The sequence below is a fragment of the Centroberyx affinis genome, unplaced genomic scaffold (genome assembly GCF_046629955.1).
Source record: "Centroberyx affinis isolate AG114_WGS23_722 - 3 ecotype Tasmania unplaced genomic scaffold, CSIRO-AGI_Caff_v1 ptg003428l_1, whole genome shotgun sequence".
In the NCBI taxonomy this organism is placed as follows: Eukaryota; Metazoa; Chordata; class Actinopteri; order Beryciformes; family Berycidae; genus Centroberyx; species Centroberyx affinis.
In genome coordinates, this window is record NW_027281401.1 from 321361 (window position 1) to 387888 (window position 66528).

At 41.0% G+C, this 66528-nt stretch overlaps 2 protein-coding genes across 3 annotated transcripts; one reads left to right on the plus strand and one right to left on the minus strand.

The window, feature by feature from the left end:
- The first annotated feature begins 1083 nt into the window (after window positions 1-1083).
- Window positions 1084-48901, plus strand: uxs1 (UDP-glucuronate decarboxylase 1). Of its 2 annotated transcripts, XM_071539261.1 has the most exons (16): window positions 1084-1247; window positions 1748-1838; window positions 7825-7852; window positions 8885-8933; window positions 13350-13393; window positions 14516-14576; window positions 15575-15755; window positions 19327-19431; window positions 28330-28389; window positions 29369-29490; window positions 39945-40064; window positions 40594-40637; window positions 46099-46159; window positions 46314-46371; window positions 46769-46872; window positions 48050-48901. In XM_071539261.1, the coding sequence occupies exons 2-16, from the start codon at window positions 1748-1750 to the stop codon at window positions 48179-48181; spliced, it is 1260 nt and encodes a 419-aa protein (XP_071395362.1). In that variant the 5' UTR covers window positions 1084-1247; the 3' UTR covers window positions 48182-48901. The 2 variants fall into 2 exon arrangements, with proteins under 2 accessions (XP_071395362.1, XP_071395363.1); XM_071539262.1 differs by lacking the exons at window positions 46314-46371; window positions 46769-46872 and having other exon boundaries at window positions 1084-1838.
- A 154-nt stretch (window positions 48902-49055) lies between these two features.
- Window positions 49056-55816, minus strand: ecrg4a (ECRG4 augurin precursor a). Its single transcript, XM_071539300.1, has 4 exons — window positions 55686-55816; window positions 51143-51190; window positions 50879-51048; window positions 49056-49604 (listed from the first exon to the last, which is right to left on the minus strand). Exons 1-4 carry the CDS (start codon window positions 55756-55758, stop codon window positions 49455-49457), a joined length of 441 nt encoding a protein of 146 aa, XP_071395401.1. The 5' UTR covers window positions 55759-55816; the 3' UTR covers window positions 49056-49454.
- Between the last annotated feature and the right edge of the window lie 10712 nt (window positions 55817-66528).

Below are 66528 nucleotides of genomic sequence, written 5' to 3' on the forward strand. Positions count from 1 at the left end.
TCTATCTATCTAACAAATCTATCAATTACAGTGGTGTGGAACTTGCAAACAATTCACCAAATAATGTTATCAGATTGCATTTTTTTATTAAAATAAATAAATAAATAAAAACCAGAAAAAAATTCTGACAGCTACACACAAGGGTTCACACAAGGGTGTTAATTACTACTTCATGAGAATAGGTCACACTAATAATCTTGCTTCCTAATGTAATGTAATACCTTACTGAGTCGAAAAGATTAAGACCTCACTATGCAGCGTCATTCTAGGTAGAGGAAATACTGTAATGTGTGTGTGATGTTCAATGAAATGAGCCAACTGAGCTTCGAGCCCTTTTGTTCTGTCTGAAAGATTTGGCCTACTGATGAAGGTCTATTGACAGAAACACTAGTTTTCTTTCTTAAATGCACAACAGTGTATTTAAATGTATATCAGTAATAATAGGTAGGCTATATGAATATAGTGAAAAAATACCTGCACTACCTTCATTTACAAATAGCCTAAATAAACATCATTATTTCAACTAGAAAGGGAAAGACAATCTCATTATTTTGCATTCCTTCCAAGTCTTGAGGTCCCTCAGTTTGTTCTGTAATAAATTAGGTCTATGTGAAAATAGACCATATCTGCAACATAAGGAAACATGATCTCCAACTACCAAATGCAAGCAAAAAGCACAGACAATGTTTATGGCACCAAAAAAAAAAAAAAAACTAGTTGAAGTGCATAGCAGAAATTTCGAGAAAGACAGCTAGGTATGTAACAAGGTTTGGTCCACTGAGCTGTGGAAAGTTACCCAAATTTGTGAGACTCTATGAATGAGCCATTGTGTCCAAGGTGAATGCACCCGGCACTGGTCAGCTACGCCTTAATAAACGCTTATACACGCTCGTTTGAATAAAATATACGAATTGAAACAGATAACGACATGTTAAAATCACACAAATAAAGTAAAGCTTTTATCAAAAGCTCATCACGGTCCCTGTCAATCAAACGTCACAAATCTTGTTCTCGTTTACTCTGTTAATCGTCGAAGCAGCAGCAGACTGCTTAATCGAGCTCGGAGTAATCGCTCATCTTGTAGTGCCTCGGCCCAACAGACAGGAACAAACTCCAACGTGTGCATTTATCCGTTAAAATGAGCAACCGTTTGTTTGCCTGATATTTACCTTAATGTAATTGCGAGGGGAACGCGTGTGTTTTATTAGTGGCAATTATGAAAGGCAGAAAAATACACTGTCAGTTCGGTAGGTACCTAGCTAGCCAGATAATTGCTAATGTGGCGCCGATTGCTAACTAGTTTGGCTTTATAGTACTTTTAGTTTTCAGTACCGCGGTTTCTAAATGGACATTTAAGTTATCGGACTACGTAAGAAACAACCTTGGGTTGCAACTCTAGTAACTAGCATCGTCGGTGAACAAATGGCACTGATAAGTAATGAGTTTTTAGCCAGTTGCTAACGTTAGCACTCCATAGCTTGCCACCTGATCCTGTTGCTACCTGTGTGTATCGCTAGCCACGTATGACTGCTCCTGCTTAGTGTTGACGTAGCAGCAGCTTGCCTGTCTTGTCTAGCTACATTTTTATGTTAATGAACGGTGTCAAGCTATTGACAACCAACTTAATAGACTACCTTAATAGACCTCGGAGGCGAATGAGGACAGGGGCAGTTCTGATTCAAAAATGTTGTAGTTGGACCTGAACCTGTGGCTCGCTGCTTTCCTGGTTCTATGTTGCATTGAGCAGATGATGAAGCGGGTCATCTGGGTGATATCAGGATTAAACAGAAGAATGATGAAGCTCCTATTTGCCCTCGCTTTGATCGCCTACATTGCCTGTAAGTACACTTCTTTAGTTACTGATGACACAATGCAACTCACTCATGTAGCTGTCACGATTCCTGTCACTATTTTGGTTTATTTAATCATGACACCCTAGTTTTGGCTTACGTCAGTGGTCTTCAGTGGGCTCGCCTGCCTACCTTGTAGTGGCCAAGCCTCCACAAAGTGCCTTGCAAGATTTGGAAGGCTGCTTAGCTAGATTAGCCACAACATTGCTGTCTCCATGTTAACTATTAATTTTTCTACACACATTACACACTGAAAGTGGTTTTATAATCTCTTAAAAAAAATCAACGTCTCCCTACTGGTGTGCCACCATGCTGCCCCAGTTTCTGTGCCCTGGGATGGTTCAGTTGATAGGCCCTATATAAAAATTCAACTTAACTGCATAGCTATAAATTAGGCCTAGCTATTAGATTATTGTCCCCTGATTTGTCATCAGGAAAAACTGTCTGTTTAATGGATTGAGGTAAAAAAAAAAACATGACTGTTAGATTCCAGGATGGTTTGTGGACAAAGCCTGATGACCCATACTCACTTGTCGTGTGTTATATCTATGAAAAAGTATGGTGTATTATCACAGTTGGCAGTTCTCATGAATAGCAAAAGGCTAGATTTTACTAGAGGTAAAAAAAATAATGACTTAGATTCCAGGATGGTTTGTGGGGTTATGATTACATATTCTGCTTCAGAAATGTGTATGTTAATATTTTTGAAAATCTTTGCAGAGAGAGATGAAGGCAAATGTTCAGTTCACACATGAACTCAGTCTCACATTGTTTTTCAGTCAGAGTTAAATGTATCTCATCATGCAACTATCCATCTCAGGCAACTGGGAATCTTTGAAACCTCTGGCTAATGATGATCAGAGTTATATACTTTCAAACATGAAAGATTGAATCCCGACTCTAGTATTGGAATAGTAATGTCAGCTGCTGGACAGTTTTGTGTCGAGTTCGACCTCACTTACTCTTGCCCCCTGGCCTGAACCTTGAATGTGTATGTAAATTCACTCAATGTGAACCTGGTCATACTTGAGCATTTTTACTTAGTTGGATATGTTGAACAGGACAAGCAGTTCTCTGCATGCTACAGAAACAGCCAAAGACATAATAACTTATTGAAACCTCCAAACAACAAAGTGACACTGCAAGTCTCTACAAACCATGGAGTCTTATCAAAATCTGTACATTTCAATGCGAAACGTGGATGGATTTTCAACTTTTAAATTTGAGGTGGTTTCACAATGGCAGAATTAGGGCTGGGCGATATATCGATATTATATCGATATCGTGATATGAGACCAGATATCGTCTTAGATTTTGGATATCGTAATATCGTGATATGGCATAAGTGTTGTCTTTTCCTGGTTTTAAAGGCTGCATTACAGTAAAGTGATGTAATTTTCTGAACTTACCAGACTGTTCTAAAACAGAGAAGGAAACCCTGTTTTTGCATTTTATTTTGATCACAGTCTTGTTTTAATAAAAGTGCTTGTGACATCTCACATGTGGCTTTGACTTGACAACTGAACATTTAGCCCACTTCGTAGAAAATACCGAGATATATATCTTGTATCGCTATTCAGCCTAAAAATACCGAGATATGATTTTTGGTCCATATCGCCCAGCCCTAGGCAGAATATATGAAAGCCAGAACTTCAAAATCCAACCATGATTGCAATTCATCTATTGTTGCTTTACATTTCTTACATGTTGAAAGCTTGGAATGCAAAATGCTTTTATTAGATACTCAAGAGGGAAGCATTATCAACAATCTAAACACCATGGGTGCTTTACTAATATGCACATGTTTTTGCCTATCTTGTCAAACATATTTATTGTCTAAACTTCCTGCTGTATGCCTTGAGAAAGTCATCATGCATTTACACATGCTTTTGATGGACCGCCAAGTGTCATTTGTGAAAACTTTGATCACTGCTATCTTGCTTGATATGATCCTTGATGTCCTCTCCTCTGACTCACCCTCATTTAGCTTTGTGTGACTCAACAGGATTGGCTGCTGGCTGTTGTGCTGGTATTCCAGTGTTTGTCACTCTTGATGACATGCAAATCTTTTGGCCTTGAAGGCTCTTCTTGCCATTCAAATCAGTTTCTAAAGACGAAGTACATCAATATGTAAATGTCTGTCTTTCTTTCTTTCTTTCTTTTGGTTTGCTCATTTAATTTTCCTTGTTGTTATTGGAATATTAATTGTATTTTTCGTATTTATAGATTTTTTTTTTTAGCCAAAGGGCCCATAGTGATTATCCATAGCAATTTTACCCATAATAATTAGATTTGACCTCATGAGGCGTGGCATACATCTAACAATAATGCATAGCCGATTAACAATTACAACAATTACAATTTCACATTTGGCAGACGCTTTTATCCAAAGCGACTTACACATGAGATTTTCATACAACACAAGCAAGGTTCTAGTTAGGAGAGAGCAACAAGAGTAAGTGCTATAAAGCTAAGTTCTGGTCCAACAGGACATAGGTGCTACGAGGCAGTGCTACAAGGCAGTGCTATGAGGAAATGCATAGAGTGCATACAAGCAAATTTTATTTATTTATTTATTTATTTTTGTGTTTTGTTTTGTTTGGTTACCCGGGCCATTAGGTGAGAAGGTATTCGCTAAAGAGCTGGGTCTTTAGCCTTTTCTTAAGGATTGAGAGGGACTCTGCGGATCGAATGGAGTTTGGTAACTCGTTCGTTAACAATTAAGAGGTCATAAGAAAGGGTCACTTAAGTAAGGTTTTCCACTGCAGATAGTACCCCCTCAATGTGCCCCACCCCCCACAACTGGTCGTCATAGCGACGCCACAACGCTGCATGAAACGCAACACACACAGCAACAATGGAGGATATCGAAGGGATGGTGTTCTTGATTCTCGGTATGTGAAACAGATTTTATTTCAGAAGAGGCTGAAGGCAGCAAGACAAAAGACGGCTCTCTCTGGTTGCTCAAGGCGACGCAAGAGGGTAAGCTAACCTGGTAGCTAACGTTAGCATTATCTCCCGTGTCGCGATGACGATTCTCTCTGACCAATCAGTGGTCTGCAGTGTTTTCACGTCACCTTTTGGTACCGCCTCAGCTCGCCTCAGCTCGCTTGGAACCTCGACGGGGGTGCTACCAAAAAAAGTACCAGGTACTAGGTAATATGGTACCTGGTACTGGCCTAGTGGAAAACCAAAAAAGGCGAGTCGAGTCGAGCCAGTACCATGCGGTGGAAAAGCGGCATTACTCAAAAGGTCACTTGATACTGAGCTCAGGTTTGTGCTCTTGGGTGTCCAAAGACTTGAGATCTAAATACAATGTGGAATTTAACTCCCCACCACTCACGTCCTCTCCCAGTTTTTCTCATCTTTTCCCCACACTCACTGGTTGTAGCCCAGTACAGTTGACAGCCTCAGGTCCCCATAGCCTCCTGCTGAGGTAGAAATGGTCGGCTGTAATGATCATGGCTGGGAAGATCTAGTTCTGGCCTATTCTCATGGCCAATCCAAGTAGGCCAAACACATAGCCAATGGCCCACTTAAGAAACAGGATCCACAGGGTGACTGGTGGAGCGGTTGGCAGTAATGAGGATAGTCTGCTTCTGCGAGTCTTATGCTGAATACACAATAGGCAGGGAGTTGGATTTTTCCTGAGTAGTTTCCTTGAGTAGCTTCCTTATTGCGGTAAAGCCTGTTTTTCAATAGCTTCCTCATTGTGCTGTCGGGAAGCATTGATCATTATGATGAAATATAATATTAAGCCCAAGTGAAAATCTGTTGGAGATAACATTAGACTTTGAATATTGCTGATCAGCAGTATTTTAGTGCTGGTATTTTTGTTCCTGATTGCCTACGGTGAAACCTACATTGCTCTCCACTTTCCAGTCACCATCCCTGATGAAGGCTGTATTGCCTATTGGTTGTTCGGCGAGCATGAGTGTGACAAGCGAGTCATCCTTTCCAAAAGAACCAGAGTAACTGGGTAGTTGCTCCGAGGTTTGATTCATATACTTCGAACAAAGCGTCTGTTAATGTGTGGCAAGTGGATGGAGGCTGGCAGGTGACTGAGGGAGGCGGGAAGTTAACAGCCATCCTGAAGGACTGAGAAGGTTGTAGCTTGAAGGATGGTGGAGTAAGAGGGGGGCAGTGGGGAGAAACTGAGGGTTTAGGTTTATCGTTTTAGCAATGGGTCCTAGGGGTTGTCGGCACAGAAAGACGAGGTAACTGCAGTCAAGGTCAGTTGCTGTATGAGTACATGTGTGTAAAAGCCATGGGCGCACAGTAGCGCTCTCAACTAGGACACACATTTACCATTCTGCCTCTCTTCTTGGCCCACATATGCTGCTTTACTCTCTTTTGTTCACCCAAATACTCGACTTAATTCCTCATAGACAACTGTGTGTGTGTGTGTGTGTGTGTGTGTGTGTGTGTGGTGTGAGGTTGGAAGGTGGTGGTGGATGTGTTGATGTGGGAGTGTGCAGGGGCGTTGCTGGGTATTCTGAGCCCGCTGACAAGATGTGATACGGCACCCCTTGCCCTGATGCATCCATCTCATGACAGCATCGCCTCTCCTCTCTGTGGAGAGGAGAGGCGATCTTTATACTTCCTTAAATATTGGAACCAAGCAGGAAAAATAACAAATAACATGAAGTGCTTTTAGAATGATAAACGGTGCAAAGTGGCAAGGACAAGAATAACAGAAAAGCAATCAGAGCCCTTATCTGTAAGAAATAGGCCAAATTCTCCTTCCTGTCCCTTTAGTTTGTATCCCTTTATCTCCTGCGCCTGGCTCTTCCTCCTCTGACCTCTGACCGCTCTGTCTTCAGTGACATCACTGTTTTGCAGCAAAGGTGACACGGGGTCCGCAGCATTTCTCTTCTTGAAAAATATCATCCGTCATCTGTGATTTAGTTTTGTGTCTCACAACATGTATGATGATTGCAATTGCATTACCTTCTTACGGTTTTGGTCATTTGCCCACCGGTTTAGCAAAACCCTCAATAATATTACACTCTCGAATAGTACTTTTTTTCTTCAGAAATGATTAATGTGTATTAATTATACCCTGCACTCAATGTCAATTAATTTCTTATCAATAAATATCAAATACTCGTTTTAATTGGAATTCTTTAATTCTTTAACGACTTTTCAAATCATTCAATAGTGTTGTAGATCAGTGGTTCTCAACGTGTGGTCCGGGGACCCCCAGGGGTCCTTGAGGGGGTTCCAGGGGGTCCCCAGCAAATTGATCAATTGTTAAACTTCACCATTATTTAATTAACACAATTAAAGAATGTGGAAGGATGACTGTTTTGATCATAGTTTCACAGTTATCTCGCTACCTACAATACAGATAGTCATGGGATTCTGGACAAAATCATTTCTAACAATAAAAATATTCTCAGATTTGGGTACAAGAGACACAATCTCATTAAATGGGGTCCATGGCCCAAATATGTACTAAATTAGGGGTCATTGATTTGAAAAAGGTTGAGAATCACTGTTGTAGATCAATATACAATGTATTATGAACTATGAAAATGAAAAAATTAAATTCTATTAACTCTGTTGGTGAGATTGATAGTTATTCATTTTTAATACTATCAGTATTAACCATTGCTTCATGAATTACTATGCTAAAAATTCAGTGAGACTAAAGGAATGCAAGGAAATCACAAGTAAATGACAACTCAGCCTATGAAAACCAGCAGAGACGTGATTTCAATATATTTTGTATCACCCTTTGAATCTGTTTCCATCCCACTGTCTATTTTTACAATGTCAAGTTCCTGAAATGTGTCTGACGTCATGTAATCACTTTCTGGTCGGCAGGGTTTGAAGTTTGGAAATTTTAAGCCTGAATTTCTAAAGAGACGAGCAGGTGAATCGAGTGCAGTATTGACAAGTGTTATGTGCAATTGCGCATGAATGATATTCTGCCAATTTTTTTGACCACTTTTCCCTTTCTCTCTTCCAGCTGTCTGGGGAACATATACAAACATGAGGTACAGTAATTATTTTCTCTGTTATCTTATTCTCAGTTCTTGCATGGTTGGCTGAGATCTACTTAAAATGCTTGTTAGCAGAAAATTATGCCACTGGTGGAATGTAAGGATCTCAGTGAGTGGAATTTGTTTTCACACAAAGCCTTTCGATTCAATTCAGCCTCTTGCCTCTTCTGCTTCACTGTTTCCACAATCAACTGCATCATTTTGTTCTCAGTACAAACTTTGGCCTTGGCAGCACTTCTCTCCAAAGTGCTGTTCCTGCCTCGGTCCCTCTCATGCCTGCAGCTCATACAAAACACAGCTTTACCAGTTTTAACAGGTGCCAAATGTAGTGACCATATTACTCCGATCCTTGCTCTCCTCTCCTCCATTTAGAATTGATTTTAAGATCTTACTGATCACTTTAAAAGCACAGCTAGGTCTGGCTTTAACCCTTTATGAACCAGAAAGCAGAATTTGGGGCAGATCCCTCCTGCCATTAGAGCCCCTACACTGTGGAATGACCTGCCTGAGGAAATAAGGCTAGCAAAGTCAGAGTCCTTCCTTTAAGTCACTTATCAAGACTTACTTTTAGAGACTTGCATTAGTAGTATTTGATTTATGTGTTCTTAATCTTGTGTCCTCGCTGTCCTTTGTTTTGTCTTGCTGTTTGTACTTTGTTCCTGATTTCGCTTGCTCTCTGATAAGCACTTTGTAAACCCTGTTTTTAGATAAGTGCTATATAAAAAATAGTTTCTTATCATTTTATGATCATTCTTCACCTTTTCAGCAATCTTGTTCCTTCCTCTTTTCATCAGCATCACACAGACTTTGGGGTGGGGGGGGTGCACCTGTGCTTCATGTGGGGAGCTGTTGACTCTGGGCTTAATTGATTATGGTTGCCTTCCTGCATGGATCCATGGTGAGGCAAGAGTAAATATGAGGGGAGTAAGTTATTAATGCAACCATCTGGACTTAATTTATTAATGCAACCATCTGGACTTACTTTCTGTCTCTCCCCATCTCTTTTTCTCTCATCCTCTGTCGCAGATCGATACAGGAACATGGAGAGATGAAGATTGAGCAGAGAATTGATGAAGTGAGTTGTGCTCAAGTCTGGTTTCTTCTTTTTACATTGCCTTGTAAATCTCTTATGAATCGTAGTCAGTTGTGTGTTATCAACCACTATTACTCCTTGTAATGATATACATGTGAGGACATTCAGTTTATTTACATTGATTCTTTAACCACTTCAGTACATGCCTGAACCTAACCTAACCTTAACGGCTATCTGTGACATTTCTCTTGTGAGGATCGGCAGAAATTCCTTTAAAAAATGGGCAGTCCACTTTTTAGTCCTCACACTCAACCATTCACATACACACACATCCACACACGCACACAAATACTGAAAAAACAATTGAACGTTCAAGAGCAACTCCACACTGAAACACTTTTTTTGTGTTGTAAACATACGTTTGAGCCCAGATTTGCCATATTTATTTCACTACACCTTCAGTTTGCTCTCCAGTGTTTAAAATTAGCAGCCGCTGTTCAGTTGGAGATGCAGCCATGTTCAAGTACAGTCAAGATATGTCATTTGGTAAAAAAAAAATATATATATACAGTTAGGCCCAGAAATATTTGGACAGTGACACAAGTTTTGTTATTTTAGCTGTTTACGAAAACATATTCAGGATACAGTTATATAATCAATATGGGCTTAAAGTGCAGACTCTCAGCTGTAATTTGAGAGTATTCACATCCAAATTGGAGGAAGGGTTTAGGAATTACAGCTCTTTAATATGTAGCCGCCTCTTTTTCAAGGGACCAAAAGTAATTGGACAAATTAACATTACCATAAGTAAAATGTTCATTTTTAATACTTTGTTGAGAATCCTTTGCAGGCAATGACTGCCTGAAGTCTGGAACCCATGGACATCACCAAACGCTGGGTTTCCTCCTTTGTGATGCTTTGCCAGGCCTTTACTGCAGCTGTCTTCAGTTGTTGCTTGTTTGTGGGTCTTTCTGCCTTAAGTTTTGTCTTGAGCAAGTGAAATGCATGCTCGATCGGGTTGAGATCTGGTGATCTGAAAAAGAGGCGGCTACATATTAAAGAGCTGTAATTCCTAAACCCTTCCTCCAATTTGGATGTGAATACTCTCAAATTACAGCTGAGAGTCTGCACTTTAAGCCCATATTGATTATATAACTGTATCCTGAATATGTTTTCGTAAACAGCTAAAATAACAAAACCTGTGTCACTGTCCAAATATTTCTGGGCCTAACTGTATATACCGGCCCAGCCTATCAGCACGCCCACGAACACTCCACCCTGCTCCTCTTCTCACCAACCTGGACAAACCCCAGACAAGGTGCAGAATTACTCTTTAAAACCTGATGTAGTTAAAGGAAGAATCCACCCTCAAACACTTAAACACTGTTAGAAAACAGCCATGGAGCGATGTACCTCGCATTCCTGGGTCCATTTTGTTGGTTGATGGTGTGTTTTTTCGTACTCCTTGGATAATTGGCCAAACATAGATGATGTTACATCATGTCGAGGTATTTCTAGAATTTTTAACGATCTAAAACATCAACAGTAAATGTCAGGTTTCACTATCAGTCCCTCATAGTTGAAGAGAAAGGGAAAGAGATACCAGTTTCTCCACTGACGGTAGCCTTCATAGACCAGAATGCATCGCAGCCACAAGACAGGTTGTGGTTTGAATAAGAGCCCAACTTTCACTTTTTCGACTGGAAAAAACTTGCTGTCTTGCTGTTACAATCGCTATCGGTGTTGCTCTCTCCTCTTACACGTAAAATAAACAGCTGAATGCGACAAGTCAAGATGTCAAAAGGCATTCTGGGAAATGTAGGAAATTTGACAAGGCAGGTTAAGGGAAAGTGGATCCAACAAAGAAGTAAATTACAACACTTAATCACAAAATAACTCCTGGAATGCATTGATCATCACAGATTGATTGATGATATATAACAGTGTAAGAATATCCAAGGGTGAAATTTTTTTTTTAAGGTTTCAGCTAGAATCGGTCCTCTTTTAATTAAAAATCCCAGTCAGGAGCCAATCACCCAAGGTGCTCAAGTGCTGCTGGCTTCTGCTCTTGTTTTTCTCTGTTGTTTTTAGCCCCGCGACAGCAGGCGCTCTATGGATCGCAATGTCGGTCGGTCGGTCGCTCTGTGGTCGCTCTGTGAAAGTGTGCCACAGGGAGGTAGATTGCAGACTCTCGATCGGGAGACTCGTGTTCGATTCCCAGCAGGGACACCTGCACAAAATTAAATGTCACGGGGCTGTTAGACTCTTAGTCTTGTTTATGTCTGGCTTTCTGTTTAATCCTCCCCGTTATTGTCACAGTTAGAATTTTGTTGCCAACACAGGCAAATCCTAGATGAAACTAGAAGAAATAAACTGCAAAGTATAAAACTTCTATATTATATGTAACCAGTTTGCATTAAATATTGTGGATAATATACATAAAACATTTGCCATACGTGCGCAGAGTCAAGTTTAATATTAAGTAATGCATGCTAGCCTTGTTTTAAAGGCCCAAGTTGATCCTACCCTAGGAAATTAGTCATTAGATTTACAGTGCTTGCACTGTGCTTGGAAGCTGCAGCTTGCTAATCATAACATCTTTTTTTATGAATTATTATCGCTTATCCCACACATACATTTTCACACATAGGGCCCTATCTTACACCCGGCGCAAAGCGCAGCGCAAGTGTCATTGCTAGTTTCCGACCGACGCAGTTGTCATTTTCACACCCAACGCCCACGTTGTTTAAATAGCAAATGTACTTGCGCCCATCTCTGCACCCATCGGCGTGTTGGTGAGGTGTGGTCAGGTGCATTGTTGGCGCATTGCTATCTTGAGGCTGCGGAAAGCGATTGCGCCATTGACCAACAAAAACCTGGTCTAAAGTCTGGCACAGTATTTTCCTGCTATTTAAAGGGCGCATTATTCAGATAGTAAGATCCGTCTCTCTCTCTCTCTCTCTCTCTCTCTCTCTCTCTCTCTCTCTCTCTCTCTCTCTCTCTCTCTCTCTCTCTCTCTCATTCTTTCTCTCTCTCTCTCAATGTTATGCAAAATAGAAAAATAGGATCATCTAGCCTACTATGAAAATTTGCACTTTACTTCGTTCCTGACATGTATTTTGTTGCCAAATTGCCATATGCTTTCACCATTACGCAAGGCCAAATGCCAAAAACTGTGTGTCCCTCTCACCATTACGCAGTGCCAAATGCGTCCCGTTAACCATCATGACACATTGCCAATTGCTAAATACGCAACCTACAACCAAGGAAAACAACACAGTAAATATGTAAAAAGCACAACCCAGCAAAAAGTCATGAAAATAAACTGCAAAGGCATCTTACCTTCACCCGACTACACACACACACACACACACACACACACACACACACACACACACACACACACAAACAATTGAAAAGTCAGCTACATAACAGATCATTATCACCCTGTTATTGAATCTAAATATTTGCTTATCAAATGGTGCAGTTACGCATTAAAATGAAATCATTTTGCTATCTGGTTAACCTTACAGTTCAAAGCGGCAGCTTGCCTGTGAAACCTCTTTTTGCCTTCACTGCTGATGACATTTCCTCCCTCACATTTTCTGAGTGGACTCGTAATGAATGTGTGAATGTCTTCGAATTGTTTTGAAGTGCAAACTACAATGCTAAGTCTAAGTCATGGTAATGAGAGGAAATGTGCTCTACAAATGCACCTGTGAATTTATTTAGGCCCAGAAATTAGGGGAAGCTACAGAGAATAGTAGATTTTCTACATTTGTGTAGCTTTACCTGCATGATGTCTTGATCCTTGATAGAAATCCAAAGAAGCAAAAGACATGTCATCACTGGCTACAGTGATAACATGAGGTCTCTGAAGCTTTTCTTTCCATTCTTCATCTGGAAGCACAAGTATAACCACTCCCCTGACTCCAAACTGTAATCCATAATTGTGATATGGATTAAATGGTATTATGGTATTCCTTGTTGGCATCCTATGTAAATTTCTAGGGGTGAATGTGTTGGCAGCAGCAGCTACAGCCTGGCGTTCTTGATGTCCATAATTGAAAAAATGAAAAATATGAATTGAAAAAATATGAAAATATATGTGAAAAATATAATTGTCTGTAACGTTGCGCTATTTGTCTGGAGCACCAAAAAGATGCCACAGTTTATTATTGGGATCATCATTTCTTAGAAGTAACCTACTGTTGCTCAGTCACAGAGGGAGCGGGTGGCTAGTAGGTGACAGGAATATTCTAGTAATTCATGGCAACAGGGAGACTCAGTTGCAGGGTGTCAAAGCTGCATGTAAACAGCTTAAGAGCCAGACCATGGGCAATTACTGTGTTACTCCAACATGTCAAGTTAAGAGAGCCACAAGAGACACGGCAGGCTCAGTTCACTGAAGCACTGGCTTTAACTCCTTGTCAATCTCTACTCTCATCTCTCTTTTAGGCCGTGGCTCCCCTTAGAGAGAAGATTCGTGATCTGGAGCTGAGGTATGTATGCAGCATTTGCACAGAAATGTACACACACACACACACACACACACACACACACACACAATTATTAAAAAGTAATACCACTTAATTGTAACTTGGAAATATGCCATTCCCATGCACTGACATCTTGGTCTGTATTATTTAACATTGATTGCTGCCTCTTATAGTCAGAGATAGGAGAGAAAAGTTAGTACCGCCCTCTAACCAGAAGCTCCACTATAATAGACGGTTCATTTGAATATAAATATTAATCGCTAGTATCACTATTATGTAACAGATTTGATACTTGATTCTTTGGTTCCTCGTTTTGGTTGAGAATGGTTAATTCAAATAATGATTGACATGTCCGAAGGCAAAACAAAATTGTCATTAGGTGATCTGGAATTTTCGGGCCAAAAACGTGAAAAGGAGTTCTGTGAATCTGCACTCGATTGCTCTTCCTCAACAACCAGGATGTGTATCTCAGTAAACTGAAATTGAATTGCAAGAACTGAATTTGAATTATGAGAACTGAATTTGAATTGTGAGAACTGAATACAGTTTCAGAGCAAATTAATTCAATTTCATAATATTACATTCAGTTTCAAGTTTATTGGATTTCAGTTTCAAACTAATAAATTCATTTCAAATTATGCTATTCAGATTCAGTTTTTCAATGCAATTATTCATGTTAAACAATACAAATTCAAATTATGTCATTCAAATTCAGTTTTTTAATGCAATTATTCAAGTTGAGCAATTCAGATATAGATAATTCAATTTCAGTTTCTAGTGACACATATTTCTGCCCAGAGTGTACGCGCACGTGCATGTGCCTGCTTGTATGTGCGCATGCTTGTGAGTTATAATGTTAAAAAATCAGAAGACAAAGGTGTTTTCTGTCATCTTGTGTATTTTGTAAGGCTGAGTTCCCGTAAAATGTCCAGTAATGGCTGGGGCCTTTATTTACCTCAGCAAAAGAGGACTTTATTAGAGACAGCAGGCTATTATTTGTTTTGGCAGGTGATTGAATTTACTGGTATTGTATAAAGAATTGTGCTGCTCAAATGTACTACCCACTACCATTACCTCTTACTACTGTTACTTACTACTACCGCCAATTTATCTTCTCTGCTCCAGTTTTTCCCAGAAATATCCTCCTGTGAAATTCCTGTCAGAAAAGGATCGGAAGAGAATTTTGGTATGTGACAAACACACACAAACGCACACAAACACACTCACAGCAATTAGTCATGACTCACTAGCATCACATTATTCAACCTCTAGTCCCAGTTTCACAATTCTTTTGCAGCCCGCCCGCCCGCTCCAACACTTTCCCCTTGTCATGCCCCTGTCTTCTCTCACTCAGTCAATGTACAGTGTCCTTAGTCATCCAATGATGTTTCTATTACTTTTTTTTTTCTTGCTGGCCTTTCCTCACCTTAATATTCTTTTCCTCCCCAGGGGAAATTGCAGTTCCTCTTCATTATTGGTTCATATCTTAGTTTGTACACACAGAGAATGTCAGAAGCTCTCACTATGTTATAACCACATCCCTAAGATTTTGTGTGAGCGAGCGAGAGAGAGAGAGAGAGAGAGAGAGGATAAATGCTGTATCACTGTATTGCAGCGGCTTCAAGAAAACTGCCACAACTAGTGCGCAATGATTGAATTTAAATTTAAAATTAACAAAGTCTTATAATTTAGCTCAATTTAACTCCAAAAAGCTCTAAAAAGTAGACGCCAAGTTAAGTGGTATAGTTTAGAAATGCTGGATCAAAATAAATTATCCAAATCAGAATAGTTTTATCGCTGCAACCAGCAGTAGAACCAGAATAGGGATGGAGGTGGAACCAAAATCAAAAATGATCCCCAATCATCACGGCTGCAAGACCATCACAGAGGAAACACTGATTTCGGCAGTATATGTGTTAACCTTCTGATGTAAATTCTAGAATACATTTATTATTTCATTCACTGTAAGCTCCAGTTTGATCCCATTGAAGGTGGATCTGTTCAAATCAAATCTGTGACTCAGCTTCTAAGACTGTTTTAGGATGTTCTCCATCTTGGCCAACATCAGCCTTGGTCTGTTAAAGCAATCAGTGCTGAGGAAGTCAGGCCAGACCATCTATTATTTATCACCAATAAATGTTTATCTTTCACTGATGGTATCATACTTGTGTACCCCTCCACTAGATCACTGGTGGGGCAGGTTTTGTGGGATCCCACCTGACGGACAAACTGATGATGGACGGCCATGAGGTGACTGTGGTGGACAACTTCTTCACAGGAAGGAAGAGAAACGTTGAGCACTGGATTGGCCATGAAAACTTCGAGCTCATCAATCACGATGTGGTGGAGCCTCTTTATATTGAGGGTGAGGGAGAGTGCAGGCATGGGATGTGATGAGGCACTTTTTACATACTGTAGTGGGGCCAAGTGGGGTTTGCTTGGGTCAGAGCCAACTCAGTGTTTTTGACTCTACATCAAAGGCTTTGTTTGCTGGTTTGAAACCAAGCTTGATTAATTATCTTAATTAATGAGAGTAATCTCACGTAGCCAGACCTCCATGTGTAAAACAAAAAGAGGTCTGGAGAAATTCAAGAAGAACAGTTGATTAGAAAAGGGTGGAGACGCTGTAGGCTGTCGCCATGCTTCAAACCGCCTCGAACCAATACAACTGTGCTAGGGCGGAGCTTGCTGCTGGTGTTCACCTGTGTGTTGTCCTACTAGCAACTAGGCCAACAACAGAACATTCCCCTCTCGTTATTTCCGCGTCTTCCTTTGAACTTCGACCAGCAAAAGATTTTAAATAATCTTTAAAAAAAGATTGATGTCGAGAGCATACTTCTAACAAAAGTGAAAGTTTCCATCCATTTTCATCGTAAAAAATGAAAATCGTTTCTACCCGGACAGAAAAACAAAGCAGATGTGCTGTTTCTGGGTGTTTCCCTTGTGTGAAAGCTAAACATTCCTTGAACTTCTCCTATGCTGCAAGCAGTCATTTCTGTCTCCCACTGTGTGGACAGCTTTTTAAACTCTGCCTCAGAGTGTGTGGCATTGTACAGTAGGCGATGGCTGCTGAGATGTATTAATGCCACTCCGATAAGATTAATTTGTGTTGTCTGTCACTGAAGCAACAGCGAAGGATAGTCTGATTGAAATGTATATTTACCTAGACGGAGACATCCACAATGACTTTCTCTGGATTATTCTCCTTTATTCTCCTGATTACTCCCTAATATATGTCCGTCTATTTCATCTATTTCAGTTAAGGAAATAACCATCTTTTACTCAGGACTTTTCAGAATCTGTGCTGAATGGCACTCCTTTGAAAAGCAAATCCCATATCTCTGCTTTGGAAAAAATGTTTGTCAAAGCAGTAATTAAAAGACTCCATTGTCAGGTATACCTAATACATTTGAAATTGCTATCAGGATGATGCCATGAAATGGAGAGCCATGATTAGGGGTAATTGGTCCATGTAATGAAGCCCTCTTATGCATGAAAGTGAGGCTTGGCTTTCCTGTTCAGTACATATACCGTGCACAGTTTATAAAACCAACCACTTGGTTCTGAGGCAGGCTTATTACTAAGATCCATTCTTATGAGATGAATAATGGAAAGAGCAAGGGAAAAATAATGGAGAGCACAAAAGCCACGGGTACATCAAGAAATAATCAGCTCAATAAGCTCGCTGTGCATCTATGTAAAATTACATCGAAATCGACACTTTTTTTTGTTGACACCCATGTGATGCACTGTTTGGGTGTTTCATGCCCAGTGCATGGCAACACTGCAGTAGATAGCCAAGGGTCACTCTCACCATGATGATGAATTTCTGCATCACTTGTCTTTGTCCAAATTCATACATTTCAGTCCACAAAGGATTTACGTAGATGTTTGTGTTGGCTGGTTGTGAGCTTTTATTTAGATGTTTAGCAGGTGACCTGTATGACGCAGCTGTTCTTTTCCCTGTGTGCTTGTTAGAGCAAAATTATGTTCCTCCCTGGTTTATCTTAATGTGTGACAGCTTGGACTGCTGCCTGGTTCCTTTTGATGTCTCCATTTGATGTTTCTAGGCAGGGGAGGAATACCATTCAGCGCCAGTTAGTGCCAGTCTAGTGATTTGCTCGTCTTCTCTGGTTACCTGGGGTGTTGTTAATGCTCAACCTCTAGGTAATGATTGATTGGTTTTTGTTGCGTGTGGCTGTGTGAGTGACACTGTTTGAGAGATACTGAACATCACGCAGGGGTTGAAATCAGAGGAGTTGGATGAATATTTGAAGCCTCTAGGATCCCTCCGATAATTCACGGTGCACAGTTCAGTGATCATGAGGAGACATTCATTGATTTCATGGGTTGCAAGCTAAAAAGACTGATAATCACTGAAATAGATCACCGTGATGTTTGCCTCTTTGGATTTTTTCTGACTTCTTTCTGAAATTTAAATGGGCCTCAGGAGACTGGAAAATCCTGGGGCTGTAAAATATCTGAAGTTTGCGGACTGGTGCTTTCATCCATCTCAGCTTGCTGTAGGAGAAGTGTGTAGGTGTTTAAGTGTGCGAGCGTTCAATCATGTTTCTGTACAGACACGAAGACACACAGCAGGGAACACTTTTAAGGTTATCAAAGCCTGCACATCATCACAAAGATCACTTATCTGACAACTCTGCTTTAAGTAGCACTAGTCCATACCCGGGGATGCGTGCGCCACAACTCCGCGCAGACTTGCCAAAAATACAGTGTAAATTTGGGAAAATGGAAAAATCAGCTTCATCAGTCCCTGCCTATGCCAATGCTCAATGCCCATGTTCAGTTTCAGATTGATTGGCCAACCCATTGAGGAGCAAAATGGATGCAGACAGACAGACAGAGTTTTCCTAATTTTATAGTAGGATTTCACCTCTAAAGGCCAAGGGTGAGGTACTGTATGAAATGCTGTAGAAGGCTTTGGCATGTGTTTACTCTCTGATTGAGACCGTATTAGTGCATTTTCCTACCAGCTCTGTAGAGGACAGCGGATCGATACATTTACTCTTTCACAACAGACTTTTAGAAAGGGTTGCGTTCAAAAAGAAACTGGCCAAGAGATAAAAGGGAGCCAACAATGAGCGATGAAAACGTTTCGAGTGGCGGGTCAGAAAGTCAAGTATCAAAATGATGATGAAATCAAGTGTTCTTGAAAAGGGAAGCAGTTAATGAGGAATGCGTCAATTCGGAAAATTGGAAGAGGATGGAGACAGCTAGAGAATGGATGAGAGATAGTTGAGAGAATTCAAGTGTGAAGACTTGGGGCCGTTAGACCTTTTGTGGACGAGAGGCACACATGCACATCCCATATAATCAAGCCTTGGCCTGTATGCGCACAGTGTGAGAGTTTGACTCTCAATTCATATGTACGCCATGTTCTCCTGTAGCCTTTTCCTGTCTGTTCTCACAACTTTTGATTCATTTTATTATGAAGGGACGGGTGTGACTCAAGACTGTGAGTTTTTCTCTTCTTTTTTTTCAGTGATGGGATGTGCCAGGAGAAACTGTCTTTGTGTGTGTGTGTGTGTGTGTGTATCACGCCTGCTTGGTCAGACCATAGTCAAATAGGCTTTCCTCAGTGGACACCATTAGGGTTGGCTTTGTGCTGATTGTATTCCCCTTTAACTGGAATCAGCAATTCTGTCTATTCTGTATTTCTTTTTGATCTCCACTCCTCCTGTTATCCTGCGCCGGGTGACAGCACAGTCATTAAAGTCGAGGTTCCCTAAAAGCTGCAGCGAGGAATGAAATAAATAAATCATAAATCAATCAGTCATCAACTGTCAGGGTGAAAGAAATGCATGCTCTATCCCATAGCTTGAATTATTATTACATTTGATTGCATTTGGCTGCAAACTGATAATATACATGTATCAACAAGGCAAGCTGATTTATTATTCTCCTGCTCTTCACAGTGGACCAGATCTATCACCTGGCGTCTCCAGCCTCTCCTCCAAACTACATGTACAACCCCATCAAAACCCTCAAGACCAACACCATAGGCACTCTGAACATGCTTGGTGAGTAATTGCACTTTGCTAGCCTCCGTGTAACAATGTTTGTACCAGTTTGTAAAGAGCTGGTACAGTCTCTCTCTGCTCCTCTGGTCTAGGACAAATCCAAATACTGTTTATCTGCACTATGTTAGCTACATTCTCTGCAGGCAGTGCTATTTAGTGGGAATTTAGCAGTACAGGCATGTCATTGGCTAGATAAAAAGACCAATGTTCCTAATCTAGGGGAACATTAGAAATGGATCACAGACAGAGCTATTTTCTGGTGTCAAGATTTGATTGGCTGAGAAGATATTGGCTGTAATCAGGCTCTAATTGGCTGTTGCCTCCTGGGGTCCTCGCTAAATACCAAGGGAAAGGAAGGTATGTGGAAAAAAGGTTGTACAACAACCTTTAACAAAAATGTGAAAATTATGATCCAAATATTACAGAGTATGATCCATAGATAACAGATCCTTTTGAGATTAGCCAGAATAAAAGCAAAACACACACACACACACACACACACACACACACACACACACACACACACACACACACACACACAGTGTAACAATCAATCTCAATCTCTCTCACTTCCTAGTCTTACTTTCTCATTTATCCTATTCACCAGTTCTTCTTTCTACTTCTCTCTTCTCTCAGCCCAAATACTGTAGTTTTATTTTTTTCCACGTATCCTCTATACATTTTCTCACTGGGAGGTAAGAGTGTGTGTGTGTCCTGTATTCCCCACGTGCAACAGCCATTAATCAAAACTGTGGGCAAATAATTTGTCTGGTAGATTGTCATGGAACCCTGGGTATGTTTTTGTCTCTTACGGTGTAAGTATGACATCTTAATACTCCCTATTCTAATGTAGACAGGAAAGGTGATGGGGGATTGTCCTCGTTTAGAGTAGATAACTTGTCAATATGTGTGGAGCCTTCCCTGTGGGTTTAAGGCATGTTAGCGTCCTCTGAGATACAATGGCCTCATCTGCAAATGGGTGCTTTCCCAGTAGAATTGTTTAAAGTCCCTTGATTTTGTCTTTGACATAAATGCTCAATATATACCCTCCTGTGCCAATAACTGAGCACTTTTGGTTGAGTTAGGGCTGCACGATTAATCGTATTAAAATCGCGATCTCGATTCATACCTCTATGCAATCTCATTCCTTCATGACAATGATTCTGCCGCATGTTCATTAGGGACATCCGTTGTATTAAAACAAGCACTCCTAACAAGTGACAACACAGCGTTTACACCACATGACAAAAAAGAAACTGGCAGAAAAGAAAACAAATTGAGAGAGACATAACAGAGAACACAGGAAAACACTTGTTCTAAATAAGAGAAGAAGAGAGATGTAAGTTGATTGTTTTTATGATAAGTGTTGGACTCATCAAGCATTTTAATTAAAGGAATAGTTCACCCAAATTCAGAAAATTCAGTCATTATCTACTCACCCCCATGCCGATGAAAAGTTGGGTGTAAGTTTCTTAGTCCACAAAACAGTCCTGGAGCTTCACAGCAAAACAACGTTGCAGCATTCTCCTAAACAACCGAAGCTGCTGGGGACCTGTCTTAAAACGTAAAAAAACAACCAAAAAAAACAAAACATAAAATGGCTCCATACAGCTTGTCCGGCGTAATCCAAGTCTCCGGAAGCCCGGAGATCCCAAGTTGACTTGAAAAGACGTCATTTACACCCTTTTTTTTTTAGCCGAAATCTTCACTGTATGTACTGCTGCACTGTGCAGTGTGCACAGAATGTAATGTATGGATGGCGGGATAAACCAGCTGGAGATTGGAGAAGTTTATACTGTTAATTAGTCTAAATTTAAATTTCATTGGAATTTAGTCTATAATTACATTGTGTATGTACTGTGTGTGTAGCCCATTTGACCCAGCAAAGTTGATGTGACAGTCCCATTACAGTCATTATCATATTTGTTGTTGTTTCTGTCTGTATCAGGCAAAAGAGTGCAGTAAAAATTAAGGCTATATTAAAAATTGTTTTGCTTAAGAATCGTGAGAGAGCATCGTGATCTCAATTCTAAGCAAGAAAATCGAGATTCTCATTTTATCCAGAATCGTGCAGCCCTAGGTTGAGTACATATTGTGTACTTGTGTGTGTGTGTGTGTGTGTGTGTGTGTGTGTGTGTTGGAGTGCAGGGGGTGTTTCAACTGCATCAGTGACTATAGTAGAGTAATCACACCTTCAGCATCACTTTGAACACCTTCAACACTTTTGATTTCAGTGTCCACCTGAGACCTACCTTTTATTATTGACAGTTGTAGGGGTTGCACACTTGAGCACATGGGAACCAAGAATCTGTTGCCTGGTTTCATTTTAGCTTGATGTGATTCGGTAGACTGTGGTCTACATCTGACTGTGGTGTTTAGATGTCATATGATTCCATGTAACATGTAATCATCCATGTTAATTGGCATATGGTTAGGTTACCAAGCAATATCTCTGCAATTACTCTGCTTTATGCTTGTACTGAGCTGCAAGGGCTGACATCTTGTTTTCTAACTTAGAAAAAATTGCTGCACTAGAATATGTCTGTTTCATCAGCATTTATTTTTTATTATGTACAGTGATCAAATTAATGTAAAGATGTGACTGATTGTAGGATGCAGCGTCAGCCCTTTGGTTTCTGTGAAAGATTTTTCATTTTCAACCAGTGAAACGTGATAGGCAGCCCATTTCCTCCTTAACCACCTATACCAGTTAAGGGGAACTGGTATACTGGTGGCCTGCAGGCTGCATCCAGCCCCCAGCATCAATTTTATGCTTCTATATCTGCAGCAATAGGCGCCAATGCTTAATGTTTTTAATTGTGGCTTTGGAATCAAACTTTGAACCAGTGACAGCTCAGTGAAATGAACACAATGATCATGCAGTGGAGATCTGAGAGGTAACTTTGCCCCTGTTACATCACCTGCTCTTGCCTATGCAGTGTGCGTGGAAAGTGACTGGCTTTAGACATCATTGGGGTTTCAAGATTCAAGATTCAAGAGATTTATTTGTCACATGCATGATTGTACATGTACAACAGCAGTAAAATGGGGTTGCAACAACTCTATGCAAATAGTGAACGTAGTAACAGGATATCAAAAATAATATATAATAATATAAAGCTATATACAGGGAAAAATGACAAGTATCATAAAAGCTATATGTACATAATAACATAGGATAGAAATAAAATAAATAAATAAATAAATAAAAATAGCATGGAATAGATAAAAAAAAGTAGAAAGGTAGCCAGTTACAAACAATTTACAATTATCAGTATAAACAGTGTAAACAGTGTGTAAGGTGCTGAGCTGCAAAAGGATGCAGAGTACAGGAGTATGTACAGGATGTATGTTGTGTGGGGTTTTAAGTACATATGGACCGTATGGCCTGAGGGAAGAAGCTCCTTCTCAGCCTCTCAGTCCTGGCCATGATGGAGCGGAGATGCTTGCCAGAGGGCAGCCACTGAAACAGTTTGTGGTTGGGATGGTGAATGTCCTTAATGATCCGGTTTGCCCTGGGCCTGCACCGCCTGGTGTAAATGTCCTGGAGGCAGGGCAGTGCTGTCCTGGTGATACGTTCGGTGCATCGGATCACACTGTGAAGGGTTTTCTTGTCCTGAGAGCTGCAATTGCTGTACCAGGCAGTAATGCTCCCAGAGAGCACAGACCCTACTGTGGCGGAGTAGAAGGATTTCTGCAGCGCTGTGGAGATCTTGAACTTCCTCAGCCGCCTGAGGTGATACAAGCGCTGCCTTGCCTTCTTCACCAGGGTGGAAATGTGTGTGGACCATGTCAGGTCCTCAGAGATGTGAACTCCAAGGTACCTGTAGCTGCTCACTTTCTCTACCGGGGTCCCATTGATCATAAGTGATGTGTAGTGGATCCTCTGTTTCTCCCTCCTGAAGTCCACCACCATCTCCTTGGTCTTGGAGACATTCAGGTCCAAGTTGTTGTCCTTACACCATGATGACAGCACCTCCACCTCATCCAGTTAGGCTGTCTCGTTGTTATTGGACATCAGGCCTACCACCACTGTGTCATCTGCGAATTTCACAATGATGTTGGAGTTGTGTGTGGCTATGCAATCATAGGTGTAAAGGGAGTAGAGCAGTGGACTCAGGACGCAGCCTTGGGGGGCACCAGTGTTGAGGGTTCGGGAACTGGAGGTGCAGTTTCCAATCTTCGCCACCTGCGGTCTGTCAGTCAGGAAGCTCTCGACCCAGGAGCATTGTGAGGAGCTTAGCCCCAGGTCCCTGAGCTTGGTGATCAGCCTGAGGGGAACTATAGTGTTGAACGCCGAACTGTAATCAGTGAACAGCAGGCGCGCATAGTTCCCCTTTCCGATGTCCAGGTGGGAGAGGGTGGAGTGGAGGACGTGGGAGATGGCGTTATCAGTATTCCTATTGGGGCGATAGGCGAACTGAAGGGGGTCTAATGAGCCGGGAAGACATGAGCAGATGAAGTCTTTAATGAGTCTCTCAAAGCACTTCATCACCACAGAGGTCAGTGCTACAGGGTGATAGTCATTTAAGCAGGCCGGGTTGGTCTTCTTGGGAACAGGGATAATGGTGGACATTTTGAAGCATGTGGGGACGACAGAATGGGCCAGGGACAGGTTGAAAATAGAGGTAAACACCAGGGCTAGCACCTGCTCAGGGATGCCATCTGGGCCGGCTGCCTTCCTGCTGTTCACTCGTCTCAGAGCTCTCCTCATGTCGTGCTCTGAGACAGAGAGTGGGCGGTCCTCGCCGGTCAGGTCACCCGCTACAGTTGCGCTAGCGCTAGACACGGTGCCAGCATTGCTATCATTGTTAGCGCTTGCGCTACTGTCCTCGAAGCATGTATAGAAGGTATTTAAATCTTCCATCAGAGAGGAATCCACGTCAGCCGAGGTGTGCGTTCGTCCTCTATAATCTGTGATCGTCCGAAGTCCTTGCCACTGTCACGGTCGCACAATTGAGCCTCCACTTTGTCCCTGTACCGCCTCTTAGCCGCTTTCACGCTTTTCTGAGCTTGTAGGACGCCGCTTTGTACGGTGACATATCTCCAGTACTGAGCCCTTCGTTGTAGGCAGCGGTGCGTGCTTTCAGAGCCTCACGGATTGTTTTGTCAACCCACGGTTTTTGGTTAGGAAAGACCTCAACAGTCACCGTGGGAATGATATCATCTGTCAGCTTGGATATGAAGCACGTCACCACTTCTGTAATTTCATTGACATCAGCGGAGCTCACCCGGAACGAGCAGGAGCGCGACAGAACAGAAACATTCCTTGAATCACACCATTTGTTGTTAGTCATGAAACGCACTCCACCGCCGTTAGATTTACCGGATTCCTCCGTCCTGTCCATGCAAAATACGGAGAATATTTCGACTGGTTGAATGGCATAATCTTGCACCGCAGGGGAGAGCCATGTCTCCGTGAAACAAAGGATGTTGCAGTCCCGTATGTCCCTTTGGAAGCGGACCTGGGCCCTTATGTCGTCCAGCTTGTTATCCATGGTTTGAACATTTGCAAGCAAGATACTGGGTAGGGGTGGACGGTGTCTGTTTCGGACCCCGGCACATTTCCCCTGGTGTTTCTGCTTCCTGCTTCTCCTCGGAGGCTCGTTTCCATTGTTAGGATCCGTGTCCCGGAGGATCTCTTTCGGCCAAGTGGAGCTCTCATGTATAACTTCAGAACAAAGGTATGTAGTTCTAGTTGCGATGTTCAGAAGTGTGCTGAGGTTGTAGGTTATTAGTGCAGACGACGGGGAGGTGAAAGAGCACAAAAAAACTACATAAATAACAAACAGAAAGCACAGTCTAAGAGGAGCAGTTGTGACGGTGTCTGGTCTCAGCCGCGCCATCTTGGAACACTTTTGAGTTTGAGTATGTAGGAAGAGAACAAGTGTGAGCGTTGGAGTGGTGCTGGCTGTGCAGTCGCTTGTGTTGGACTGCCTGCCCTGCTGCTTTTGTAGGCCAGCAGGACAGCAGCTGTGTCACAGGGCCCACAGGTGTGTGCAGTTGTTTGGCCCCGCCCTCTTGTGTGGCAGTCGCTGGCTGATGTGCTGAACTGGCACCTGCAAGGCTGCTGGCTTCTGTCGCTGTCCAGGGTGCTGAACCTCTGCTGGTGCCAAGCTCTGCAGAGCCATGATTTACGTTGTATTTGTTCTGTAAGTTGATAGTGGTGAGTACTTGCAATTAAGCGCTTGCACTTTGTCAGCAAAAACGGTATTGTGCACCACTAGTCATTGTTCAGAACAATAGATAATAGGTTACATATAGATAATGTTAAATGGCCAGGATAAGTGACCTGAATCAGCAAAATCATTGCAATGCCCAATTTACAATGGAAAGAGGCGATCAGTTGATTTGTGTGACGAACTAAAGCTCAGGTTGGACAAATGAAAAAAAAAGTCTATCCTGTGTTTAAATCACCTTCATATGGGGTGGTGAGGATCTTTGCATCCATTGTAGCTTTTAGCCACACAGATAAAAAATGTATGGCTACAACCATAAAGGATTGTATGAAGTCAGTGTCTGTTCAATCTGCATACATTTCTCAATACAGCTCTTCGCCAAGCCTACACTGGACTGTACAACTAGACCATAGCATAAAAATATAAGCTTATATCTTCAAATATTGTCTTGTGAATGGGTTTTTGAAAAGGGTTTGCATAGTAACAATTTAAGCTACCTACAGTATATACCACATGTATCTCCTCCCCTGGCCTAGTCCTGGAAATGAAAAGATCATTGTCATTAGAAAAAAAACAACAATATATTTGTTTTACTACATAAAAAAAATGTGTATAACACAGGATCAAGATTTTTAATTGAAACCAGCAGCCAAATGTCAGCATCAAGGTGCAAAAGTGTAAAAAAAAAAAATGGTTTGTGAGTGACACAGGTAATAACAATAATATGTACAGAAGGCATGAAGTGTTTTTGGCAAATTAACTTCTACTCAATCACTTCTATCAAATAGTCTTCATAATTACCCTTCTAGGCAGAAACGTATTTTTGAAATACGTAAGTTTTGAAATACTTGATGTGTACTTGATTTATCAACACTTCTGGGTGGGGCGGAGCCTTGCCGGACTCTTGAATATAAGTCAACTTCATAACATACTGAATTCTTCGAGGCAAGGATCTTGGTCCATACTAAGCAGATTTTTCGGCAGCACATTCATACTGCAAACATCTCATCCCGCCTCACCCCAAAGGTGCTTTATTGGTTTGAGATCTGCAGACTGCGCAGGCCATTGAAGAAAGCTACTGTAAAGTCACTGTCATGGTTGTGGAACGATCTTGAGACAGTGGCACATTATCCTGTCGGACAATCAGGGTCATATTTCTTGAGTGACATGCCACCCCCAATATCATTTTACCAATATAATATGTACCATTTCATGGAAAATTGTGGAAAGGTGAATAATAAAGATACAAATAACCACGCCCACATGCACCATCAGTGGCAAAGTTGTAGAGCACATCCAGCTGCATGTGTGTACTGAGTTTGGTGTCATCAGTGTTATGTGTACTGTGTGATTTTTTTTTTTTTGATTATACTGTAGATTATAAGACCCCGGACTATCAGGGTTTCTTGAGTTTCAAGCCATCACCAATATCTGTCATGTTCCAAATGGCTGTATCATTTACCATCTCACAGGAAATTGTGAAAAGCTGGACTTGAACTTGAGCCAGGTTGAGGTCTAAAAGACAGCGGCAGCCAAAGGTAGAACTGGATGAAGTTCAGTGACTTGTTATGAATGATATTGACAATGATAATTTTGACTCAGCTGATGTACTTGAGAGCAATTCCCCATTCAAAGACAACTCTGAACAAATAAGGGCAAAAGTCAATATTCTCATTACAAACAGGTGAACAATTACTACTGAGGAACCATTTTAAGCAAACTGTTTTCTAATTTCCTCCCAACTATTTCAATATGGTCAGACCTCCTGTTATGTGACTTCCATATACTTTCTCTTGCTTTTAAATGGTGAAAAACACACTTTTGATGAATGCATAATGCTCTTAAATCACAACGAAATGAAAAATGATTTCTCACCCTGTTAGCTATTTTTTTTCAAAAAAGATACCAATTTCAAAATTCCAACCAATAACACCATCAAAGATTGTGAACAATCCTGCCCTTCTGCTCTTCCCATCAAATAGAACTGCCTTTCTCTCCCTAACAGATGTCCCATTTCTTTACACTTTTGATGATTCCTCAGCATTTTGTCCCGTCCTTTTTCAACAAGAAATACCTCAAATTACAGAAGCAAGATGGATAATTGTACTTTTAACATTATTATGACATAAAACGTTAATCTGAGTTCTGCCTTCACCCACCTTTCTACAGCAGGAGAGGGAGTAGACACCTGCTCTGAACTTCTTCGCAGCTCTTTTGTCCCAGCTCCAATTAGATTGTACAGTGAGCATGTATGTAACTGACTGCAATCAGACTCTGTTGTTTTTTTGCCCTTTAATTTACTTGCATGTCTTTTATTCTCTAGTGAAACCCTGTAAGGAGGGTAGGGGTAGGTGGGAGTTGTGTCTGAGATGTGTTTTACTTGTATGTCATGTCCTGTCATATATGTTCGCTGTCATTTGTTTTTTCTTTTAAAGTTGCTGTTTCTTGGAGCCATTGCTACATGAGTTTCCCTCTGGGATAAATAAAGTTTAACCTTAAACTAACTTAGTCTGCCTGCAGGCTCCATTGATTTTTGTCTGTATCTCTGCTGGTGTTGTGCTTCATTTGATCGCTGTGGGCTGTCCCTCTCTGGGTTTCTCCACCTGCTGACTTAAATTGAACCTGTCTGTCTCTTTCTCCAGGTTTCAGCCCTGGGTTTGATCTGCTCTGCTCTCTCCCAGAGGGAAACTCTGTTCTCACTATCTTGTTTGTGTCCTAGGCCTGGCCAAGCGTGTGGGTGCCAGACTTCTCCTGGCCTCTACTTCTGAGGTGTATGGAGGTAAGAAAGATTCACGCTACACACTCACTACTCTCGCTCCTGTATTATTATCCCAATTGTGTTGTAAGTGTTCCTTCACACAGCCGGGGCTAACAAGGTGCTGGCTGTGCTTGCTGAGAGTTTATAGTAAGAAGTCATTGACTAAAAGGCTAAATGGGATATTCTACAGAGCTGAGTACTAATTGCCAGGCACACACTCCTGCCTGTATATTGATTGTATTGTATGTAGTTTAGCTTCCCTGGGCTGTGCTAGAATAGGCTTTTCGGTACTTGAGTAATGACTTTCTCATGCATGACTTTTACAGGAGAAGTGGTGCTGAGAGGTGTCACACTGTGGACCCTCAAGGAAATGGTGTTTTCACATTTGTCTTGATTGGACGCTTAGCACCACTAAGACAGGCTTCATGACAATTGAGTCATTTGAAAATCCAGGAAAAAATGAGGGCTTTGCACACATCCAAAATCTCTTCTCAGGAGCTAGACAAAAATACATCAAGCATGTATAAAAGTGGATTGTCCGCTCATTGTATACTGCTAGAATGGGTGTATGTTACGTGAGGAAGAAATGGTAACACTTTATTTCATCTAAACATCAGTCACACCAGAGTAAAGCTCTCTGTCTGAACTATAGAGACATTGTATGATTATGTATTTGTGAATGTAGTCTCTCTTACAATATCTCATCTTCCCCTTACAATTTCTCCCCTACTTAGAATAACAAAGACAAACTTATCTACTTTTGACTGTTTTTAAAGCAGAATCTTGTGTTTACTGTGTAATGGTTAGTGTTCTGGTATTCTGTCCACAGTGCTTCTGTAGATATAAATGCTTAATTGAAGGGGTAATATTGGGGAAATTTCCTGTGAAGATGTGTGTGGATGTGGGTGGGTGGCACAAACCAGCAAGAATCACCCTCATTTGGTTCTCTGTACCGACTGACATATATTAATATGTTCCCAAAATGGTGTGTGTGTTTCAGACCCAGAGGTACACCCCCAAAATGAAGAGTATTGGGGCCATGTGAACCCTATTGGTCCTCGAGCCTGCTATGACGAGGGCAAACGCGTAGCGGAGACCATGTGTTACGCCTACATGAAGCAGGTACACACTTTAGTAACAAGGAGGGTTTTCGGTTCTTGTTTTTTTGTGGGGAACTGCAGTGGTGGTTAAATATTTTTTTGAGGATTTTAGACAGTTGTGCTGTATGATGAATAACCCTGGGTAGCACACAGCCTTGTGGATTATTTCCTACTGTTGGTGATGAATTGAACAGATATTCCTTTCAACACACCTGCTCTCACACATGCGCATACACTCTTTCTGTCTCTCTTATCATTCTTATCGATTTCCCTTGCCTATGGGAGTGTTCCTATATTTCGTCTAGTTTTTTCCATTTGCCCACTATCAGCTTTTACATGTGGATGAGAATCAGACGATGAACACATCTGTCAGTGTGCCTGGTAGATCTGTAAATGTTACAGTGTTCTTTTTACATGTACACAGAAATAGTAGGGGTTAAGGCTCTTGCCCTTGGAAATATGCTCACCTTGAATCAGATCCACCACAATCTTTTCTCCTGTTGCCACCGACGACCCCCTTGACATCTGGCATTAATAACATGCACCCTGGGTGACTGAATCGAAAACGGATAGAGAAAAAGCACATAAAAATCCATTGTCAGGATACTTGTGGATGGGGAACATGCGAATTGAGAAGTTTACTGTCAATTTTAAAGGATGTAAATATTATGGGTTCACTTCCTCGTAATATTTGCATGTCAGTCTGTGTTTTGGTGAGGGAAGGAAAGATTAGATATAAATGTATTGCAGCTGAATAGTATCTAGAGACAGAAAGCGAATGTCACCGACGTTCAACAATCAGACAGTGAGACACCCATAGTAGAAGAGGCAGAGATACCAATTTCTCCAGCGACAGTAGCCTCAATAGACCAGAATGCAAGCAGCTACAGGACATGTTGCATTTTAAGTTTCTTGACTGGAAAAACTCTCGCTCCACTATTGTTATTGCTCTCTCCACCTGCACGTATAACCAACCGCTGAATGCAACAAGTTCATGCCTGTTCTCTGCGGGTTGTTGAAAGTTATTCTGGGAAATGTAGGAAACTCCAGGAATGGGTTGAACATCACAGATTGATGGTATGTAACAGTATCCAAGGTTGTATTTCGATGGAATTGTAAATTATTGTATTGCATAATGTATTGTTGCACAACATACCCGTAACCTGTGCCACTGTAGTCACTGCAACACACAGACACACACACACACACACACACACTTTAGTTTGTTGCTCAGCAGTGCTCACATGCTGTTTTTGGGTGACAGATGAAATGATAGACGGAAAGACAGACACACACTCTTCCTCCGCCCTCCTATTTGGACACATTCACTCAGACATCTGGATGAATGTTTCCTTTTCTGACTGACGCCAGCCTTTGATGATCTGATTTGATTGTCGCCTCTTGCCTTTCATTCAGGCGGGTGATATTTCTTTATCTCTCTCTTCTTCCGCTCTCCCTCAGTTTCTAATCACTTTTTTTTGCCCGTGCCCGGGAGAATTCTGGGAAAGGGCCTGCCTACAATACCCAGCTGTCAGTCATTTGGGCAGAAGGACAGGAATATCACAAATTGCATCAGTTTGCCCAGTCCTTTAATTGAAATTCATTGACATTTAAAAAGTGATGAGTATAGGTTATACAGTGGGTGAAAAAGCATGTCTTGCTTCCTCCTCAGATACAAGGCAATCACTCTAGATGATGATTGGCAGAGTTTTGCCTGCAGGCTGCCTTTATGTTAGCTCTCTGCCGGGTAGATTGAAACCAGTCCAGACAGACCTCTTCATCTGTTGGTTACACAGGTAGTTTCTGTTGGTATTAATCTTGCAAGACAGTATGACATAATGCTCTGAGGTGTAACATCATGTTTAGTTATCCAGCATCCTCCTACTCAAGTCAAGCTCTCTCTCACCTTATCGAGTGGACAGATGCACAGATGTTCTTTGTTTTCTCATACACCTAACTCCCACCTGAATGTTCTCATTCACTCTGAAACAATCTCTTTCTCACTTTCTCGCAATTTCTCAGCCTCTGTGATTGATGTATGCAAATTATTCAAAGAGCACACTAGGCAGGTAAAGCATAATTTTATCCCCATTTCAGCTTGAAAGGAGAGTGACGTGTGTTGTAGTTGGTATTCACACACACGTTACCATTTGCATTCCTCCCAAACTGTCAAAATTGTCACCTGATAATTGTCCTTTGCTTTCGGTCTCTCCCCTCCAATGTTATACTGTCACATTAAGAACGCTGCAGGTGGAACGTGCTATTAATGTCTACCATTTGCTCTCTCTCTCACTCACACACACAGACACACACACACACACACACACACACACACACACACACACACCCCTGACCCCAACCCCCAATTAGCAGAATCAAATCACTGGGTGTCACACATGAGTCCACCTAGACCCCCTTCTGGCCTGTCGTGCCGTCTTACCATCACCTCCCACCCAGCTGGTGTACCCATCTCCCCTCCATGCTTCTTCTTTCACACTCTGCATTTCCTCCTCTCATCCATCTCCTCCACCTTCTGCAGTTTAATTTTTCACTTGTAAAAGATGTGCGGTGCTCAATGAATCGTTTTCTGATGATTGTTTCTCTTTTATTATACTGTATTGTGTGTGTGTGTGTGTGTGTGTGTGTGTATAGGATATGGCAAACCATTACATCTCACATTCAATTTGATTAGTGGTGCACCAATCAGATTTTATTGGGTAGATTATTATTGCTTATTTTTTAACAATGTTCTTAAACAATGTTCTAACAATGATCTGATTGCTGATTGCGTTTTACTCAGATTGTCTTCCAACAATGGGGCATCATGTAAAAGTGCACAGCAAGCATACATATTAAAATGCAAATATGGCACTGTGTTTAACACATTGTTCTTTGGGCTGCATGACATAGTTGGCCTGCTCATGTGTAAATAAAACATAGCTTTTATCCAAACAGTAATTACATGCGAACCTGAGGAAGCAACAAGTGAAACGAGTTGTTCACTCCTTTTACAAGCCTATTTGCAAATGCTGTTAAAAAAATAAAGATGTGATTTCATTTTCAGCAAAGCCTCACAGTGTGCGGTTGCATAATTTCTTTATATGGAATGTTTTGTATTCCTGCGATCAGCCAGCACCTGATCACAAGTGGCTGTGCACGGCCGTTCTGACTACTGTAGTAATTAGTGTGAGCTTGATGACTTTGCCACTGATAGTGTATTTTTCATTGCTGCAGCACAGGCGCCGCATTCTAATACATTAAACTGTTCACATACTACGATAGCGTGATTTGAAAAACGTCACACCTACGCTACTAACATTCTGCTGACCGCCGCAAATTGGCTCATACTTACGGCACACATTGGACTGCTGTGCTGATCCGGCCATTGAAACGCTGTTTATTTAGTTATCCATTTATTTAGATTGGGCAGTTGAAACTGATCGGCCAATCATTGAACCTATTTAGAACGTTTATTGTTCGATTGTGATCAGTGGCTGATCGATGGGTGCACCCCTAATCTTGATGTCATACAGTCTATGAAAACCACATCTTTGTAACATGTCTTGACACACACAAATACACATACAGACATACATGATGGGGGATTAGAGACAAGTAATACAGACAGAATAATCCTGAACCGGATTTGTGTCACTCTGAAAGCATCACACAGCTGTTTGAGGTATTTTGATTGCATAGTTTGTCAAGATCGAGTCAGTTTTTAACAAATACACAGTAACCTTTTTCAAGAAGCGTGCAGTGATTGTGGGTGGCATAGGTTGTTCATCATAGTTTCCTAATGACTGAGAACAGGCTTGAGGATGTATTGTACTGTTGATGAGGGTGTTGCAGTTTAATTCTGAGTGATGTTTCAGCACCCCGGACAGCAATATCAGAAGTGCGTTATGCTTCATTAGTAGTAACTCTACACACCTGAGAGGGAGAATTCGGCTGCAGCGACCTTTGCCACACACCATTGTTCCACCTCCCCTTTTCCCTGAAAATTAGTATTGTGATTTTAATAGGAAATACAGGAAAGGTCCTCCACCTCTCTGAAGCTGTCTAGCTGTAAGCCTGGTGTGGCCCTGATTGTTTCCCTAGGCCTTCTCAATCACATCCCCTTTTGGTTATTCCCTTGACATCTTTTGTTTGCATGTACCTATACTTCCCATGGTGTGGGGGTTGTGTTTGGCCTAGAGGGCAGGATGTCTGTCTCCCATGAGTCTCCTTTGTTCCTGTTTGTCAAAAAGCATTAGTGATAATTGAGACAAGTATTACAGAAACACCCACAGACAGGACGTTTACATATAATGCACAATAATTCGGTCCTGATTAAAGCAATGCTCTGACTATTAAAAATGTAATGTAAATCTGATCTTAATCTGATTATCTTAATTGAGTACGGTCATGATTATAACCAGGTAACACAGCTAGATTTCTGCTAAAAAAAAAATAATTTCTTGGGGCATGTAAACTTTGATTTTTTTCTAACCCTAACTGCACAAGCGGGTCGCTAAGATGCAATAACCCGGATGTTGTATTTACAAACAAACAACATGTGGAGTGGCAAACAATTGAATCCACATAAACCAGTTTATTAGAGAAATTGCATTACTTTGAGCCATGTAAACGAAATGTTGCCTTAAGCTGATTACTCCCAGTGAGGGGAGTATTGGTGTGCAACGTAATCAGTGAGGCAGGATCAGATGAAAAGAACCGACCATTCCAGGAGGGCGTTTACGCACACCTGTTCACAGTCTAACACACACACACACACACACACACACACACACACACACACACACACACACACACACACACACAGACACAGGGGCATGTACACACGGATTTTGGATTTTGAAAAGTGCTCTATAAATAAAGATTATTATTATTATATTATTATTACATGTGCACACCTTCCAAGTCCACTTTATCATGTTGTCCTCATTGTGTCCTTGTTGTTTACCATACTGAATATTTGCTGGTCGTGCCCATTGTATTGCTGTATTGCATGTTCCGCATTTCCAAGAGAGCAATTTACATAATCATGTTTTTATTCATGGATATAAGACCTATAGTAAACCCCCTTTCCATTCTTCCACTCCATTTCCATTTTCTGAAGTAGTATTGACGCATGAGGGTGACTGCTAAGGTCATAATTGTTTTTTTAAAAAAAGGGAGACTGTGGAATCAGTGTGAGCATCCTTCATTTGCTTATTCTGTGTGTGTGTGTGTGTGTGTGTGTGTGTGTGAGTGTCTGTGTGTGTGAATTTGGCGGTACCATCTGAAAGCTTCATTTTCTGCTATAATGAAGCTAACTTCTAAGGCCTGTTGAATGTGGCTGCCCATTTCTCATGCTGATGTGTATTATTACTTCAATACTTGACACAAAGGTTTTATGGTAAGGCAGCACATGGCAGATCGCTGTTGTACTTTTCAAATAAGACACTAAGACACAGTCTGAGCTTTTAGTTTAGCTTTACACCCACCAATTTTCTCATCATGCCTTATCTTTTTTTTCTTTTTTTCTCAGTTTCACAGGTCTCTATATAAAATGAATTCAGACAAATGAGATCATATGTGGATTTATCTAGTAACTAATCATTTTGAAGTATGAAATGAAACCTGGGTACAAACAGTTTAATTGATGCATGCCTTATTTTTTATGAAATAAAGATAAGCCAATTAGTTTGTGTACTAATCTAATTATGTGAAAATGATCCAACAGACACTCAATTAATCGGTAACACTTTATAATAACCATCATTAATAAATGGTAAATTGATAGTTAATTAAACTTTAGTTAATAGTTATTTTACTGTTAACAAACAATGAAATTATCATTAATAATGTTTATTAATTATTAGTAATGCTATAATTTATGTTATTTTATCATTCGTTTGTGTAATATAAAATCATTTGTTTATAAATTATACAGTTAGGCCCAGAAATATTTGGACAGTGACACAAGTTTTGTTATTTTAGCTGTTTACGAAAACATATTCAGGATACAGTTATATAATCAATATGGGCTTAAAGTGCAGACTCTCAGCTGTAATTTGAGAGTATTCACATCCAAATTGGAGGAAGGGTTTAGGAATTACAGCTCTTTAATATGTAGCCGCCTCTTTTTCAAGGGACCAAAAGTAATTGGACAAATTAACATTACCATAAGTAAAATGTTCATTTTTAATACTTTGTTGAGAATCCTTTGCAGGCAATGACTGCCTGAAGTCTGGAACCCATGGACATCACCAAACGCTGGGTTTCCTCCTTTGAGCCTCTTTTTCAAGGGACCAAAAGTAATTGGACAATTGACTCAGAAGGCTGCATGGGCTCTTTCCAGGATCCTTTCCATGGTGAAAAAAAACCCCTTCACAACATCCACCCAAGTGAAGAACACTCTCCAGGAAGTAGGTGTATCAGTATCTAAGTCTACCATAAAGAGAAGACTTAATGAGAGTAAATACAGAGGGTTCACCACAAGGTGCAAACCATTAATCAGCCTCAAAAATAGAAAGGCCAGATTAGACTTTGCCAAAAAACATCTGAAGAAGCCAGCCCAGTTCTGGACAGCATTCTTTGGACAGATGAGACTAAGATCAACCTGTACCAGAATGATGGGAAGAAGAAAGTATGGAGAAGAATTGGAACAGCTCATGATCCAAAGCACACCACATCTTCTGTAAAACATGGTGGAGGCAGTGTGATGGCATGGGCATGCATGGCTTCCAATGGCACTGGGTCACTAGTGTCTATTGATGATGTGACAGAAGACAGAAGCAGCCGGATGAATTCTGAAGTGTATAGGGATATACTTTCTGCTCAGATTCAGCCAAATGCAGCAAAGTTGATTGGACGGCGCTTCACAGTACAGATGGACAATGACCCAAAACATACTGCGAAAGCAACCCAGGACTTTTTTAAGGCAAAGAAGTGGAACATTCTGCAATGGCCGAGTCAATCACCAGATCTCGATCCCGATGGAGCATGCATTTCACTTGCTCAAGACAAAACTTAAGGCAGAAAGACCCACAAACAAGCAACAACTGAAGACAGCTGCAGTAAAGGCCTGGCAAAGCATCACAAAGGAGGAAACCCAGCGTTTGGTGATGTCCATGGGTTCCAGACTTCAGGCAGTCATTGCCTGCAAAGGATTCTCAACAAAGTATTAAAAATGAACATTTTACTTATGGTAATGTTAATTTGTCCAATTACTTTTGGTCCCTTGAAAAAGAGGCGGCTACATATTAAAGAGCTGTAATTCCTAAACCCTTCCTCCAATTTGGATGTGAATACTCTCAAATTACAGCTGAGAGTCTGCACTTTAAGCCCATATTGATTATATAACTGTATCCTGAATATGTTTTTTTAAATAGCTAAAATAACAAAACTTGTGTCGCTGTCCAAATATTTCTGGGCCTAACTGTATATTGTATCATAGCTTTTTACCCTTTTTACCGTCTCTTATCAGCTATGATACAATATATAATTTATAAACAAATGATTTTATATTACACAAACTAATGATAAAATAACATAAATTATAGCATTACTAATAATTAGTAAACATTATTAATGATCATTTCATTGTTTGTTAACAGTAAAATAACTATTAACTAAAGTTTAATTAACTATCAATTTACCATTTATTAATGATGGTTATTATAAAGTGTTACCAATTAATCTTATTAGAAAGCCTCCTTTTAAGCTTTCTCAATCTCCTCCATCTTTCCATGTCCCGCTCTGTTGCCTCTCAGCTTTCAGTATTCAGCTACACACTCTGTCTGTCTCACTGTCTCTCCTTGTCCCTCTGTCTTCCCATGTCTCTCCATCTGTCCTTGTTCCTCCACTTCTTTTGAATAAAATAATAAAATCACAAGATGAATTGAAGAAAAATGAATACTTGTTAATGTTTTTTTTACCAAAAGAAAGCAGCTGGCCGACTATGTTAGTACACAACAAAATAGCTGGCAGCTGGCATAATTGCAGAACTCTGTGTGTGTGGATAAAACAGTTTTTATCTCTATGGTTTCTTCAGTGAAATGTAAGTGTTTCACTCTGAGGTGCAATGCCATAAGATCAATTTAAAAAATAAATAAAGCATAGTTATTATTCATTGTTGTGTGTTCTAAGCCAATTACACAATCTGTGATTAACTGTATCCCAGGGCTAAATATATGAACGTTTGTGTGTCAAACTGACCTCTCCTTTGGTTTTGTTTCATCTTTTGTGTGGCGTAGAAAAAGGTTACATGGCTTGAATGTTGTCCTGATACTCACTTCTATGAAAGCTTATTCACTCATGCCAGTCAAAACGGAGAACAGACAAATGGATCTGTATGTGAAAGATGGGGTCAGACATCCCATCATATCGGGCCCCATTAGCCATTCATTAACATTTCAAATGCTACCAGAGTAGTACTGTCATTAATTAACAAATTGTATGGGGGGGAACTGGACCAGCGTTTTTTTATATAGGCTTTTGCGTTATAAAATCGCACAGCTAACTCTAGGAATATTATCATCAATCAGGGCCTCAAACCGAGCACATTATGTGTACAGCTGACATGAAGTGTCACTCACGTATGTCTACTGGTGTGTTTCTCTACAGATATATTCCTCTTTATTTAACTATGCAAAATCAGCTGCAGGAAGAACCCAGAGAGTAGGAAACACGTTTCTCAGGCTGTATGAGATGGTTTTCCTTTGGTGGACAACAAAACTCATATGGCTCTGTCTTTAGTTAGAGAAAGTAATAACCCTCATTAAAATTAGATTTATACACATCTATTAACATAGCCCACTCCATAGTATTTCCCCATAGATGATCAGCTCTGTAGTATTTGACCCTTTGACCCAATGGATTGTATGGGTAGGGGCCGTTATTGATTGTTGGGACTGGGATTCCCAGATTTGTTTTGGAGTGATCTGCTCGATGGTTGTCTGTTGATCTATGGATGGCTTGCCGTGTCTTAGGAATTCAAGTAAAGATTAGAGTCCTTCAAATCAATATCTTTTTTGATGCGCTCCTGCCATGTAACTGATTGCTTTCTTAATGATCCCTGTACCTTGCTGTAGCAAAGGCTTTAACCTGGCTGTGTCTGTTTTCTTTCTGATGTATTAGGCAACAGGTTCTGATTGGCTCTGGGTATAGATTGATAGATTGGTTCAATTGTCATTTTTCTGCTTAGAAAAGTATTGCTTTACATAAACTTGTGACATTAGAATCCTAAAATCTTAAATTAATTTAATCTGTGAAATTAGTTGTGATGCCATATTACAATGCTAGCGGGGGAAAGTGTCTGCAGCTGTTACAAACAGTATTCATAGCATTCATTCATTAGTCCAATTTGGGATTTCTCAGACTTGATTCACTGCAAAACATTTAGCCGGCCCTGCCAGGCAACTCATCTCAAACAATAATGAAATGTGTATGTAGAAAGCAATTCACTAATGCTATATGACTATTTTGTAGCATTAATAGCAATTATAACAGTTCATTTGGCAATCCTATATTAAGAAACACTCCTACATGGACTACCTTTGAGAAAGTCCTAGATAGAATGTAGACAAATATAAATTGGGTTCAATTCACCTCACTTGAGTTCAGTTATCTTGTGACTTGATGTCATGCTTTTTAATCTGATTGTTCTGTTGAACAAGACTATCACCACCAACTTTGCTAAATTGTTGGCTGATCTGCTGTTCTATATAAAACAAGCGTTCATTACGTTGTGTGTTTGCTTGTGTGGCAGATATGAGAGTTCTGAATGTTAACACAGAGAAGAAAGCGCTAAAGCTTCCTAATCCCTGTCAGTCGAATGCACTGATCCATATACATACATCTTGTCCCTGGAAAAATGTTGTTGTCAGGGCCTGTTGCTGCTGTGCATTTTGCCTCAAGATGAAAATAGTAATATTCTCGTCAGATAAAGAGATATCTGGATGAGAACATGCTTTGAGGAACCTGTAAGAGATTTGCTTTGTGTTGGCTGTTAAAACAACACCAGATGGCAGAATTGTGAGAGGATTAATAGTTTGGGGTTTGACAAAAGCATTATATTTGTCATCAACAGATTGTCACCTTTCATCATCAAATGAAACATGAATGAGATAATTTGATGTCTTTGAATGAGAATCTGGATCATTTATACTCAAAGTGAAAATCTCCCACTGAAACTTTGTTCTCTCTTATTATTACGATTGTGTTGACTCAAAGAACACAAAGTTCTTGGAGTCACAGTTTTTTAAAGGGCGCTCCCCTCTTGTCACCTCTGACTTTTCAAGACAGAAGGCACCTGTTATTGATAATCTTGGGCTCATTACACCTCATATTTTATGGGAGTTTTGTTACATTTTTCATGCAGCCTCAACTAAAAGCTCATAGCCAATTTTATTCTGGTTTTCTTAATAACACTGTTTCCTTGTTTTTTCTATTGTTATCCTACTCACGTTGTTGTTTCTTTGCCCACAGGAAGGAGTGGAGGTGCGGGTGGCAAGAATCTTCAACACGTTTGGCTCCAGAATGCACATGAACGACGGACGCGTTGTCAGCAACTTCATCTTGCAGGCTCTACAGGGAGAACCTCTCACTGTACGAATTACAAGCGTTCTGTTAATACTGTGCTTTTGCCTTATTCGTTAGGTGCTCGAGAGCTGGGCTCTGTGTTGAATGTGTTTACGTTTATATGGAACTGTATAATTATATGGCGTGTATATGTACTGTCTCTCTATGCCACTGCAATAATGCATAACCCCTGAGCACATAAGAAGCGCTAATGTAGCGTGCTCTGAAGTCTGGATGCATGCATGTTTAATACGTTGAATAAGCTTTGGATTATTCACCCAAACGCTTCCCTTCTTCAAACAATCAACAAGGGTGAGGATCCAGTATAGCAAAGAAAACCTCTAAATATAAATGACCTTTGGAGTTCCAAGCGAATTTGAATAACTGAACCTGCTTTTAACAACAATGCAGTATGCTTAGCATTTCAACCTTTAAAAATATTAATGTGTGTTGAGTGGATGTATGAAGATAAGCTGTACATTTCTTTCTCTGCTCACACTACAGTGCATGATAGCACAGAAAGAGATCTATGATCAGTCTCCTCTTGTTGTTCTAGGTGTATGGTACCGGATCACAGACAAGAGCCTTTCAGTATGTAAGGTAAGCCCAGCTTCTCTTGCTAAATCAAACCCATTTTGTTGTGTCCACCCAAATACATCGTTCATTTCTTCTGTATGTAGCCAAATATTGTTGCTAGGGATTCTTCAGCTGGTGTAGCCTAGCTACCATTTCTACCTTGTGAAGACACCAGTGTGCATATATGCATGCATACGTAATTTCCTTTTTTGGGGTTTAGAAAACCTCTCCTCAGAACTGTGTTACCCAGAAACCACACCGCAAGCATAACAGCTCCGTAATGGAAGCGAGGGTCAGCTGCTGCAATTGCTGCCCTTTTAATTAATTGAACAAGCCACATCTGTTGCACATGACACGAGGCAAAGCATGCCAGAAGCACCGCTGCACCTTCACGGTACGCTTCACGTAAGTTTTGTTTTTTTTTGGCCACGGCACATTGCTGAAGTGACTACAGGTTTAAAACAACACTACTTATAATGCATTTACTTACCCATCATTGCAATTCCAACTGATTTTGATGCACGCGCTAATGATGGAACCAGTGTAGCATCCTTGCAAAACTCAGAAGAAACCAAATCTTTCTGCTTACATGACGTTTGTGGTGTGTTAGCCAAGTCATTTGATATATCAGTATGATATATTAATAACACTCAACAGATTCTTAGGACACGTCATATGGCCTCAGTCCACATGTGTTTGGACACTGATGGAAGAGTATTGTTTTGTTTTGAAAGGTGATGGACTTTAAATACCAACATATGCAAAAATGCATATTTCTGCCTTGTCCTCAATAAGAGATCTTAAAAGCAAAGGACCCAATTGTGTGTGTGGTTGTGGGTTTGTGTGTAGATGATAATCTGAGATTAATTGAACCAAGCTTTCTTTCATCGGCTGCTTGGTCTGATGTGCAGGAAGACACAAAGTGCACTTTGGAGAGGAGAGATCAGAGACATGGTGGATATTTGAAGCTCCCATATCTCCTCAAAGCAAACACCTGGAGCCCTGAATAACTCAATTAGTGTGGTGTAAACAGTGGAAAGCCAAAGCTTTCAGGTAACCTCTCCTGAAAGTTTAACTCTCAGAAAATGTCAAATGACTTTGCTAAATTCCCTTTATGATTTCCTTTATGTCTGAATTAGCAGATTTGGTCAAAACTCATGAAGTCTGAAGACTCAGATCGTGCCAACTGCTCTGTCTCCTTTAGACTTTAGCGGTCAAGTTCAAATGCCCCGTTACACTTGTGACCTTAATATCAAATGTAATTTGGACACATAGCTGTGTATGTACACCTATCAGAAAATACTCACTCCACTGCAATGCTTTCCTCTGCTACAGAACCTATCAGTCATTTCATCACCTTAATGCTCCTCCACATCGTACAATGCAGAGCGTGTCCAGTTTCCTTTGACGTCACGATTTCCTTTATCTGTGTAGTTCAGTGGCTCGTTCCCAAAGAAGTTTATCATTGTAGCTGAGAGCAGAATCACTTTCCTCTCTTCCTGAGGTGGTCCGTTTCATTTATTTTCTATTCTCTCAGGATTCTTTTCACCTGTGTCGGCAAGCCCTCTCAAAGCCAGTGTGAAAGCTTGACTCAGCCCATTTAGCAGTTGACAGTGGTGAGCGATGAGCGATGATTGGTTTCCAGCTGGGCCCCTTCTGAATATCTCTGATCTGCCTTCTCACCACAGGACTTGATGACATCTGATTTAATAATGTCATTTGCAGAATGGAGGGAGCACTTCTAACTCCTTATTTCTTTTTTCGACACCATGTCTTTTTTTTTTTATTTCCCATCTTTTCCCTTTCCTCTTGCCATAAATGGTTTAAAATGCTTTGGTGGCTGGAAGGCAAGTGTTGCAGGACTAGAAATATAATTAGGAATTAAGAGTTTCTGTTGCTTTTCCCTGTGGCCAAGCATAAGTCGAGCATAGTGCTAAATCACAAGCATTAGGACATTTTCCAGCCCATATGATTGCATTTGTTTTTGAGGCCTAATCAGTTTAAGTACTCTTCTTATTATTTTTTGGCTTTTTGGGGTGTTTGTAGTCTGAAAAAATGGATTTTCCAATCACGCAAATTATAACTGTCCCTCAGCAGATTCCATTAAGCCCAAGGACACCATTACTGCTGCATCTACTGGAGCAGTTTCTAGAGGATTTGAATTTATAATTATTTTTCAAATATTTACTCTCATTTTCACTTTTCTACAGAAGCACATAATCAGCAAGGAAAAATTTTGTCAGTGAATCCTCACATTCTCTCAGTTTTGCCTTGTCCTCGCTGTTTCTATGCTTTCTCTCTCATGGTACAATTTAAAGGAAGAGTGGATGGATGAACGAACTGAATTTGAAAGCGTCCCACTGTGGAGGGCTAGCTTGTTGGGGAATGTCTTTTAGCGAAGTTGGTCAAAGCGAGTCAGTGTATTGAACCTTACTGACATTAGGAGAAATGCCATTGCATGCTCCTCTTGCAGGGACCTGTCTTGACCAATAAGCCAACCGTATTTGAGTCCATTCTCGCTATACTCGCCCCCCTCTGTCTCCAGTCACACCTTACTGTCAGTGTCCAGCAGCAGTGCAGTACGTCCAGTCTGACAGCAGATGCAAAGTACAATTTAACAGCCTGTTGGAGAAAGCAAAGATTAGAGGACGTACAGATTTTAGTGCATGAATAAAGGCTTATGGATGTCCTGTGGTGAGTGCTGGGCTGGAGTTTTATCTGTGGCAAGATGTTTGCTTCCACTGCGTTTCTACCAGAGCCTCTTTGTTGTGTTGAGCTTCTGTGGCCGTCTGCCTCCAGCAAGCGGCCCAGGCAGCTATCTAGCGTCAGGGGAAGAGACAAACTACAGGCATTTGATAAACGTGCACATACTATATCTGCTCATAACTATGTACAGATCTACAAACTTGATTTGAACCTACTTTCGCGCGTGCAACGCAACGGTCAATCACTGATGTTACACTTGACAGTAAAAATGTGTATTTTTTCACTGAGTAAAAGTTTTTTTTTTTGGTTTTTTTTTGCATTTTTCAGTTAATCTTATGACTCCATAAAAATTGCTAATAGAAGCTTTCTCTCCTGTGTCTCTACTATATCTCTCTACTTTCCCAATACGTAAAAAATTGAACCGCCCACTCTCCTTTGAAAAAGAAAAAAAAATGCCTGTGTTGAAGTAGATGTGTGTGCATTTACACATGTACACACATATACACTACCAGGCAGAAGTTTGGACACACCACATTTTTCTTTGTTTTTACTATTTTCCACATTTTAGAAGAATAATAAAGACATCAAAACTATGAAATAACAGACGGAATTATGCAGTGACAAAAAAGTGTTAAAGTGAAATCCATACATAGGCATTAACTTCACTATTTATATTTGTCTAAGAAACAAATTTCAAGCATTTAAGCAAAAGCCTTTAGATCAAAATGGCTTTAAGATAATGAAAAACACGGTACATTCAATCAGGTGTGTCCCAACGTTTGCCTTGTAGTGTATTCACATACATATTTGTGTGTAACAGGCTGCAGCCAAATGCCTCCGACTAGCCAGCAGAGCCTTCTTGTTTTGTGACTGTCAGTAAGCAGAGTTTCCCTGCTCTGTTTTGGAATCACTGAAATGAGGAGCAGAACCGAGGCTCGCTGGGCCCGGCTCTCCGACCGGTGAGAGCAGCAGGGAGGAGTAAGAAGCTTAGAGAAGACTTGATGAGAATCCCAACGCCCTATGAAACCAGGTTAGCCTCATCCAGCCCAGGCAGCCTACAGGGCCTTATGGGCCAGATCAACAGCTCAGCCTTGCCCTGCTTCATTCAGAGTGATATGGGTCCCACTCCCGCAAGACAGGTGTCTTGCGGGAGAGATAGAGGAATAGGAAGAAAAGGAGAGATTCATTGTCTCGGCAGGAGGTTTTATCCCTGCTGCCAACCTTTTGTAGAAGAGACTATGATAGTTCTACTACCTGATTTTCATTCCTGACGTTTAATTATTGGCTGACTGGGCCAGAGTAAATGGTGTGCTTGTTTACTGTGACTAGTCAATGATATTGAGTGACCAGTGAGTACCAGGGGGAAAGAGCTTATTCAGACTTTATCTAGGACCTAGGAGAGATCTCTTTTTCTATGTGTGTCGGTGTGGTTGCGTTGGAGCACATGTGCGTGCGTACATGTAAAATGGGTCTGTGTTTCTTGTGTCCTCGCTGAAACATTTTCTCTCTGAGGCCTGGCCAGCTGTTGTGATGAAGGGTGATAGAATGGTTGCACACAATACAATTAGTCTACCGTATTATCAACCACAGCTGTTAGACTGGGACTCACAAGAAGTCCATCCATCCCTCCATTCATTCATCCATCTATCCATCCATCCATCCATCCATCCATCCCTCCCTCCCTCTCTCCCCAAGATTACTGATCTGAAATCATCTCTAGTTCTGGTGGGCAGTGTGTGCAAATGAGGATATTTAATTGGCCAAACTTAATGTGCATATAAGGCTTAACCATTACCAGATTTGTGCTAACCAGCAGCTGTTTCTGTTTGTGTTATGCTTAGACATTTGGATGTAAGTTGGCTCATCGGCTTCTATGTCTGCGCGCCTATGTTAAAAACAATGACTTTGTCACATAGAGAAAAATGCAGCATAGGAATGTGTGGGCTACAGTAGAGTCTTGTTTAACCCAACCTCTTGGGAACAAAACCTATTCAAACCAGTAGAATGAGTTGCTGAAATTCTGGCTGAAAGCTTATTTAAAATACGAAATGTGCGTACATAGGCATTCCTAAAATAGTACAGTCCCCTTTGCCTTTGCATTGGCATGAATTTGCATGCATCTAAAACAAAATTCACACAAATATGCGCCCAGTCAACCAGTCAGTGTCTGAGATCTAGGGTCTTCCTGTATTTTGCCAGCCTTAGGGATATATGAGTAGAGCGAACTTATGAGGTATGTGGTGCAATGTTGAGAATTTGATTTTAATGATACTACTTCCACTGTTTCCCCTCCATCAGTTGTTGTTCCTGTTTGTTTTCATTGAGTGTGTGTGTGTGTGTGTGTGTGTGTGTGTGTGTGTGTGTGTGTGTGTGTGTGTGTGTGTGTGTGTGTGTGTGTGTGTGTGTGTGTGTGTGTGTGTGTGTGTGTGTGGGGGCTGCATATTCTACAGACCATGTGTTGTCTTGTTATCAAGACTGAAAGAAGGGGTCAGAGGGTTTGTGAATGGCGAACTACATGCTCTGCAGCCTATGTGGCTTTGTATTAGCAGTATTGAAATGGAGCGGATGGGTCCTTGTCAGCTGAGAGGTTTTCATTATCACTATATCACTACTATACTATATGTGTGGTATATACTCATGAGCATGTGTAAGCGTGGAAAGTTCTCTCACTGCACTCTCCTTCATACAAACAGAGGTTACCGATAATGGAATTTAAAAGAGAAAGAAAATGAATCCATGTGAAATGCCTCTGCTTCTGTACCTGTCTTTTCTCCTCCAGTGATCTGGTGAATGGCTTGGTGTTGTTGATGAACAGTAACATCAGCAGTCCAGTCAATCTGGTGAGTTCATACCCAGCCGTGTCCTATTTTATGTTTCTGCCGTCTTTGGTCTTTCCAATGGCTGTGTACAGGCTGATCATTTACTGGTTAGTCAGTGGTTGCATCTGTCTCTGTTGGCACTGAAATGACGGAGGTTCATGAAATGTGTTCGCAGGGGAACCCGGAGGAACACACCATACTGGAGTTCGCTCGTCTCATCAAAAGTCTCGTTGGTAAGGTTTGAGATTGATCGAAACAATCATTATTTCATCTCTTATAACTCTTTACCGCTGCTATCTCAATACCCTGTTCACTCATGCCCAGCATGTCTGGCTATCTCATAATGTTCCCCCATCATTTGTCTTCTGCCTTACTCACTCTTTCCCACTCACTTCTCTGCTCCTTCACTTACGTTATATATTGTCTGACCATTAGCAGTATTGATTAAGAAAGTAAAAGCTGCTTTTATCTCTGTGAAACACTGCATATTGTGTGCGTTTACTCATCAGTGTCAAAGGGTAGATCTGATCAGATTAACAATGGCTCTCTCTTGTTCCTCTCTTCACACACACACACACACACACACACACACACACACACACACACACACACACACACACACACACACAGTAAGCCATAGTCAGATCCAGTTCCTTCCAGAGGCCCAAGATGACCCACAGAGGCGAAGACCTGACATCCGCAAAGCCAAGATGATGCTGGGATGGGAACCTGTGGTACGTGTGGAACACAATAGACAGGCAGCTAGACATTTCTCCAGGAACAAATGCTTGCACGCACACACAGTCACGCTATCACATGCTAAGTACTCAATTTGGACACAATAGCATACATGCTAGATGCTTAATTTTGAGGCATTTAGTGACCTGCTGCAAACAACTCTTGACCCTACATGGTGTGACACAAGGCTGCAGAATTGTCCATGGACTGACCAGTTACCGATCAGTCTCTCATCAACAGAATGTGGATCAAATATCAAATGTAGCCCCTCAGTCTCTGACTGATATTAAATCTTGTTGCACTGTAGCTTGACTGACAATGACTGACACTTGTAGTAGAGTTCAATCAATATGGGTTTTGGAAGGCAGATACCAGTAAGTGGCTGATAACCAATATTTTGTGCACATTTTCATACCAAACAATAGCAAGTATTCAGTGTTTCCCCCAAAATGTTGTTCTCGACAAGTTGGAAAAGCCTCTGAAAGAGCTTTTACATCATGGGACATTAAAAATCTTCATTAAAACCCATATTAATGAAATTTTTTTCAGTGGGTTAGCAGCCCCTTAAGGCACTCACCCCACCGATTTAAATGCTAGGGGAAACTCTGGGAAACATAAGACTAGCAAATGAAGAATTCATTTACAAGAAAATATGATTGTTATTATTGAATTATGGTAAATGGGCTGCATTTATATAGCGCTTTTATCCAAAGCGCTTTACAACATGCCTACATTCACCCGTTCACACACACATTCATACACCAATGGCGGCAAGCTACCACGCAGGGTGCTGGCGCAACCATCGGGAGCAATTTGGGGTTCAGTATCTTGCCCAAGGACACTTTGACAAGCGGACTGGAGGAGCGAACCACCGACCTTCTGATTAGTAGACGACCCGCTCTACCTCCTGAGCCACAGCCACCCCATAATAAGATGTGCAAAGAAAATACAATTTCATTTCAGGTTTTACAGACTGTTTTTATGTAGCTGTGGTCAGCGAGGAACCTCCATCATATCAGCAGTGGTTGACATAGCTGATATTTAATAAAATGCCAATATTGGCCCGGTGTATTGGTCTAACCCTAATGCATAGTGTCCATTGTGTAGTTTTTTAGGTCTTCATAGTGGCAACAACAACATCCTTATCTTGTATATGTTCTGATGTGTTGGTAGGTGCCTCTGGAGGAAGGCTTGAACAAAACTATCCAGTACTTCAGTAGGGAGCTGGAGCACCAGGCCAATAACCAGTACATCCCCAAACCCAAAGCCGCCCGCATGAAGAAAGGACGACCCAGACACAACTGAGGCCGGGGTTCCCATCATAGAGACTCCTGCAACACTGAAGGACGTTGGGACTCCTCACAGGACCCTGGAGGAGCAACTCTCCCAATGACACTGCTGAGTAGTGCACTCTGGGAAATGGTGTCTTTCGAGAAGCTGAAATAACTATTCGGTCTTTTCAAAAAGACGTTGCCTTCCATTGGTGCCGCAGTTGCACTTTTTCACAGGAATCTGCAGGATAAGGGCTTCTCTCCTGGCGGCTCGCATGTCAGATGGACACGCCTGGATCAAAGACTAATGGAAATGAAAGACAAGAAATGTCAGACCCAACCCACATTTGGGTTGGGTTTTTTTGTGAATTTGTGCTTTTGCTATTTAAAATGCTGACTTAAGAAAAGTATTAACAGCTCGCACTGTCAGTGTTTATGTTTTGTTTGATTATTTTGTTGGTTTGACGGTGTTGCGTCCCTGGAGATGGACTACCTGCCTGTGACAGCGAAGGATTGGGTTTGCCTCAGGATGTTTTGTCCTCCGTCTCTGAGGGGACTTGACAATCTGTTTGCTGCCCGAATCATGCAACGCACTGTAGGATTGGACAAATCTCACATCTTCTAGCGAGACTGTTACAGCATCATTATGTGTGTTTCCAGGGGTCATTGTGTTCTACTTTGTGAAATCTCTAATGCCAAGACGTGAATCATGTATTATCAATTTCAGGTGAAGATGCTATTTTAATAAAACATTTCCAGTACCTTTTGCCCTCTCCAATGTTAACATGTGTATGCCAGACTTGGTGAGACAGACTGTGTGCACGTGTGTGTGTGTGTTTGTTAGATAATTCCTGACATCACCGTTATGTTTTGCTGGAAAGTGTTGTGAAGGAGGTGAGTAGGCAGGATAGAGCCAGATGTCTCTTTATTTACAATAATCCTTTAGTGATCAGACACTTGCACACTCTTCAAACACATCAGAGTTTACCAGCATTACATACAAGTCAGCCTTATAGAGCAGACAGGAGGATATGTTTAATCAGGGAAAAAACAAATCTAATTCAAATTATTTGATGTCCAATATACATACACACACACATAGATGGGCTAATATGTAAAGGAGGTGGAGGAAGAAGTGGGAGCAGTTGAGTACTGCGGCATTAACAGCTTCATACCAGGTATATAGCTGTTATGGACTATGTTCACTGGAAGAGACTGGCTGAGAGGAAGAGATAACCTCTAAGCAGTATAGGCTATAGATACATATATATGTCTGTGTGTGTTTGTGCGGTGCTGTGGGACTGGAGTTAATAGTAGTCGTAGTTGACATTAGCTCCATGTCTGTAAGAGCCGGCGTCGCGCGGGCCGATGGGCGAGTTCTCATCATAATGGTGTTGACGCCCTTGGTCACTGGATCGCGCCTGGTCCATCCAGTAAGACAGGTCCGTCTCCAGCCTCTGGTGAGAAACGACACGGGCATGAGTGCTCAGCCTTTAAAGAAACTGAAGCTAATTCAGGGAGAGGCAGTGGAGGATTTCTCCGGCACAGTGCGTCAATAGGAGCAAGCGGCGCAGCTGTGCGTGGCATGGAGACGAGCATGAAAGGCCAACGTCATTTAAAAGGCCACAGCTGTCAATTTCAGCAGTGGGGAGGCAACAGCAAATATAGCCCATACACAGGATTTAATGCACAGGGCCATTTGAGAAATACTGCTGGCTGAAACGCAAATGCTGTCAACTGTCAAAAATAGTGAGGGGAAACACTTTTTCTCACTCAGTCTCTCTTTTTCTGCACTTGTTGCCGTGTGTATTCCCTCCATCCCCTACTGACCCCCGTGAATCTCTAAAGTCACTGACCTGAAAGAAAACTGAAAGGCTTTGTGTGAGTGTGTGAGAGAGAGAATCCATGTAATATCATGCATTTGTTTCCGTATTTGTATTCAGAGTCCCTGTCAGACAGCAACATATTCAGTATATGAGGATAATTGTGCCTTTGGAAGACTCTCTTTTAGACTCCAGAACAGACTACAAATGAAATCCAGCCCCACCCATGTCACTCTTCACACTTTTTATCCTCCACATCCAGACATCTGGAGTCTTTTATGTCTGTAAGCTGTTGCTTAAATAGCTTTAAGCCAACAGGTTTAAGCATTGCAAGTCAATACAAAACAGCACCAAATCAGCTAAAATTCTTCAGAAACAAACAAAAAAATGTATGTCCTTTAACAGGTACAGTGTGTTCTGTATGTACAGTATATCCTGTAACATTCAGATTTTGGGAACTTTGATTTTTGTTTTTACAAAATGAATAGTAAAATGGATATGTAGGATTTTGGAAACTTATCATATATAGAATCCTTTCTCAAAGGCATTTCAAAATCAGATATAATGCAGTAAATCTGCCTGTGCAGGGACAGGGGATCTGTCTGGTAGCTCTATGCTAGACCAGTCTGTGTGCTATGTGGATCTAGTAGAATTACTCTCATGTTGAGAGCCTCACTGGAGATGGAGTGACTCGATTATAAATTGAGTATTGTAACAGCTATCAATGAAATTTCTCCAGCGGTACTTGAGGTCAGTGTGTTCAGGAGAGTTTTTATTCTTGTTGTGTGGCAAAGGGGTCAAGAGTTCAGGGGACAGGTGAACTCACAGGACGGGATAGGGCATTGAAGTGTGTTACAATAAACCTCGAAGACCCTGCACAGCTCCCCAGCCGTCCCTCATCCCCTCACCTGCTCATCAAAGCCCATGTACATAAACTGCATAATCCACTGCTGTACGTCCGCCCTGCTGCGGTCCCAGATGTGCCTCTTGGTCCGGCTCAGCTTCGCCAGGAACTCTTGGGCCTTGGAGGGAGGGACAGCAACAGCAGACTTTGAGGGAGTGGTACCAGCGGAGGGAAGCACAACAGGGCAGAGGCATGCAAAATCAGTTTTCATTGTGACTGCATGTCAGCAGTATGGTAACACTGTTAAGTATGCCTGTATGGATGTTACCGTCTCTTTTCCTCAAGATCTTGTGCAGGCTGCTATCACTGGAAACATCTGATAAGAGAGAGTCAATAGAGAGTTAATGAGGGATGAGCAGTGTTCTCCGTTAAGACAGATAACCCAAGTCTGACTTAATGTGATAAGGCACAATCCAGTCAGCACAGTCACACAATCAATCAAACACTTAGCTTCAGTGTAAATTGTAGGATTTTGTCAATTAGGAGCCAGCAGAATGCAGCTGAAGTTGTTGTTCCATGTGGCCAATGTTCAAAATAAACAGTGGTCTAGTATAAGGATGCCATTAATTTTTGGATGGTTCTCCTAAACTCTACTCTCATTTTGTTTTTGGCCAAGACTGAAAGCAAAGATTTTTGATGATTTTCTGATTTTTATTTTTACTTTATCGGATTAATTTCAGTTGAGGTATACATTTCATTTTTTTTTTATTTCTGTCTCATAGGGTTAGGCAGCAGGTTTAAAGGGGAAGTTGTTTACACCAGTATTGCCAACTCTTTTCCAAGGAAAGTAGCCATAAAAGTAGCTAGAACACTACGCCATACACTAATTTGCATATAAATACATTTGCTACTTCGTGCCTCAACACCCCCCACAGTGGAGGGAAAAGGCTCCGCTGTGTATGGGAAGTGCTGCAAACATCAGACTTTCTTGGATTAGGCAAAGCAAATAATGCAAATTAACGTGCATCGGCATCAGCTGTACCGATTTGTCACCAAATGCTTTGGCAGTTAACATTGTTCCCCATGGTTGGAACAAGTCATTATTTTTGTTGCTAGTCGCTTTTGAGATATAAGTTGCTACATTTTGTGACAAAGTCTTCAAGTTGGCAACAGTGGTTTACACACTCATATTCCACCCACAGACACTGAGAGCCCACACTGATTAGATTGTGTCTGAATTTAGCAGTTATGTTTTGATTATTTCTTTTCTTTTATTTCTTTTGAATGTCAATACAAGCATGAGTTGTTGTCAGCAATCTATACTCACTGCAAGATATTCAAATTTGCCATATATATTTTTTCGCCATATTATTTATTCTGACAGAGACAGTGCATGTTAATTAATATTAAATGTAAATGTGCAGTTAGCCACAGGGCTCAGATATTCAAGGCTACCTACAATTAGAATTAAAATCAGAGGCAAAGTTTAAAGAAAAAGGAAAACACAGCTATCCATAGTATTCTGTTACATCACAGGTGATTACAATTAAATGACAAACACAGCCAATGAGCGGTGTGTACTGTAAAGCACCATATTGGTAGGAAATGCATGTGACATCATGGGAATACTATGAACAGCCTACATAACAATACCTAAAATACCTAATACAATAAAGCAAATGGGTATGACACAGAAGCACGACAAACAAAAGCAATGGTGTTAGTGCTTACAGTTTTTTCTGATTGCTTAGGCACTATCTTTGAAACTATAGGCTATTTTTGCAAAACTCTACACACTAACCACAAAACCTTACACCAAACCAGCAAAACATTATACATCTCTTGCAAAAGCAAACAATTCTTGCAAAACTCTTCAAACTCTTTTAAAAATTGTGTTTTTGCGTCAATACAGTACACACAAACCATCATTTGCATCATAAGCACACGAAGCACCAACTACGCACTGATAGTATAAATGGAAAAAACTTATGGCTTTTGCTTTTTCTGTGTACAGGACATAGCAGTTTGCAATAAAGTTTTGTCATACATGTAGTAAACACACATACACACAGGTATCCAAATGTGTAAAGTATGGATGTGTATTCCGAACATAACACACTATCAATACAAATAAGGGGAAAAAGTATTTTTTTTTTTTCTCAAAATGTTCTACAGTAACACTCCTCAAACAACAAAGGCGCAGTAGAAGAAAACAAAAACATTTGTGCTAGAAACAGAACAGAACAGAAAAAAATAGGCTATCTGGCCATAAGTTTACAGTGTTGCTAGAGGTGTGTAAATTGCAAACTGAGTGTAAAGCAGTGAGTTGTGTTTACAGTTTTGCAAAAAGTGTGTTATAAAATTACAAACTGAGTGTAAAGCAGAGAACGTGCATTCAGTTTGGCACACTTGGTAAATGCACTGGCTACAAGTGTTAATGGTTTCAGAGATAGTGCTTCAAGAATCACTGTTAGTGTTTAAGCATTCAGAAAAAACTGTAATGCTGAGTCACATGATGACATAGGCATGCCATGCACACAGATAACAAGTCAGCAAACCATCAGCGGCAGCAGTAAAGTTAGTACATGAAGACACAAGCAGACACACAAAGAACATAGTAAGCATTTGTGAAAGCCACAGCACAGCATGTATCAAGCACATAATACTGAAGCATGCAGACATACAGTAAGTTAACTTTAACAAGGTGAATGCAAACAGCTGAGATAAATACACAGAACTTCAGGTAACAGACAGACAACATGACAGGCTAGCAAGTCAAGATGGCAACAGTCAGAGAAAGAAGCACTGTTTTAATGCTGGCAAATTTGATTATTAATGAGCCAAGGACCGATAGGTGTTACGTTCTCTGATTTCTGTTGGCAGACAGTTGCATTCCTGTGAGGCTCTGACTGAGAAGGCAGTGGGAAAACACAGTTCTCTCTTGTGGCACCTGGAGTAATCTGACCGTATGTTAGCATTTCTAATTGCTACCAGGGTACAAATGAATGTACTAGACTGTCTTCTGTATCTGCCCCGCCTGACCCCGCTTCACCATGGGTACATCAAAGAATCTTGATACACATAGAGCACAACACATGTAGCACACAGTCATAAGGAGGACACATGGATACAGTTAGACAACATGATTTGCATGTGTTTGGGTTGAAAACGAGCACTGAGCAACCAGGAAAAGATCAATTTCCCTGCTGAAGTTTTGTCAAGAGTATAGCAGCCTATCTGCAGGACAAAGAAAGAGTGTGAGGTGAATTTCATGTTAGTTGAATATGAAATTACATTTATATCTAACTATGAGTCAAGCTTTCCAGAGATTTGCCTGGAGTGCTTTTTCATCCTTCATCCCCAAGCCATGGAATGCAATGCAAAATGCTTCACAACAACACAGTAAGGATAAAAAACAAAGCACAAAATAAATAAATTAACTGCTCTGTGTTTGCCTGGGAAAGAAATAGCTGTACTTCTGCTATATTTCTAAGATGGTAGAAAGCTGATTTATTTATACTGCGGATATGTTTTTCAACAGAGAGGTCTGAGTCGATGATGACACCCAAATTTTGTGCCAGTGTCCAGCGCTGGGAGGGGATAATTTTCCTCTGGGCTTTAGACCCCACAACAATTCAGTGACATCCATATTTAGATGTCATTAATACAGTTTATTAGAGCGCTGACTGATCTAGTGTCATCAGGGGGCGTGGAAATATACAGCAGGGTATCATCTGCATAACTCTGGAACTGTATCCCATGTCTCCTGATGACACTGCAGGTATAGTGGCAGCAGAAAAGGACTGGTCCTAAAATTGAACCCTGTGGCACTCCACAGCTGCTGCTGTGGGTATTGGACAAGTGTTACCATGACTAACATGAAATCATCTATCTGTGAGATATGTCTTGAACCAACTTAGTGCAGTAGCAGTGATTCCAACCCAGCGGTGCAGTCGATCTAAAAGGATTGCATGGCCAACAGGGTCAAAAGTTAGCTCCAAAAGGACAGAAAATCTTCTTGGCATCGGCATTCATTCTTAAGTAATTTAGAACTCAAACAAGAGCTGTTTCAGCGCTGCGATGCGCTCTAAAACAAGACAGGAATTGTTCAAGAGTACCATTAGCATCAAGGAAATCATCAAGTTGCATAAAAAAACAGTTTTCAAGGATTTTACTGAGAACTTGGAGGTTGGAAATAGGCCTGTTGCTAAGGACAGAAGAGTCCAAGTTACTCTTCCTCAGAAGGGGTTTAACTGCAGCTGTTAAGAGCGGTTGGGAAAAAGCCTCTCTGAAGTGAATGGTTAACAGCAATCAACTTTGAGATGTAAGATTGTCTCAAACTCTTAATGGACTTATTGTAAATATTTAGATATTCCTTAAAAATTTAATTTGAGAAGTAAAGACGTAGAGAAGAAGCTTTTGAGAGGCATCTTGTCCCCTGTGACTCATCAGTGTTGCCTGTCTGACCAAAGACCCCCAGCCTCTAAATCTCATTTGTTGTTTTTTAGTCTGAGTCAACCTTCCATCTCTCCTGTGTGTATATGTGTGCATGAGAGAGAGAGGGAGGGAGAGAGAGAGAGAGAGAGAGAGAGAGAGAGAGAGAGAGAACATTGTATTACCTGCAACACAACTGCAGCCCCAGATCACCCCATTGTCTGTCTTTTCACATATTTGATAAGGTAGCCCTGACATACTTTTACCCTCTAAGCTGCTATAACCCCCTAAAAATCCAATGCCATGAAAATCTAGAATTAAACACCCAAGAGCCACAGACAAGGCCAACGATGGTGAAGGAAATAGTGACATGAGAGGAAATTGAATGCAGAGCAAAAGCGAAAGGCAAAGACAGACAGGGAAGGGAATCAGCTCACCTCTGAGGGCCAACAGTGTCAGCAATACAATGAGCCCCATTAACCTCAAGCAGAGCTGCTGAGAAGCCATCATGTCCCCGGTCAGAGTGTCATACAGACCTGCTCAAAGGCAACAAGCACGCATAAACTGCTGCACAAGCGAGGGGAAAAGGGGGCGGCGAGCCAGACGTTCCAAGTGGAAACTGGCCTATGGCAGTGGAATGTCGTTTACCTTCCTGCCTACAGACACAAGACTGGAGCTTTTCCCCTCTTAAATGAGTTTTCATCTGGGGTACTTTTCCATCTCCCATACATACAGGAGCAACAGTGAGAAGGGGGAAGGGGTACAGCTCTACTCTTCCCATTATCCTTTAGCATACAGCTCATCATTGCTTTGTCCCATATCATGATATTCAGGCTCAAACAGAGAGCAGGGATTGGAGGTTGCAATGTTCTGTAGAAACATGTGGTGTGGACAGTTATCGGATTACACTTTCTTTCCTATCTGCACTCTTTCTGTACGTCTCATTGGCACGTGATTGCATTTTGTCCAGGGAGTCTCTTCCAGAGGGAATCTCAGTGAAAAAGATAGAAGAAAAACAGTTAAGGGATAGAAAGGATCCAAAGAAATAAAGTAAGGAGTGTGATTGTCTGGTAACAAACTTGAAGCTGTGCTCAGTAATTCAATCTCATAAACCTTTCTCTCTCCACATCTCTCCACGTTAAAGGTCTCTGTAATCTTTATTGCAGAGGATTCCCTGACACTGGATGCTCTAAAATACCTGAGGAAAACTCTTTCATGGACACGGCCATGGGCAATGGCAAGAGCTAACCTCGGGTCTTTGAATTCATCTCAACAGTGTCATAAACCAGCAAATAAGACCTAGAGCTTTTTTCCAGCCATGGTTTAAAAGCAGGTGTGTGTTTGTGTGTGTGTGTAAGGGGGGAGCTTCTCATTGTGAAGTTAGAATTTAAAAAGGTTTTAACGCAGGTAACTGGAGTGAAAGCAAAGTGTATGGTGCTGCAGATTAAGTTATTTCATGCAGCATGAATATGAGGTTGGTACTTCATGTCTTTCAGTCATATCTTATGTTTTCTTCTGCTTTAACATTTAAAACTCCAGCCTTGGGTAGCTTGAAAAGTAATTCAAAACACTTTATCTGTACCCCAGGTCAATATCATGGTTATATTCTTTATCTGCTACTGCATGTTACAGCACCACTTTCTCTTAGCAGTGTCTTTGTTTTAACCTAAGAGAACACAAATGCATCTCTCGCCTTTTCTGAATGGAGATCCCCGGAGATCAGTGAGAAAGCGTAGCTTATGACAGCCGGATAGAGCCATCTATCACTAAATGACTGACTGAATATCAATGTCTTCATTTGACTGCCAGCTGGTGTCACTGTGTTTGTGTTTGTCCATAATGGATTCCCAGCAAAGCAACTGTGGAAAACACATACTGTTGTCACGGCCTTTCTGACACTAGCATGAATGATAGACTACCACTTTATATAGAGGTGTCATTCAGAGATACAGATTACACTGGGCTGGAGCTTGCAATATGGAGAGTGTGTGTGTGTGTGTGTGCGAGAGAGAGCGAGCGAGCGAGCGAGAGAGAGAGAGAGAGAGAGAGAGAGAGAGAGAGATAGATGTTTGAGTTGGAACGGTGAACAACGTCCCTCTGTCTCTCTCAGGTAGAGCTGGAATGCAGGAAACGGGTGGCTGGCAGACAACTGAACCACTTTCAGGAGGGGTATGAAACGAGGGAGAGGGCGGTGAGAGACAGAGCGAGAGAGAGAAAGAAAAAGACACAGAGGAAAGGGATAGAAGGTAAAGGACAAACAGCTTGCAAAGGGCAGAGTGAGGATGAATGCATCCTTTCATAATTTTGTCATTCAGACCCAGCCAACAGTGACTAAATCCTCTTTATGAAGTCTGCACTGCCCCAACTGTGTGCCCACTCACACACAGTAATTAGCCACACACACACACTCACACACACTCATACATATATAGAGGGCATACCGTACTACAGGTAAGTGAGATGAATAGATCTGCCCACACTGAAGTGAATCAAACTAACGAGTCCCACATGGCTGGCATCATTTGCAGTAAAGCTTAATGAATGAGCACAAATCACTGCACACAACACAGTCATGCCTGCAGATGCCCTTTCCCCTGCCTTTGTTATTATTCACCAAAAGCATCAGGTATTCTCTGTGGGGGACCAGACTGAATCCCTGACTTTCCCTTACAGCTGCATCAGAGGCTCACTGTCTTTAAGCACATATTTCCATTGCAGATGGAACAAATCCACTTGAGGGAAAACAGATGTCTGTGGATTTATGTGATAAAAATACTTTTTTTTTTCTTTTGAGCAACATTTTGATGGAATTTGAGCATTGAATATTTTAGCATGAAAGTTTGGAAACATAAGCATAATTCTGAAAACAGACACGCACTCTGATCAGTCAAGCCCCCCTCAGGTGCCATATGTTTTGCGGAGGGAGCAAGAGGAGCAGAAACGAGAGCTGGGGATGACAGACGTGAATGGCAACGAGAATATACGGTGTTGCTGACAGAATGAAGAAATTCATAACCACTGCTTTCTTCATTTAAATAAATATGTCTGGCATCAGGTATGAGCCTGCCCATCCAAATGCACCACATTCAGGTAGAAACAACAGCAAAGTTCGGGGATTTCTGGACACTGTGACTCAGATTCAGGTAAAACGCATTATTTTCCATTTGCAGTAACAGAACCGTGAAATGAGGTTCTCCCTCGCAGCAGAGTCTCTGCACTCTTGGTAAAAAAAAGACTGGGTAAATAGGATTTTCCCTCTCATATGTCAATATGTTTTAGCATAATTTAGCAGGGTTTGGGGCTATTAGATCACAAGGAAATTCAGAAGGTCAGTTGGATGCATGCTCCATACACTACATACACCGATTCCTCTGATCCCTCTTTCATTCCTGTCCAACTCTTTACTTGGCAAGTTGTGACTTGATCTGAGACTTTGAAGTGCACTTCCAGATAACAATCACATAAAAGAAAAAAGACAGCTAAAGACCAAAGACAATTAAACCACCAATTATTTTCGTATTAAAAGGATTTATTGCCCATTATTACCTATAAGCTGTGTAGGTTTGTATATTTGAACATAATCCTGCACAATATTACAGTTATAATATGTAAGTCATCAATCACCGCTGTTGATAGTGTGAACTTTGAACATCAATCTGGATACAAAACATATGTTATATGCATGTTAAAGGTACAGCTATGGAGTGAGTCAGACTTTCTCTTGAATCTCTGTCTCCCCCTCTGCCTCACTCCTGCAGTTGAGGATCAGGGTCTGGACTGTCGTAGCCCAGCTCGTTTGCGATGGGAAAGTGGGCCCAGAAGGTTCTAGCCAGGTCCTGGAGCCGCTCATACCCAGCCTGGGCTCGCAGCTCCTCCACCCAGCCGAAGAAGTCTGACGACCACAGGTTCCAGTAGGGCAGGCTGCGCTTCTGCCTCTCCTCGCCCCCGCCTTCACTCTCTACGGCTGCATCAGTCTTTTCTGCTCCTGTGAGAGAAAGGAGCGGAGATGATAAAGAATTTCACACCTTCGTTCACCTCAAATGATGATCAATACAGTATTTACAAATGTTTTTTCTTCTTGTCCTGTGCATAGTGCCTGTGTCTGTCCACTGTGTTGTGAGTATTAAAGTAGTAAAGCACCATCTATAAGCTGTTTACTGACCTGTTTGACACCGGCAACCAAGCAGGAGGGAATAGACCAATAGAGATAGATAGAGGCCACGCATGCTTTCAGGAAATGAACGCTGAAAGAAAGAACACAAAACGACTGAGCTGGACTGATGAAGTTTGAAAAAGGTCCTATTGTTGAACCATGGACTGCTCAACAATCAGAGCGAGAAAAGTGTGACATACAGATGAATGTAAGGCGCATTCACGCCTCCACAACTTAATGCAGCATGTCAAGAATAAAATATAGCGCAGTTTGGTTTTCAACTATTGAAATTTAATCTGTGTTACATGTTTGACATGAAAGATAAATATTTTTGTGAGAACAGCATATTTCTTCAACAGCTGTGCAGACTGCAACATAACTAAGAAGAAAAACTAAAGCAAAAAATAGCATGTGACAATATCATCTTTGCTTCATTGAAAACCAATTGACTAAGATCATTTTCTGCATCCAGACAGCCTCGTCTTACCTGATTGGGATGCAACAGCAGTTTCTGCTTGTGGTCCTTTGTCCTCCTCTCTCAGACTGGTCTCAGGATGGTGACTGCCTCCAGATGAGAAGGAGAGACCAAGGTAGACATGTTTGTTTTTCACAGTGTTCCTCTGGCTGTCTCTCCAAAGCACGTCAGAGAGCCGCTCTCACACGCCTCATGCCCATCTTTGTATGGATGAATATATCCATAATCTCATAAACGGCATTTTCTTTAGCCATGATATATGGGACTTTTTTTTAATTCTGAATTACAGATGATTGAAGCACAGGGAGATAGTGAGAGGGCCAGACATATAACTCTGGTAGGATCCAGGGATCCAGCTGGTGATTTTCCCCCTCATATTAACAGTAAAAAAAAAAAAGGTAACGCTTTATGTTACCTGCTAATTACAGTGTAACTAGTTTGTAATTATGAGGTACTAATAAAATAACAAAGCTGTAGTTACAGGGTAACAAAACAAGAAGTCCAGGAATTAAGGGGTAACAATTTTGTAATTGTGAGAGATACAAGGTAGTTATGGTGTAAATATTTTCATAATTGCTACATACTTGAAAAATAATTACAGGGTATAATAACATAATTAGGGGGGACAAAACAAATGTTATCGGTGCTTAAAGGTTCATGCACTGGAAAAAGGACATCCCATGTTTACCCATGTTTCTATTAACTACATGGGTTGATGATGCACAGGTTGTTCTGGAAAAAAGAAATTCTACACCTGAAAAGCTGAATTGAAGATGAATAACTTTTCTTTTTATTTTCCTAAAGTATCCCCTCAGATATGATAGTAGGTAGTAGTAATAGGTAATAGTAATAGTAGTAACAGTAGTAGGTAGTAGTAAGATTAGAGTGAGCTAACTTGTGGTTTAAAACAGTGAAAGTGCAATACTGTAGGAATTAGCAGTAAATAGATGTCTTCTGCATATAAAATGCAGTATCTTAATACAAATTAAAAATATTCAGTTATGTGTTTTTAATCATGTGTAGTTTATAAACCATGTACAAAGTGGGATATCTCTGTCATCAAAGTTTACTGGAGCCTGATCTTCACCTGATGAATCATAATGCAGCTGGACAGAATGCAGCAGAGTTCATAGAATTTAGAATGTCAGTGTCATAAAGGAGCGATTGACCTGAACACAGACTCAGACTCATAGTTTCATCTCTGATCGGTGTTCACCTGCACATTGAGACAGAAAACTCACGTTGCATTTATTTGGAGAAACATCAACAATATCTACTTTTTAGAAAGGAAACCATGGAGAGTGATTTCCATCTTGGTAAGCCACATGTATTTATAATTGTATTAATTAACAGGAAAGATTAGCGCAGAGGATTTTGCTGAACAGACAAACAGCAGACAGACAGGATAGACTAGTTGTTTGTGTTGAAGGATTTGCATTTGTGTCAACTTACCTTAGTTTGATTTACATTGAAAATTCAGTTAGATTTGTTGTTGAAACAAAACTATGATGAAAGTCATAAGATGAAGCTATGATGAAGCATGTTGGCCTTGAATGAAGCTACATCAGGTGGCCTAATGGTTATTTGATTAAGATGTTGCCATTGCATTTCTTTCACCATCCATGCAAATGGTCACTCCACTCAATGCCCTTAATGATGATCGCCATGAAAACATCAACTGGATGTTTGCGAAAGTCCTGAAGAAGGAGCATTATCTTTATGCTGAAGCCTCTAGTTTCTCTGGAGGTCCTGCTGAGCTCAACTGTGACCTTTCACCTCAGTCTGCTGTTGGTCTCGGTTCCAAACCTGCTTGTGGATTTGAGAGCCTCAATATATGGGAACCAATAGCCAGCACAGTTTCATCAGCATACAAACTTCTCTTGGATGTGGACAAAGGAGACCTTCCTCCCACAGAGAAAGAGTCTCCTCTCATGACCGAAGACACAGCGTTAGGTAATGCTGGAGCATCCATCCACCCAGCTCAGCATGTTGAGGCTCAATCCAACCTGCTCCGCCTTGTTGAGACTCCATCCCATGAGGCTCAAATGGCTGATGACTTCAAAATCATTGAGAGATTGAGGCTGCTTCAGCACTCCCCCTTTGGTTTTGACGATGACTACCACCTGGGGAAAGTTGGAAAGAGATACCTCTATGCTCCCCCAGGTGACACATCTGGATTTGTGGCTGACTGCTGCTCACCCTGTGGATCCACTTGGCTATCCCGCATATTCAAGAAGAACAAGAAATCTGCTGACAACATGGCTGCAACAGCAGAGACACCACTCCAACAGACCTGCCAGACAGAAGCGGATGAGCCAAAGCCCTGCTTCAACACCCTCTCACCTGCAGTCCACTTCTGAACTGCGGTCATCTTCCTATCCACTTTACACAATTGAACAACTGAATCATTTTATTTGAATACATTTATTTGCACACTACTGTTATAGTGTCTTTGGGCATTTCTTCAAAACAAACCTTTATTCCTGCAGTTATGGGTAACCTGTAGCCTAAAGCAGAGAAAGTGTAATGGAATTAGTCAATATATGTTGGCCATCAACATTTTCTGTACCTCTATTACTAACAATATAATCAATATTTATTCTGAATGTGGTTGTTTTTTCACTGAGAGCCCATTATTATTAGTATTATTATTATTACAAAATTGTTACCCCTTAATTCCCAGACTTCTTGTTTTTTTTACCCTGTAACTACAGCATTGTTACTTTATTAGTACCCCATAATTTCAAACCAGTTACTCCGTAATTAGGGCTGTAAAATATAATGTTACCAAAAAATACTAATAACGATGTATGAGAGCATTGAAACACTCATTTTAGTTTGGATTTGTACACAAATTGTGGGCTGTGTTGAAACTTTTCACTCAGCTGTCACTGGATATCTATGAATGTATTTTCTCTACGTGTTTTGTCCCAACCATCAGGAGTTCAGTAGGTTGCTTGGTCCTTTGAGATGCCTGCTTGGCTTAATAAGGATTTAATTTGTACCAAGAGAAGAAAGGAAGAAGAAAAGGAGGGAGAAAAGGAGAGGAACTGGGATGAACAGGATGGGCGGAGGCACGTACCAGACAGTTTTCACACTTGGTATCCAGACAGACAGTGCCAGCAGTCTGCCAGCAGCCTGTCTGGATAAAGATGTAAAGTTAGTTCAGACTCAGACATATTTGTCTATCTATTTATCTACTCTGTGAAGGTGGGGTGCTCTTAACCCCTGAGTGAAACTAAGGACTCTGGCACAGAGTGGAAGAAGGTGCTGGGGAGGAGGGGAGAACTGCACACCATACTGTATCTCTGTGTCTCTTCTTCTGACAGCCAGAAGAAATATTTATAGTACTTTGACAGAGGGTTGGCAACAGGGAAAAGCTCAGAGAGAGACCTGGCTACTGTCCGCTGATACTCAAATGGACTTGTAACAAGAAGATACAAGCTTTTTAATGAATTGATCCCCAACAATGAAATCTAAGAAAGGGACAGAGAGACAGGAAAATATGTTTTGTGTATGAATCAAGGCGTTTGGCTAAAAGCCTTTCCATCAGTACAGGGTGTGAACCATCTGTATGTGTGATGCTGCGGAGCCTGTCGCCACAGTAACTCTCAGTGTGATGAGATGGAATCAGGGACCAAACAAAGCAGACGGGGATCTGTAGAGATGTGAAGAGCATCTCAGAACCACTGTCTTGTCAACACATCACATCTTGGCATACATTTCCTTCCATTGCATGAAAAGACACTCGACAGTGGTAGAGTAACTGGTGGGGGGAAAAGGAGCAGGAGGAGAAATCAGTGGGAGAGAAATGAAAGAGTGATGGGAGGAAATTGAAAATAGGATTTCCATTTATACATTTCTTTTTATACGCTTTCTGCTTTTTGATGAAATAACAGAGAGGTAGCATTCAAAGTAGGGTTCGACCAATATGGATTTGTCAAGGTCATACCGATATATATATATATTTTTTAATCAAAACTACCAATAGTTGATATAAAACAATTATATGGATTCAGTGTTTCCCCCAGAATGCTCTGCTTGGCAGAGTGGGAAAACCTCTGAAACAGACCGTCAAGTCACATTTAAACTCTCCACTGATCCAAATTCTGTTAGGTGGTTTGGCAGTGCAGGTTTCATTGCAGACTGATACCCTGAAGCCTTTGAGTGAAATACTCCCACAACACACTGCAATGCTGTCTCTGGTCAGCCAACTGAAACAAACAAATACTATGAACCTCATATGAAGGAGGATCGTCCAATATGACAGGCTGATTTTTAATAAAAGGCCAATATCTATAAGGCCTTCAGAGCGTGTAGAGCTGTGTTTCTACTCCGCTCTGACATTTAGTGAGCTCATGGGAGCCATACGATTTTGCTCAAATGTTAAGAAAGCAAATAAGCAAAAAAATTTCAGCAAAGTTAGAGCAGTCTGCTCCTTCACCAGCAACTTTTTGTGTTTCACTAACTCCTTATGTATGATCACATCAGGCCACTGACATTTCAAATCAATCAATGATGACGTGTGCCCCCGGATTTTCTGCTTTGTTGAGTGAGTGTGCTGTACTATAGTACTGAAAAGGTCAAGAACAGCTGACCGACAGCCGTACTCTGCACTCCTAGAAGTCCAGTACTGCCATCTTTTGGGAGTTCAAGGGTACTGGAGCCACAGGCATGTCAGGCCAGCTATTTATTTTTTTACGTTTCCATTGTTGTTGAATCATCATTATCATTATCATCATTATCATTATCATTATCATTATTATTATTATTATTAGTAGTAGTAGTAGTGGCATTGCAATGGCTTTGTCCATTTCTACTGGGGTAGGTGGACATGCCTGTCTAGCTCTGTCAGTAAACAAGTTGAACTGCATCATTGGACGGCTAACTCAATGCAATAATAGGCGCCCAGGGAGTTTATAGGCTTAGTTGAACTGACATGGATGAAGCATACTTTTCAATGGCGGCATCCATTGGAAAAACAATTTAGCATCGGATTAGGATTAATATGTGTCTGTGAAACCACGGTGGTCTGCTGCTGGCCTGTTGTGGATGCTGGTGACATTCTGCAGATGTCTAGTTGGACATGTACGGCGTATGTGCGCTCCCCCGTCCATACCGATGGCTCCGCTGTTGTAAGAGTCTGGCTGAGATGAACCGTGATCCCCCTCAGGGCGGAGATAGCGGCGTAACATCGATCTGAGGGAGCCCGATGTGACAGCCAGGTTGTCACTTGAGACGGACTGCAATTGGCTCAGAGAAACATCAGACACTGGATTTACGAAGACTGACAAATATATGAAGGCATAACGTCACATACAGCGAGCCGGTCTTGATCGCAATGAAGGGGCTTATTTTGCCATAAGATTGCCGTTCAACCTCAACAGTTTCGTGCTCTCTGAATAAAGTAAAACTAATATTGGAAAAATATTCCATGTTTCTAACCAAGGTTAGCCGAGTAACGAAGTGATGTACTGTATTTTTGGCACAAGCTGTGGCGAGATCATTTGATTAGAAATCAACGGATGACGGGACTTCTTGACTGCGGAGTGATACGATCAGTTGTGAAGCAACGGTCTTATACAGAAGAAGAAAAAAAACCAGAACTTGAATGGACATAACCGACCCCAGAATGCCCTCATTGGCCAATCAGAGGAGAGTATTCAACAAAGCCAATCAGGACCAATCACACAACACAAAGAGATTTCAACACAAATCATTTTAGTATTCTGCAAAACAACTTTTATTGAACAAAAGTATTTCAATTCTCACCACGTAGTCGGCGGTACAGTACCATAGTTGGATCGAAACGATTCATATATGCACCTCATCTTATTTTGAATATATACATACAGTGGAGACAAGAATTAAATAACAATGCTCAATAACATTCAGATATATCTTATAAAAGCTGAGACCCCATGATCGACACTCCCATTGGTAAACAAATGCACATAGCAAAAGAAAATAAAAACAAATAGGCAAAGGTTTGGTAGGACTTGAGATTTTTTTTCTTTATAAGCCATTTATAAACCAGAAGACAGTAACTGCATTTTCAGCAGTGAAAGATGTTTATCAAATTATCAAAAGTTGCTTTTGCTTTGCTACAACAGTCAAACTTATTGGACTGATTTAATGAATTAATTGTTAACAAACATTTCTAAATCATTTGTTGACAGTTAAATGATAATTTACTAATGATTTATAAATGTCCTACAATGTACCGCTTGGGGCTGCCCCCTCATAGGTGACTAATCTGTCATTAAGTTCTCAGTCGATCATTGAATTTGTGTGTATTGTATATGTGTATATGTTTTTTTGTGTGTATTGTATGTATTTTCTGGAAAAGTATCTGGAATCACAAAGATATATTCATCTCTGACAAATAATAGATCAAAAGAGGTAATCTTTCCTAACTGCATTCATTTGCAGGAAGACAGTATGGTAAAAGCTATTCACAGACGACAACTTAGAACTCAGAATTCAAAATGTTTTTGAGCTGGGGGCAGACCGAGTGTAGTTATTCAAAAGTGTTACCAAAGCTTCTCATTACTCTTGAATTAGTGCTCTCACTCAGCTTCAGACACACACTGGACAAACAGAACGGAAGCATATTCACTGTGAGTTTGAAACAATGCAGAGCATGATTGTA

Coding starts and splice junctions, on each gene's coding strand:
- ecrg4a (XM_071539300.1), bottom strand. CDS start 55,758: ATGATGGCTTCTCAGCAGCTCTGCTTGAGGTTAATGGGGCTCATTGTA. Junction 51,191..55,685: donor GACACTGTTGGCCCTCAGAG/GTGAGCTGATTC, acceptor CTCTCTTATCAG/ATGTTTCCAGTGATAGCAGC. Junction 51,049..51,142: donor GATCTTGAGGAAAAGAGACG/GTAACATCCATA, acceptor GCCCTGTTGTGC/TTCCCTCCGCTGGTACCACT.
- uxs1 (XM_071539261.1), top strand. CDS start 1,748: ATGATGAAGCGGGTCATCTGGGTGATATCAGGATTAAACAGAAGAATG. Junction 15,756..19,326: donor GGAGCCTCTTTATATTGAGG/GTGAGGGAGAGT, acceptor TGCTCTTCACAG/TGGACCAGATCTATCACCTG. Junction 19,432..28,329: donor AGGCACTCTGAACATGCTTG/GTGAGTAATTGC, acceptor TTTGTGTCCTAG/GCCTGGCCAAGCGTGTGGGT.